Below are 72,089 nucleotides of genomic sequence, written 5' to 3'. Positions count from 1 at the left end.
TCCACTATACTAGCTTTTTCTCTAATTCTTTCGCCATTCAGGCTATCAAGCACTGGAATGCTTTGACATTAGATCTGCTTCGAACAAATTGGCATTCAAGCATAAACTATGGTCTTTTTATTTAGAATCGTTAGAATCGTAATATATTTTAGACATTGCTTTGTCTGATGCTGGTATTTCCTTTGTATTTGAGTAATTTTTGTTAGATATTATTTATATTATATAGATATTATAGATACCAGAGGGAGACTTTGTACAATAGTCGTTTGCTTGGGTACCTCTATCCCATTCGTGTATCTTCCGTAAAAAAAGTTGTGTTTGCATGACTGTCTTTCGGTTTGAAGGGTGGGATATAGCAGTGAATTTACAAGGTACAGAGGAATAACACCTGAGTCGTCAGAAATGGCAACGATTGGGGGGTATCATGGGCGAAACAGTATACTCTGTTGTGTCCATGGTACTGCTCATGTCTATAGGCGACGGTTACCATATTCTATCAGGTGGGCCGTCAGCTTGTTTGCCATTCAATGTTGAAGAAAAAAAAATTATAATATATGTATGCATAATGTAGTTAATATGAGTGTTATATGTTTGTTATTTTTGATTTACTGTTTTTAATTTAATATTGTTCATTACATTGCATTGCCAATTATATTTTCTGTTATTCCTGTCTACGGTCGACTGGTAGCTATGTCGTGTTAAATCCACCGTTTACACTTTTTATGTGTATTAAAGTTATAATAATAAATATATAAATAATAATAAAATATGTAGAAATTTTTTAAGAAAATGAAATGGGCGTGGAATAATTTATGTTATTTGTAAACGCAAACTGTATATTAGTATAGTGATACAATAAAATATATATTTTTACTGAAGGTAGCAACATATAGTAAAAAAGTCAGGCGGTTCTTCATCGTTTGAATAGTAACTACATGGTAAAACCTAGTTAAAACTAAACACAGTTTATAAAAGTGAATGAAACTATATTAATTTGAAAAAAAAAATACCAAAATCTAATTTCATACTTGACATTAAAAAAAGTAACATCCTATTACATCACTGTGTTTCTATCAAATAAATTATTATTAGATATTATATAAAAAGAAATTGCCACTTGGATAAAAATAAAAAAGCACATCTGGCAACCCCACTGCCAAGTTATAAATCAGCAGCTGCGAACTGATAACGCTATTTCAGTGATGTTTCAGTGTTGATCGATTTATTCAACTTTAGATAGGCACATTAGTAATTCAGAGCGAGACAGTGCTCCTATTGAATCACTACTAACAAAATTAATCTTGTAACAGTTTATATTACGTTAGCGGAGTGTACTAAGGTCTTATAAAGCTTTTATGTTATTACTGACTGTGCTCCCAACTTTGTTCGCGTGTATTTTGTTAACTAGACTTAGATTCTTGTATATAATCTATGTCTACTGGGGGAAAGGGATTGTTAGTAATGGAGACTGAGAATCCCATTGCTAGCAATATACCCAACCAGGTCGACCTCCTCGCGGTTCCCCCTGGAAACTATCATGGTTAATTTCTGATGAATTCATCATGATGTGCTAACTGGCCTGTTTTCATTCTCATCTATCACCCTTCACTGGTGCTTCGCCAGCGTATCCCGTTAGCGCAGGCGGGGCTACCATACCATTTTCACCCATAAAAAAATATATATGTCTACTTATTTATATATATATTAAAATATCACATAGAATACAGCATTTGTAATGCTTTTAAAAATACACGTCAACTTTTTTATACATGTGTGCGTGAATAGGGTTACCATAATCTACATATTATTATTTTAGCCTTTAACTGCTAATCCCTCTTTAAGTTGCTAATCCCTCTACCATTAAATTTCTTTAGTTGTCTCTTATGATACTCATAGGAGAGAAAGAGTTGATCTATTCATAGAATATTTATATATATATATATATATATATATATATATATATATATATATATATATATATATATATATATATATAATAGTATATTTATTATTAAGTATATCGGAGAAAACTTAACGATAAATTAACAAAGATGGACAGCAGGAATCTATTTTAAAATAACCAAATCCTAACTGCGGTAGCTCTATAGGAAAGCATTGCAGTTAATTTGAATTGCCAAAATTTATGTGAAACAATCATTTATTGAATCTAAAAAACTATACCTATGGCAAATACCTCAAGAGATTGATATACCGTATTATTGTTCATTTGCTAATTAGCACGCTGTGTTTCCTTTAAAATGATTGTACACTAAGTATAAATAGACGGTAATTTTAATATTAAATCTTATCAGTGTAACAATTGTTGGGAGACCAAATAGAGATTAAATAAAATAAAAATAGCCAACCTGCCTGCCAATTGTGGCGATTACTGACAAAACACCCCTTTATAGGGGAGGCCTATGTTCAGCAGTGGACAGTTAACGGCTGAGCTCACAATAAATATTAATATATTTGTAACTATTTTAAAATTATAATATAATATTACTTATCAATTATTTTTTTTTATACAACTTAGAATGGCAAACAAGCTGACGGCCCACCTGATGTAAAGTGGTAACCGTCGCCTATAGACATGAGCAGTACCATGGACATAACAGAGTATACTGTTTCGCCCATAATACCCCCCATGCGTTGACATTCCTGAGGACTCAGGTGTTATTCCTCTGTACCTAGTAAATTCACGCCATATCCCATCCTTTAAACCTAAACACAGCTATGCAAACACAACTGCTTCACGGTAGAAACACGAATGGGTCAGAGGTATCCAAGCAATCGACTTTTGTACAAAGTCTCCCTCTGATACTTATCAATGTTTACTGTAACAAATTTCAATGCATGGACCCCAAGTATGTTTATGCTTACTCATAAGATCTTTAGTTTAATTTACAATATTACACATGCGTAATAAATAAATAAAATAAATAACTTATCTCATATAGTCACAAATACTGGGTATTGGTTATGAACAGTCTTAATAGGTTTAAAGTTTTAGCATGTCGAGAGTTACTTCCATTTCGAGATCTCTCTCTCGAAATGGAAGTAACTCTCGACTTGCTAAAACTTTAAACTGTAAAGAGATGTAAGATTAATATAAAAAAAAAACAAGCTTAATACATTGTTCAAACATAATAACAAATCAAAATATGCAAAAGTTACGGTTACCCAGTTTTATTGGTTCGCAAGCGTGGTACGTCGGAACGGAGAATATAACGGGCATGCCAATACAATTTTCTTGTAGAAATATCAATATAAACAGAATTATCCCGACAAAGGATCAGCCCTCGGTATAATTGACGGAGATACGATGCGTAACATTTTGTATTTTATTTACAGTTTCGTGCTACTATTATTTTTTTTATAAACAGATTTTTTTTTATACACAGCGCCATCTGGTTCCAAATTAAACAAAGCTCGTACTGAGAATACTCAAAAAATAAAAGAATCGTTAAGATAGATTCATTTATAAAGAATTCGTATTTTTTTTTTTAATGGATGATAATGAAATGATAAATCCATTTGCGTTAACGATATATGCTGGTGGGCACCAGTGAGGGATGATAGGTGAGAATGAAAACGCAGGTCAGTTAGTCCATCGTGATGAATGTACTTGGAATTCAGCACGATGGTTTCCAGGGGGACCATGTAGCTAGCAATGGGCTCCTTAGTCTTCATTACTAATAATCAGTTCCCCCCTGACAGGGTATTTTTTTAATGGCTGAAAATGCCTGCCAACGCCTGCGCTATCGGTATGCACTGGCTGGGTATCAGTGAGAGGTGATAGGTGAGGATGAAAAAGCAGGTCAGTTAGCCCATCGTGGCGAATACATCTGGAATTCAGTACGATAGTTTCCAGGTGGAGGTCGATCTTACAGGGTATATTACTAGCAATAAGATTGGTAGTTTACATTACTAGTTCGCATTATTAACAATTCCTTCCCCCAAGTATTAGACTTGGGGGGGGGGAGGGATTGTTAGTAATGTAATGTAATTATATAATTCTTATACATTATTTATCCAAGTCCCAGAATGACCAAATTTAATATTAAGATGTTAAAATACACTCGAATACGAATCTTCTATTTTGTTCTTACAATAAAGCCTGTCAAAATCGTTACCGAACTCAAGTTTTCCTCGAAGTCGCCGGTCTATCAGAACAATAGTAGGTCTGCTATAAGTACATAATGCCACGCGCCAAAGTTTTTACCTAACAGAACACGTCGGCCATTTCCGACGTCTATAAACGGTATACCATTTATATTCGACTACCCCCAAGTTGGGTATTCCACGAAACATATTACAGTTATCGGGACCACCTCTGCGCGGTACTGGGCAATGACGTCATTGAATCTAAGTCAATAGCCGGCCATAACGATTGTATGTTCGTAACATTTCATAACTTTGTCGATAGCGATGCGAAGATCTAGATGTGGCTACCGCTAACAAGAGTGAACGAGATATTTATTTATCTATTTAAACTTTTAATGCACAGTTAAACTCTATGTACATTTGGCGGACTTAACATCGGACGGTGTTCTCTACCAGTCAACCATTGGACAAACCGAGAAATAAGTAAAGAAAGAAAGAAAGAAATAAAGCTGTCCATTACCGAATAGAGAAAAAAAAGGCAATAAATATAATATAAAAATAGAATTAAAAAAAATCCATAAAATATTAATACATATATAAAATAATTAACTGTAATAGAAAAGCAAATAGCAATCTATAACTCGAACGGATAAACCAGCAAGATTAAGTTTAAAGGGAAAGTGATTTTTCTTAGAAATAAATGCGTAATTTGTGTATAAAAGCTAGCTTGCTTAGAGTCGATCTTATGTCGAGTGGGAGTGTATAATTCCAGTACGAAATTGTACCTATATACCCGTTTTTAACTTTCATGATTACAGCAGGACCACGTGAAGGTCTGAACATGAGTTTTTTTTTATTATGTAAATAATACGATAATTTAAAATTAAGAATAAGTGGATTTCGCATTTTTTTATACTAATATATTTATTTATATATATTGTTTTTTTTATCATATCTATAGGTTCATATCTATAGGTGACGGCTACCACTTTCCATCAGGTGGACCGTCAGCTTGTTTGCCATTCTAAGTTGTATAAAAAAAACAATATTTAATCGTTCTTTAACAGTCCATACAGTTTGTCGGTGGGTAATTACTTCAACAAAATATTTACGATAAGTAAAGTTACTGAGTGTTATAGCCTAGTGGTTTATTGCCTCGACCTGAGGGAGACTTTGTACGAAGTCATCTGCATGGATACGGGTGCCTAATTAATTCTGCCGCTAAGCAGCTGTGCTCCCATGGCTGTTTTAGTTTGAAGAGTGAGATATGGCAGTGAAATTACTGGGTATAGAAGCATAACAGCGCAGTCTTTAGAAAAGCAATACTTGATTTTTTAATATATCTATTCATTGTTATTCATGTTTATAGTAGGTGGCTGTCACATTCTCTGAGAGGTGCCGTTTTCAATTCGGAGTAAAACTCTGAAATAGTAAAAAAAATCAATCTGTGTATACCAGATTGGTATTTAGAGATTAAGCCGCTAATTGTTGCCTCTTTATATTGCCTTTTTGTAATTATATATATATAATGATTATTAATTTTGTTTGTGTACATATTTTTAATCTTTTTGATCTGTATCATTCTTTGAAGGGAACCAATAATGAGTTTTCATTCATTCGTTTCAAGGTTGTCGTAAAAGGCAACTAAGGAACATACAAATTATGTATGTATTTTAAATTCTGCACACTAAATATAAACATAATTTTATAAAATGATATGGTAGAAGGATTTTATATTAAAAATACTGTAATTAGAAATTTTGTAATTTCAACGTAATAAAACCAAATATGTATGAAAAGATTGATGAATGTGGAAGAAGCGAAAGAGGTTTGTTTGAATCGAAGCATTTGGCGTTCCATTGTTTCTGCCTACCCTAATGGGAGACAGGCGTGACAGATATGTATGTGTGTATGTAAAACCAAATACAATTTAATATTTGCAAACCTCTATAGGATTCTGCATGTTATGTACTTACTCATATATGTAACACCTTATTTCACCACATAACAAGCAAATATGATTTGATTTGATTTGGAAGAAAAGTATTACATAAAATAAATCACTATACCAAGCCATCTGGCCTATGTAGATGTAGTATCTAAGTTATCATCATCATCATCTGGGCCATTTTCTGTCCACTGCTGAACACAGGTCTTCCCCATAGACTGCCATAAAGAACGGTTCTTAGCCACTTTTTATCACACACACACAAGCACACATTAAATCCACTGTCTCCGTGCATTGCATTTAAGGTCGTCCGACACTGCGTTTGCCCGTACGAGGTCGCCACTCAAGAACCTTTCTTCAATGGGAGATTAATGGCTATGATTAAGTAGTACACCATTGAACCAACATGACATTATTATCCCATATTTATGACTACACACTAAGCACCGAGTTATGTATACGTGTCGTAAATCTTCACCGCCGCCTCATATTAATTGAAATCTGTATTTTATGGGTTTAGGGGGTTTTATGTCTTAATTAGGGCTTTTCCGTCATCTTTATATCGGTCGGGTGTTGCGTTCTCATTCGAGTCACGCCCGGGGCCGGTCTCGCTGACGGATTGGTTGGCTTCCCGTGCAGCATACTGATGCCCGCTCTATGACAGCGGATAGTTTTCATAAAGATAAACTGGGATTATGAGAAATGCGAGCTAGATGTCGGCCATACGGCGGCCATTCGTTTTATGTCTGCTTCCACCTCACCGCTCAATTACTTGCCTTTATTTGATGCGGTTTGTTCGCTAACGTCTCTGTGATTTTACTGTGAGGTATATATATATCTAGATTAGACAGATAGATACGCTTTATTGTTTAAACATAAATAATTACAAGAAATAATCACAATGAGAAAACAATAGGCGACCTTATCGCTAAGTTTTTGTTAGAGGGAGACTAATTAACTAATTATGTAAAGTTATAAAAGCATATAATTTCCCGTGTGGTCCCGGCATAGCATAGGGCACCCCTTCTTTTCCCGTAGGTGTCGTAAGAGGCGACTAAGGGAGGACGAGGGATGGGCAGCAGCGTCTCTCTTAAAACATCTCCAAAGCCTAATTGCAGTTGCCAATCCGCCCGCCAAGCGTGGTAATTATCGGGAAAATGCCCTAGGGGGAGGTTTATGTTCAGCAGTGGACAGTTAAAGGCTGATATGATGATGACGATGATTATGTAAAGTTATTAGCAGAGTACTTCTGTCGCGACGTTTATTTCGTTTACCTATCCTTTATTTTTTTTGTACACAAACATAATGATATGAGCAATTAATTTCTACTAAGTTGTTTGCTTGAATGCAGTGTACCTACCAGAGGGAGACTTTGTACAAAAGTCATTGCTTGGGTACCTCTGTTTCATTCGTGTTTCTACCGTGAAGCAGTTGTGTTTGCATGGCTGTGTTTTGGTTTGAAGGGCAGATGTGGCAGTGAATTTACAGGGTACAGAGGAATAACACCTGAGTCCTCAGGAATGGCAAGGCTTGGGGTGAAAATCATGGGCGAAACAGTATACTCTGTTATGTCCATGGTACTGCTCATGTCTATAGGCGACGGTTACCACTTTCCTTCAGTGGGGTTATTAGCTTATTTGCCGTTCTAAGTTGCATAAAAAAGTGTAAAAAATAGTACTGTTATATTGGTTCATATATATATATATTTATATATATATATATATATATTTTTTTCACAAAAGTTGGTCATATACAATTGATCTCTTTGGTGTTTTGTTTAAAAACTCCGGCGATCCCTAATACTGGCTTTTGAGCGTTAAAGCCCGGAGCGTTTTTTTTTTAATATTATAATTAGAATATTGAGATTTTAGAATAGGTATGTATATTTAAGTTAGCAAGTCTCTGGTCTTCTTTTATATCAAATTTCAGGATTCAACAATAACTAGAAATATCCAGAATGCCGGTTTAAATTACACTTTAATTGCTTTAATAATAAATGTTTTTTAAATTGATTGTTGAAATTTTACCGGCCTATGAAACCATATACAAATATTTCACCTCGATATTATTAAATTTTTATTGGAGAAAAATGTTTTTCATGGACAGACAGATGGGTAACAGAGTGGATCACTTTTATTACTAAACGTTTGTTAGGGAGTGTGACGGTTCGCCTATAGTACAATAGGTTTAATACCATAAGTACATAGAAAAGAAACAGGGGTTCCTATGGGTGACCGCTACGAAAACTGAGCTATTTAATATAAACAAACTTTAAAGTCAAGGTTCACAATAGCGTACAGAGAAGACGTTACCATATATGAAATATTGACACAGAAAGGAAACTCCTTTGATGTGTTTCCAAAGTTTAGTGGATGTCACAAGAAAATTTAATAAATTAAACAAAAATATATTATATTTTATATATAACCAAATTATAGTTTACCTTTTATCATCAGATGTAAAAATAGGATGCATACAACACAGTTTAATAAGGTTTATGAGAGCCTTTAAAGTTTTATAAATTCGATAATCAATTTAATATAAAATACCAAAATACGTTAACATATAATTAAATTGAATTTAAAGAAAAGTTCAGTTCGAATAATAGGCTAAATCTGATTATTGAAATATCTACCCTTCGGTGACATAATCTATGACGTTATTAGAGAAAGAATAGAAAAAAAAAAAAAAAAAGGAGGGACGGCAGATCGGCGGGCGCGCGGGAGTCGGTTTTTAGGAATTGCGCAGAAAAAAAAAAAAAAAAAAGGAAAAAAAGGATCGAAAATGGCGCGGGAGTCGTGTTTTAGGGATTGCGCAATAAAATAAAAAAAATAACTGGGGGATAGAGCTAGGAGGGACTGGTTCGATGAAGGGGTTTGAGATCTTGGTGTGTCGCTATGGATTAAGTGTGTGAAAAGAGTCAATGGAAGACTGGAGAATCCGGTGAGCTTGTTCCATTTATTACTACGTGGTTAGATTTTTGACTGTGATCACAGGCAAAGTTTATACTTAATATTTTTCCCAACAACTATTAAAATACGTATTTATTCGAGTCCATATACCTTTAGGTAATGCGTATATCGTTAAATGCAATCACATTTGAACAAAGATCTACATCAATATAATTTACGTAATAATAATACATACTTACGTTATTCTACTCATATACAAAATTCAATTATATGGCTGTTTGATAGAAATTCATCGATTTGACTCAATATTCTAATTGTCCAGTTTTGGCAAATACTTATTGAATCAACTATTAAACTATTATAATACTAACTAAATTCATGTCTAGTTACTATAAATTATTTATTTATTGAGGATAAATAGACTGAGGTGACTGTGGTCTGGTCTCATTGCTGGGGAAACAACCATTGATTAGACAGAGGGATTATTGAGTGGCGACTCTGTATATGCAAGTGTGGTGAGGGCTGCCTCCATTGATTGGAGTGACTGTTTTATGTGTATTATGGGGACTCGGTGGGTGCAGGAGTTTGGGGCCGTTCCTAGTGGCAGTCTATGGGGAATTGCCTGTGTTCAGTCGTGGATTGGTGATGGTTGGGACGATGATGATGATGGAATAGTTGTATTTATTACACTATTACAGTGTTGATTTGGAACACCTGCTCATGCTTAACGTCTCATGGTAAAGTGTTTTCATACCATTGCTTGGTCGACTGTACTAATGATTCTTTTGTATACTTTTAATTACCCATGATTACATGTGGGAATTTGTTTTACACCAGATGTACAGAGAAACAGCTTAGCTGTTGCAGGTGATTTTATGTGAATGTATTACTTTTAATACATTATTGTGTTAGTAGATAAATTCATGTAACGGTGGGATGTTTATGGTAAACAAGCCTATATTGTTTAAGTAGATATTTTGTCTTGATTTATTATAAACTTTAATATTGATTTTATTGTAGTAAACAAGCTGATAATAACAATTCTGTGTGTATTACTGGTTTCTAATAATATTTAATTATGCTGATATTATAGGTGTGGATTTAATTCCTAGTGGTAATAAAATTATCAAAGGATTCTCTGACTATAATTACTATTATCTAGGTAACTGTACCTCATGTACAGTATAAAATTAGTACTAAATGACAAGTATGAGTTATGTATTTTACTCATATTTAGGAAGAAAGTTGTCATGGCGATAAAGTTGTATGTGTGTTGTTTGTTCATGCTATATTGACTAGACAAGTTCAGACAGGGTTAATATTAGTGAATCTTTATTGGATTTATATTTAATATACATATTTTGAATATTTTATGGAAATAGAATGGAGATATACAAGTAGTAAAATATATTTTATGCATTTAATTATTGAGTTAGTTGTATATGTTGGGCTGTATTCAAGGGGATATGATCTTATTAATATCAAGTTAGGACAATTACTTTAAATATTAATAAAGCAAACACTAACACTGATTATTCACTTCTTTAATAAATTTACATTAGAGGTTAGAAATCAAATGGATAGCATATTGGGAAAATCTTCACCACACATGTATTTGAGGAATGTTCTTGATAATTAGTACTGTATGTATATATTATTGCAAGTACAATTGCAATAAGAATGTTAAACTTCTAATCTTCTGTTCATTCTTGAATTTGAAAGTAAGCTTGGCTACTGATATGAATATAAACTGCAGCATTACTGGATACTATTAATTATTTCTGGTGTAAACCATGATTATTTATGTCACTGATAATTTAGTTGTATATTACGGTTGATATATGATGATTTTATATTTAATTATATTAAACAAATACAAATAAACAAACTTGTTAGTATTTGTTACGTTGACAGTTGTGATAGATAATCAAAATTCAATTCAACACATCAATACGTCATTAATGTGACAGATGTCAAACAAAAGGAGATTATACACGTTATGATTCTATATCTAAGTCTATAGAAAATTTATATAATTTTCTGTTATTTTATAATAACTGTAGGGGAAATATTGGAATTATTTATATGAGAAATTTCACTTAAATGATATGATAATTATTTAAAGACCTAATTTCTTAGGGATTTAATCATGATGATTTAAACACTAAAACACTTGTTTATCTGAGAAATCCTCTTAGTAAATAGGTTTACTAAGACACTAAAAGGAAGTAGATATAGTATAACTATAGTACAGCTACAATAATTGTATGGGACTTACTGTCCTTTCTATACAAATATATATTTAATCTATATCTTTCACATTATAATTATGCAATATATTGCCTCTACTACTACAACATACACAAATAGGACTTATTGTCCTTCCTATATACCTATATATAATAATTGACCTGGCACTTTAATGTGTAATTTATCAGTACTTATGACAACAACCAATTAGGACTTATAGTCCTCTCTATAAAGCTACATAATTATTTAATCTGATTATTTCACAATGTGATTAATCAAACCTCTACAAATATTACAAAAGATTTCTATTACTCTCAACACAATAATAGCTTGTTGGACTTAGTGTCCTCAAACTTATAGAAAACCCAACTGGTTATTTCACGAGAGGTTGTTAACTTGTGATTAATCAGTGTCTTTTAAAGGACTTATAGTTCCTTTAGATATATCTCTCTGAATAAATAATTGGTTAATTCACAATGTGGTTAATCAACAATAATATTATATATAATTGACTGGACTTATAGTTCATTCAATAGCACTCATTACTTTTAGTAGCTCTCGACCTATGGGTTGGACTACTCGTTTTTAGGCTCCGGCCTAATCAACAGATTTAACTTGAACCTTGAGTATTCTTGGTATTAAGTAAATAATATTAAATTGACAATGCTATGTTATGATATAGCAATTATCAACATTATATGGCTTGGCCAATTCCAGGGTGTGGAAGGTATCCCCTATCACACAAATCTTTATCTCTATCGGACTGTCTTCACAGGTGATCTCTAATGTCACATTATAGGGCCGAAGGGTTATGTCCCATCAAAGTAAGTTCTGGTGTCTGGGTGATCTCGCTTCTTGGTCTGATCTCTTGTGGAGCCGAAGGGAAACCCCATTGAGTAAGCTCGTAACAGGGTGACGCTGGGAAACAGTTTCGTACTGTTAGTGGGTGATCTCTATGTCGCCATATAGGACTGAAAGGGTCATCGCCCATGAGTAAGCTCTCGTGTCGGAGTGATCCTGGGATTTCAGTTCCGATCCGTTTGCCTCTGGCAAACACTAATTTATACTGGAAGCATCGTGGGGCTGGTGGAGCCACTGTAATGTTGAAGTAAATGTACTTATGTTTGGTTTGGAACTGAGAATACTCATTCCCTTATTACCATCAGAGTGCATTAATAAATAGTAATACCCTTCCCTACCTTTTAGGAGGAAGAGTTATAGATAGTTGGAAAGTCTTCCACTGGTCCGGGCGTGTGAGGGGCCCGACCGCTCCCCCATTTTTTTATTACAATTATTCTGTAATTTAATATTAAATTAACAACTTCCTAGTTGCACGAATAATGAGTATAATTCATTAATTATTCTTAATCCTTAAAGCTTTATCAATTATCTTTATTATTTAACTCCTATCATATACCAATTAAAGAACCTTTTGGTTATTACACACACAACGGGTCCTACATTACTAGACGATCACACATTTATTTATCTGGCCAAATGATCAAGTGTTCTACTATAAAATCTGTTCAATATTATGTGTTTATTGTAAGGTTTTTTAAGATTCATAAGATGTTTAGGGTGTATAAGGTAATATAGGTATGGGCTATATTGAGGGTGTTAGGCCTTTCTTTAGGGTAGATTTTCATTATATTTTCATAGATTTCATTAGGTAAAGCCTTCGTAGGCTTTTCTTAGGCTTTGTAGGTTTTCCATGTGTAGGTTAGTTTAGAAGGTAGTTAATATATAAAGGGGTACACACACAGGGGGGGGGGGGACCATCACAATTGGTGCCGTGACCAGGATATAATTGGTTCATGGCTATTTACATATCAGATCAATATGAACACTTGGTCACAATTGGAGCTTGTGACTTCAGGGATTGGTTATTAAAATATGAAGGAGTATAAAGTTAAACAGTAATATCTGCTAATAGTATAACTCAAAACCAACTTTGATGATTATGACTAAATAATTATACCGTCATAGATCTAGGATTTGGACCTAATTTCATGATTTCTATGTCTATAGGTAAATAGCCTATTTTACTGTTATCTCATGTTCTTAGGATTTAATTTATCAAATTCATTCAGTGGTTACCTATTGGAGTCAATTATACAACAAATTTACATGATTTGGTTTATATTTTATTTTACTCTATATCAATTGAGTAAATAATATTAAGTATTACACTAATAGGTACATAACAATAGTAGTGAGGATAGCTTACTAGGTTATATTCAGTTCACATTGATCTAATTTTATGCTATAGGACACATTTATTATTCTTTTGCTTCATTAATTCTCAATACTTACTGAACTATTAATTTAACATTATATAAATTTTATAAACAATAATTATGCTATAATGACTTATACATAAAATTTATTAAATTCTTTTATTGTGAAAGAAATGATTTAAGATGAATTAATGACATTATTTATTTCTGAGGAAATTATTGACTTTTATTTCATAAACTTTTATGATGCAGTGACATTGATTATATATATAAAAAAAAAAAAAAATTAAATAATTATGCTTTGATTTTGATCATCCTAAGATGTTTAAATAGCTTATATAATGTTTTATAGGGGGTTTCAAATTGAAAGTTAGACGTTTCATAAAATATCATTAAGGTTAGTTAGGGCCTTTAGTTACTTTATTTGATTACCTAAATTTGAAAATTTAATTAGGTGTTTTCATGTTGTTAAATTTAATTCCAACAATTTATTAGGATGCTATTATAATATTTTATTTATGGTTTTATACATAATTTCTTTATTCCACTTTACAATTATATTTCAGATTTTATTTGATTATTCGCTTATTTTGACTTAGACACTTATTCTAAAAAAAAAAAAAAAAAAAAAACTTTATACTTATATCAGAGGGAGATTTTGTAGGTTATTTATACATATACACTCTTTACATGCCTAAGCATTTTACATACTTAGATGTTGCGCACACTTAGTTTATTTTGCTCTTTGTAATTGCACATAACACAAGACATTTGTATCTTTTTAAATGATAATTTATTCTACAAAATAAATTAATTGATGTATCTAATGTAGTTGTTTATATTTGTGTTAGGTTTGCTGTTGTGATTTTTTGGGGTATCTATCTATCTATCTAATGGGGTTACATAATATTTTATTATAAAACTTATTGATCATGTTATTTCTGAGAGTATTAAGAAATAGTCACTGGTAATTTAAGTATATTAAAGGAATTTAAAGAGAATTTATTAAAAGAGTTTTAAACTATGGGGGCCGTTTGTATTATTTTATGCAACATATTTATAAGAGTCTTAAAATTGGGGGGCCGTGCAAAATTTGTCAAACAGGGGGGCCGGTGGTGATAAATTATTATTTATATAAGCTGTACTTCTATGATTAAAATTAATAAATAAAAATTAAATTTATTTGAATTTTCTTAGGGACTGTTATATTTTTTTATTATTCAATGAATACTAGGTTTATTTCTTAGATAAAATATGTATTTGTGGTTAACTTAGACGTTTCATAAAGTTTTATTCATATTGTTTGAATTTATTTTAACAAATTTATTTGAACATCTTCATTTTAATATTTAATTGTATGTTAATAAATAATTGAAATATTTTCAACTATTGGGATATTCTAGTTATGCTTTTAGTAACATAGCAATTATCTTTCAATTGAATATATGTATTAGGGATTTTTATCTAATCATTTATTTACACTTAGACAATTATTTTAGGATTCGTCTTTTGCATTTATTACATTTTAATGCTTAGATTCTTTCACTTCATTTCGCTTTAGGTTTTCTACTTAGGCTCCCGCTTGTTGACTCGTTATACTCATACATTTAAGGTTTTAATTATGAACTTCATTTAGATGTTTTAACTCGTATCTTTTAAATAGACACTTTATCTAAATTTACTGATATAAATAACGTATCTATTAGGTTCTTTACTTGAAGCTCTTCACATATTTAGATTTTATACATTTAGTCTCATCACATACTTAGGCTTTTCAAACATTTAGGTTTTATAGACTCCTTTATACACATTTAGGATTGTATTCATTTATGCTGTTTATGATATTGTAATTACATGCATTGAATTTATTACATATAAATAAACGAGTATAAAATTTTAATTATAAAATTTAATGGATTCACTCTATCATTACAGCGTATGCAAATTAATTATAAATAATTATTTACAAATCTATTCATAAATAAATATTATGCTTAATTATTAATATATTGAGTAGAAATTTTAAGGCTATTCATACACATAACATTCAACAACACATAACTTCGGGTTTAAAGATCTTTTTAATACTTTTATTGTTTTGAGTCTTAAGAATGTCAGAGTGTTAGGCTAGTATCGATGAATCAATGAAAAATTTAAATGATGATCTTAAGCTCTGTAAAGTTAAATTATATACACATATGTGAAGTACATTTTTAGGGTTGGAAAAAAAAATTGTAATAATAAAATTATCTTGTTGTAATTATCAATCCGGTAAACTCCTTGATAATTAGGGGGCCGGATGTGACGGTTCGCCTATAGTACAATAGGTTTAATACCATAAGTACATAGAAAAGAAACAGGGGTTCCTATGGGTGACCGCTACGAAAACTGAGCTATTTAATATAAACAAACTTTAAAGTCAAGGTTCACAATAGCGTACAGAGAAGACGTTACCATATATGAAATATTGACACAGAAAGGAAACTCCTTTGATGTGTTTCCAAAGTTTAGTGGATGTCACAAGAAAATTTAATAAATTAAACAAAAATATATTATATTTTATATATAACCAAATTATAGTTTACCTTTTATCATCAGATGTAAAAATAGGATGCATACAACACAGTTTAATAAGGTTTATGAGAGCCTTTAAAGTTTTATAAATTCGATAATCAATTTAATATAAAATACCAAAATACGTTAACATATAATTAAATTGAATTTAAAGAAAAGTTCAGTTCGAATAATAGGCTAAATCTGATTATTGAAATATCTACCCTTCGGTGACATAATCTATGACGTTATTAGAGAAAGAATAGAAAAAAAAAAAAAAAAAGGAGGGACGGCAGATCGGCGGGCGCGCGGGAGTCGGTTTTTAGGAATTGCGCAGAAAAAAAAAAAAAAAGAAAAAAGGATCGAAAATGGCGCGGGAGTCGTGTTTTAGGGATTGCGCAATAAAATAAAAAAAATAACTGGGGGATAGAGCTAGGAGGGACTGGTTCGATGAAGGGGTTTGAGATCTTGGTGTGTCGCTATGGATTAAGTGTGTGAAAAGAGTCAATGGAAGACTGGAGAATCCGGTGAGCTTGTTCCATTTATTACTACGTGGTTAGATTTTTGACTGTGATCACAGGCAAAGTTTATACTTAATATTTTTCCCAACAACTATTAAAATACGTATTTATTCGAGTCCATATACCTTTAGGTAATGCGTATATCGTTAAATGCAATCACATTTGAACAAAGATCTACATCAATATAATTTACGTAATAATAATACATACTTACGTTATTCTACTCATATACAAAATTCAATTATATGGCTGTTTGATAGAAATTCATCGATTTGACTCAATATTCTAATTGTCCAGTTTTGGCAAATACTTATTGAATCAACTATTAAACTATTATAATACTAACTAAATTCATGTCTAGTTACTATAAATTATTTATTTATTGAGGATAAATAGACTGAGGTGACTGTGGTCTGGTCTCATTGCTGGGGAAACAACCATTGATTAGACAGAGGGATTATTGAGTGGCGACTCTGTATATGCAAGTGTGGTGAGGGCTGCCTCCATTGATTGGAGTGACTGTTTTATGTGTATTATGGGGACTCGGTGGGTGCAGGAGTTTGGGGCCGTTCCTAGTGGCAGTCTATGGGGAATTGCCTGTGTTCAGTCGTGGATTGGTGATGGTTGGGACGATGATGATGATGGAATAGTTGTATTTATTACACTATTACAGTGTTGATTTGGAACACCTGCTCATGCTTAACGTCTCATGGTAAAGTGTTTTCATACCATTGCTTGGTCGACTGTACTAATGATTCTTTTGTATACTTTTAATTACCCATGATTACATGTGGGAATTTGTTTTACACCAGATGTACAGAGAAACAGCTTAGCTGTTGCAGGTGATTTTATGTGAATGTATTACTTTTAATACATTATTGTGTTAGTAGATAAATTCATGTAACGGTGGGATGTTTATGGTAAACAAGCCTATATTGTTTAAGTAGATATTTTGTCTTGATTTATTATAAACTTTAATATTGATTTTATTGTAGTAAACAAGCTGATAATAACAATTCTGTGTGTATTACTGGTTTCTAATAATATTTAATTATGCTGATATTATAGGTGTGGATTTAATTCCTAGTGGTAATAAAATTATCAAAGGATTCTCTGACTATAATTACTATTATCTAGGTAACTGTACCTCATGTACAGTATAAAATTAGTACTAAATGACAAGTATGAGTTATGTATTTTACTCATATTTAGGAAGAAAGTTGTCATGGCGATAAAGTTGTATGTGTGTTGTTTGTTCATGCTATATTGACTAGACAAGTTCAGACAGGGTTAATATTAGTGAATCTTTATTGGATTTATATTTAATATACATATTTTGAATATTTTATGGAAATAGAATGGAGATATACAAGTAGTAAAATATATTTTATGCATTTAATTATTGAGTTAGTTGTATATGTTGGGCTGTATTCAAGGGGATATGATCTTATTAATATCAAGTTAGGACAATTACTTTAAATATTAATAAAGCAAACACTAACACTGATTATTCACTTCTTTAATAAATTTACATTAGAGGTTAGAAATCAAATAGATAGCATATTGGGAAAATCTTCACCACACATGTATTTGAGGAATGTTCTTGATAATTAGTACTGTATGTATATATTATTGCAAGTACAATTGCAATAAGAATGTTAAACTTCTAATCTTCTGTTCATTCTTGAATTTGAAAGTAAGCTTGGCTACTGATATGAATATAAACTGCAGCATTACTGGATACTATTAATTATTTCTGGTGTAAACCATGATTATTTATGTCACTGATAATTTAGTTGTATATTACGGTTGATATATGATGATTTTATATTTAATTATATTAAACAAATACAAATAAACAAACTTGTTAGTATTTGTTACGTTGACAGTTGTGATAGATAATCAAAATTCAATTCAACACATCAATACGTCATTAATGTGACAGATGTCAAACAAAAGGAGATTATACACGTTATGATTCTATATCTAAGTCTATAGAAAATTTATATAATTTTCTGTTATTTTATAATAACTGTAGGGGAAATATTGGAATTATTTATATGAGAAATTTCACTTAAATGATATGATAATTATTTAAAGACCTAATTTCTTAGGGATTTAATCATGATGATTTAAACACTAAAACACTTGTTTATCTGAGAAATCCTCTTAGTAAATAGGTTTACTAAGACACTAAAAGGAAGTAGATATAGTATAACTATAGTACAGCTACAATAATTGTATGGGACTTACTGTCCTTTCTATACAAATATATATTTAATCTATATCTTTCACATTATAATTATGCAATATATTGCCTCTACTACTACAACATACACAAATAGGACTTATTGTCCTTCCTATATACCTATATATAATAATTGACCTGGCACTTTAATGTGTAATTTATCAGTACTTATGACAACAACCAATTAGGACTTATAGTCCTCTCTATAAAGCTACATAATTATTTAATCTGATTATTTCACAATGTGATTAATCAAACCTCTACAAATATTACAAAAGATTTCTATTACTCTCAACACAATAATAGCTTGTTGGACTTAGTGTCCTCAAACTTATAGAAAACCCAACTGGTTATTTCACGAGAGGTTGTTAACTTGTGATTAATCAGTGTCTTTTAAAGGACTTATAGTTCCTTTAGATATATCTCTCTGAATAAATAATTGGTTAATTCACAATGTGGTTAATCAACAATAATATTATATATAATTGACTGGACTTATAGTTCATTCAATAGCACTCATTACTTTTAGTAGCTCTCGACCTATGGGTTGGACTACTCGTTTTTAGGCTCCGGCCTAATCAACAGATTTAACTTGAACCTTGAGTATTCTTGGTATTAAGTAAATAATATTAAATTGACAATGCTATGTTATGATATAGCAATTATCAACATTATATGGCTTGGCCAATTCCAGGGTGTGGAAGGTATCCCCTATCACACAAATCTTTATCTCTATCGGACTGTCTTCACAGGTGATCTCTAATGTCACATTATAGGGCCGAAGGGTTATGTCCCATCAAAGTAAGTTCTGGTGTCTGGGTGATCTCGCTTCTTGGTCTGATCTCTTGTGGAGCCGAAGTGAAAACCCCATTGAGTAAGCTCGTAACAGGGTGACGCTGGGAAACAGTTTCGTACTGTTAGTGGGTGATCTCTATGTCGCCATATAGGACTGAAAGGGTCATCGCCCATGAGTAAGCTCTCGTGTCGGAGTGATCCTGGGATTTCAGTTCCGATCCGTTTGCCTCTGGCAAACACTAATTTATACTGGAAGCATCGTGGGGCTGGTGGAGCCACTGTAATGTTGAAGTAAATGTACTTATGTTTGGTTTGGAACTGAGAATACTCATTCCCTTATTACCATCAGAGTGCATTAATAAATAGTAATACCCTTCCCTACCTTTTAGGAGGAAGAGTTATAGATAGTTGGAAAGTCTTCCACTGGTCCGGGCGTGTGAGGGGCCCGACCGCTCCCCCATTTTTTTATTACAATTATTCTGTAATTTAATATTAAATTAACAACTTCCTAGTTGCACGAATAATGAGTATAATTCATTAATTATTCTTAATCCTTAAAGCTTTATCAATTATCTTTATTATTTAACTCCTATCATATACCAATTAAAGAACCTTTTGGTTATTACACACACAACGGGTCCTACATTACTAGACGATCACACATTTATTTATCTGGCCAAATGATCAAGTGTTCTACTATAAAATCTGTTCAATATTATGTGTTTATTGTAAGGTTTTTTAAGATTCATAAGATGTTTAGGGTGTATAAGGTAATATAGGTATGGGCTATATTGAGGGTGTTAGGCCTTTCTTTAGGGTAGATTTTCATTATATTTTCATAGATTTCATTAGGTAAAGCCTTCGTAGGCTTTTCTTAGGCTTTGTAGGTTTTCCATGTGTAGGTTAGTTTAGAAGGTAGTTAATATATAAAGGGGTACACACACAGGGGGGGGGGGGGGACCATCACAGGAGTGAACCTAAAACAGCTTTTAGCTTCCCACTTTTACAATTACAGAAACTCGATTTTTTATGCGACTTAGAATGGCAAACAAGCTGACGACCCACCTGATGGAAAGTGATAACCGTCGTCTACAGACATGAGCAGTACCATGGACATAACAGAGTATACTCTTTCACCCATGATTTGCCATTCGTTGCCATTCCTGAGGACTCAGGTGTTATTCCTCTGTATCTTGTAAATTCACTGCCATATTCCACCCTTCAAATTCGATAAAAGATTTACACACTGTCTCAAAGCCGAAGCACACAGAACAAAAAATTTACATCGGTCCGCTGAATAGAATTTCAGTCGACGGTTATTTACTTTTTACGTTTCCACATAAGAACGATTATAATACTGTTTCGGTACTGGCACGGGTGTAATGCCCTGATAGGTGGGTAGATACGGGCTGTTTACGGCATTGTGTGCGCTACCTAATTGTGTTTGTCATAGTTAACAAAGAGTCCTTGCCCGAAGCGCCGTTCGACCAGTATTGACTGGGGCCGTGTGGGCCGAGGCTATAGAGGCGGCGGAATGATTCAGCTATCATCATCGTATTTTTTTTAATGGGTGATAATGGAATAGTAACCCCGCCTGCGCTATCAGTATACACTGGCGGGGCATCAGTGAGCGATGATTGGTGAGGATGCAAAGGCCGGCCAGTTAGCCCATCGTGACTAGTTCAACGATAAATACATTGTTTTTTTTCGTTTTATTGTTTTTAATTTTCTTAATACTGGTAATAAAGGTTATCTATCTATCTATAAATTGATTACGATACTTTCCAGGAGGAACCGCGTGGATGTTGACCTGATAGGGTGTATTGATAGGAATAAGGAACATCCTGCCCATTACTAGCAATCTCTTTTCCCCTGAAAATACAGGTCAGTTAGCCCATTGTGATGAATACACATGATGGTCCAGTGGGGACCACGTGAAAGTCGACCTGGTTGGGCATATTGTTAGCAATGGGGCCATTAATCTGCATTATTAACAATCCCTTCCCCCTCATCATCATGTTAGCCAACTGTGCACTGCTAAACGTAGGTCTTCTTTAAATAAGGGGTTTTGTCAGTAGTTGGCATGCTTGGCAGGCAGATTGGCAACCGCAGTTAGGCTTTGGTGTTGCTTTAAGAGGTACGCTGCTGTCCTCGCCAATTAAATTTCATTAGTCGCTTCTTACGACATTCACTGGAAAGAAAGGGGCATCCATTATATGTCAAAACCACATGGCACAGAATGAGTCGCTCGATTCAGTTACTATATTATCTTTCAAAGAACGCAACGTTTAATAGGTCTCTTGTACTGAGTAGTATATGAATCCGGTGTATGCAGGTGGCTTTGGACCGTTCCTTATGATAGTGTATAGGGGAGGCCTATGTTCAAGAGTGGACTGTAAACGGCCAGTATAATGATGCTGATGATGATGAAATGACGCTAACTCTGTTGTTTTGTGTACAAAAGAGTGTGTTTAAAAATATCGTGACGATTAATTAGGTATTAACTACGACGGTTTCTAATAGTAACTGTACAGGGTTTATTGCTAGAAATTGGGTGGCTTTTCCCTCCTTTATACTATTTCACAATTTTATTCATATGTTATACTTGATTGGTTTTATTTTATGAAAATATTTTGAAATGTCTATGACACTATTTATGTACAAATATAAGAGACTGTTATGAAACTCGACTTTGTCTGTTTAATAAGGATATATTGATTCGTAAATATTGTGTGTACTCGTATACAAAATTTCATGAGAATTGATTAAATAGTTGAAACATTAAGAGATAACAAACTCATTTATATTTTTATACAATTTAATAATTAATTAATTTAATTGTTTTCAATTGATCGCTAGCATCTTTTGTTTTGTACCACACGATGGTACTCTGGTATTATTAGCTTTATTTAAGGGAAAATCCGCTTTGCTATCCTATAAGTAAATAATGAGATATATATGAGTTTGATTCCAGAGTCATAATTGGCGTGGTTTGCATACAATTGGGACAATGTGATCAACCGATTGTTTGATTTTATATATACATATAAATCCTATCTTATCCTAAATTAGACAATTATGTAGATTCCTTTATTATGAAAAGAAATACTGAATGCAGGGTGTTGCGATTTTATCAAAATCAAAAATTCATGCATCATCACAACATCGCAAGGTTCTCTTTTTAAATATAGTATTATATATATATATATATATATATATATATATATATATATATATATATATATATATATATATATATATATATATATCTCATATATATATATACACCTTAGGAATAGCAGCGCATGGGGGGTATCATGGGCGAAACAGTATACTCTGTTATGTCCATGGTACTGCTCATGTCTATAGGCGACGGTTACCACTTTCCATCAGGTGGGCCGTTAGCTTGTTTACCATTCTAAGATGTACAAAAAAAAAACTTACCAAGAACCTTTTTTATCTGTTGAACTATTTTGTCGCTTAAGAAAGAAAGAGACAGAACAGTTCAATAGCTAAAATATGTTTATGATAGGTTTAAAGATTTATAAATAAGATGGTAACATTGTAAGTACGAACAACAATGTAACAGTATGGATATTGACCAGTGAAGTATTGGTAGCATATGAGTATCGTGGGTATTCAAATATTTCAGTGGCCATCTTGTTTTATTGTTTACATATCTCTTGTACATTGTATAAAAGTATGTTAGTGACTTAGAATATATAGATAAAGTCTCTCCATTAAAAAGGTTCGAGAAAAACGGCTCAACTTTTTTATACAATTTTGCTTGATAAATATTTATGAAAGATTCCTTTATAACTTCTATATTTATATTGTCTTATAATTTCTGGAAATATCTGTAATGGAAAGTGGTAACCGTTGCCTATAGACATGAGCAGTACCGTGGACATAACAGAGTATACTGTTTCGCCCATGATACCCCCCATGCGTTGCCATTCCTGAGGACTCAGGTGTTATTCCTCTGTACCCTGTAAATTCACTGCCATATCCTCCCCTTCAAACCGAAACACAGCCATGCAAACGCAACTGCTTCACGGTAGAAACACGAATGGGACAGAAACCTACATTGATTTAACCTTTCGCATGGTTTTGAGCTAGTTTTGTCAGATTGAATTAAATCTATAATTATTAAGTGATTACTGAACGGAGGAGATTCCATATTTGCCTATATTATTATTTATTTATTTATTTATAAAAGACACACCAACAATATGTTTACAATAATTAAGTAGACAATATACAATGTTATTAGTAAGTAAAAGAGAACAACTACTATTACAAAATGCTTAAATCTAAGTTTGAACAAAAAAATCTTACTCCTCACTACCAAGCTTAAGGCCATATGAACATATCAATAATATGTATGTTACGCCATATCTCTCAAAATACTTAGTTCGGTAAATCAGTAGATTTTTGTAATCCTTTTTGTAACTGATAGGGTTCACTCCCGTGTTCGTTTCATATTAATTAAATTTCCTATTTATTTATTATCAGATAACAAAATTCATTTTATTGTTAGCAGTTTGGTAAGCATACATTATATTTTAATTTAATAATTAATGACGCCACTTACGTGTAAATTGGTAGAGAGAGTTCGACTAGTTTCAGATTCATTCGGGACCCTTAGTCTTGAGAGAACCGAATTCAGTTGTGGCAAAAACCACTTATTTCTATTTAAAAATTAAACCACTGATCAAATTTTATTCATATGTTATACTTCATTGGTTTTATTTTATGAAAATATTTTGAAATGTCTATGACACTATTTATGTACAAATATAAGAGACTGTTATGAAACTCGACTTTGTCTGTTTAATAAGGATATATTGATTCGTAAATATTGTGTGTACTCGTATACAAAATTTCATGAGAATTGATTAAATAGTTGAAACATTAAGAGATAACAAACTCATTTATATTTTTATACAATTTAATAATTAATTAATTTAATTGTTTTCAATTGATCGCTAGCATCTTTTGTTTTGTACCACACGATGGTACTCTGGTATTATTAGCTTTATTTAAGGGAAAATCCGCTTTGCTCTCCTATAAGTAAATAATGAGATATATATGAGTTTGATTCCAGAGTCATAATTGGCGTGGTTTGCATACAATTGGGACAATGTGATCAACCGATTGTTTGATTTTATATATACATATAAATCCTATCTTATCCTAAATTAGACAATTATGTAGATTCCTTTATTATGAAAAGAAATACTGAATGCAGGGTGTTGCGATTTTATCAAAATCAAAAATTCATGCATCATCACAACATTGCAAGGTTCTCTTTTTAAATATAGTATTTTATATATATATATATATATATATATATCTCACAATATATATATAACACCTTAGGAATAGCAGCGCATGGGGGTTATCATGGGCGAAACAGTATACTCTGTTATGTCCATGGTACTGCTCATGTCTATAGGCGACGGTTACCACTTTCCATCAGGTGGGCCGTTAGCTTGTTTACCATTCTAAGATGTACAAAAAAAAAACTTACCAAGAACCTTTTTTATCTGTTGAACTATTTTGTCGCTTAAGAAAGAAAGAGACAGAACAGTTCAATAGCTAAAATATGTTTATGATAGGTTTAAAGATTTATAAATAAGATGGTAACATTGTAAGTACGAACAACAATGTAACAGTATGGATATTGACCAGTGAAGTATTGGTAGCATATGAGTATCGTGGGTATTCAAATATTTCAGTGGCCATCTTGTTTTATTGTTTACATATCTCTTGTACATTGTATAAAAGTATGTTAGTGACTTAGAATATATAGATAAAGTCTCTCCATTAAAAAGGTTCGAGAAAAACGGCTCAACTTTTTTATACAATTTTGCTTGATAAATATTTATGAAAGATTCCTTTATAACTTCTATATTTATATTGTCTTATAATTTCTGGAAATATCTGTAATGGAAAGTGGTAACCGTTGCCTATAGACATGAGCAGTACCGTGGACATAACAGAGTATACTGTTTCGCCCATGATACCCCCCATGCGTTGCCATTCCTGAGGACTCAGGTGTTATTCCTCTGTACCCTGTAAATTCACTGCCATATCCTCCCCTTCAAACCGAAACACAGCCATGCAAACGCAACTGCTTCACGGTAGAAACACGAATGGGACAGAAACCTACATTGATTTAACCTTTCGCATGGTTTTGAGCTAGTTTTGTCAGATTGAATTAAATCTATAATTATTAAGTGATTACTGAACGGAGGAGATTCCATATTTGCCTATATTATTATTTATTTATTTATTTATAAAAGACACACCAACAATATGTTTACAATAATTAAGTAGACAATATACAATGTTATTATTAAGTAAAAGAGAAAAACTACTGTTAAAAAATGCTTAAATCTAAGTTTGAACAAAAAAAATCTTACTCCTCACTACCAAGCTTAAGGCCATATGAACATATCAATAATATGTATGTTACGCCATATCTCTCAAAATACTTAGTTCGGTAAATCAGTAGATTTTTGTAATCCTTTTTGTAACTGATAGGGTTCACTCCCGTGTTCGTTTCATATTAATTAAATTTCCTATTTATTTATTATCAGATAACAAAATTCATTTTATTGTTAGCAGTTTGGTAAGCATACATTATATTTTAATTTAATAATTAATGACGCCACTTACGTGTAAATTGGTAGAGAGAGTTCGACTAGTTTCAGATTCATTCGGGACCCTTAGTCTTGAGAGAACCGAATTCAGTTGTGGCAAAAACCACTTATTTCTATTTAAAAATTAAACCACTGATCAAATTTTGATAAAATTTCTCTGGGACCAACCTGTAAGTATTATTAAGTCAGGTAAAAAAAAAAAGATTTTTCCAAATCAGTTTAGAACTGACGGAGTTACGAGGTAACAAACGTGTAAAAGAATACAGCCGAATTGAAAACCTCGTTCTTTTAGAAGTCGGTTGTAAACTGGAAATCAAAACAAACGCATCGGGGTGCCCGGTTCAATCCACGTACGTAGAGCAGCGTCGCAATAAAACAGACGTGCGCGTATGTAGGCAATATAAAACAAGAGCGCCGCTTTATTTCGACATTTGTCGCGAATAAATCACAATTTGAGAAGAACTATGGCGGTGCGCTGCCAACAAACGCTGGAGTCGAGTGCTCACTCAGTGGGCAAACACACGGGCCACTGTTGCGGGCGGTTGGTAATATGTAAAAAAATGTAAAATGTAAAATGTAAAAATGTATTTATTGGAACCATAAAAAATTACAATTGTAGGGTAGTGTACGATAACAGCCACATTAGTTAAAAATAACTGTGTCGTGGCTGTTAACGCCCACCTCCTCAAGGCAGAGGCGCTAGCGTTCCAGTAGAATAAATAAAACTGTTAATTAAACAAGAAAAAGCATATACCTACATGTAGCACATATATATGTGCCCAACATACATATAAATATTTAGACATTTAGTTTTACATTTATTTTTAAAATATTATCCGCTTTGTCTAACTACAACAATTCGATCCAAGTTTTTTCAGTAATGATGCTCTCTTGCTGCCCTTACATGTTTTTTATCTTTTTTTTTATAATAAATCAAAATTCACTATGTTTTTACTTATCTTTTTTTTCTATTTTTTAGTCTTTATCTTAGTCGTTAAAAGTTGAACTAGTGTTGCGTTAAGAATAGAAAATTAACTAGTTGTTGATTATTTTTAAATAAAATAAAAATTGTTTTGTGCCACAAAAAAGTTTAGGTATAATTAGAGTCAGTATATTTTATGAAAATAAAATATTTACAAAAGAAACTGAAAATTACAGCATTAAACATTAATTGATAGATTTATATATTTTTAAGATATATTTAAAGTTAGTGTGCAGAAGAAGAATTATCAAAACAGTACTAAAAAAATAAAACATGTACTTGAATTGAGAATCCTATCTTTTGTCATCTCACCTCAAACATTATTCAAGTGAGACTATTTGGTTCCCTTTCATGTACTGCAGCGGAATCGTTCGCAGCAGATATCTGTATGTTTTCGAACAAACCTTCCAAAGTTCCTATAGCGAATGTTGAAATGCTCTTATATTCTTATTTGCATTACTCATACAACTCATGACGTCATATTATACTTCGTAACTTGATAATAAGCTTCTGTATTATCATAGTACACAGTTGAACGCGCGCTAAGTTACGGTTTTTGTGTACTTTAATGTCTTAGGACTTCTCTTAGTTTTTACAGTACAACAACTTTTTGCTGATACTTCATTCTACTCTTTTTTTTTTTTTGGTGGATGAAAATGGTATGGTAACCCCGCCTGCGCTAACGGGATACGCTGGCGGAGCACCAGTGAAGGGTGATTGATGAGAATGAAAACAGGACAGTTAGCCCATCATGATGTATTCATCAGGAATTAAACATGATAGTTTCCAGAGGGAACCACGAGGAGGTCGACCTGGTTGGGTATATTGCTAGCAATGGGATTTTTAGTCTCCATTACTAACAATCCCTTTCCCCCCTCATTTTACTCTTAGATAATGAATAGTATTTACTTTATTAATCAACTTGCTTTTTGCCCGCTACATGTAGATTTCAGATGCAGGAAGATCAAAATAACCTACGTCAACACCGTGAAGCAGTTGTGTTTGCACGGCTGTGTTTCAGTTTGAAGGGTGGGATATGGCAGTGAATTTACAAGGTACAGAGGAATTACACCTGAGTCCTCAGGAATGGCAATAAAATCCATATCCTTATTAGTCAGTTAACAGCTGAGTTTCTTGCCCGTTCTTGGCTGTAATTGCATTCCGAATGGGCGTTAATGAAAAAATGACAAAGCAAAAATACTTAAATCTAAATCTACTTGAATAAAAATATTTCTTTCTTTCTAACATATTATATGATATAATAACAATAAAACTTAATTATAGTATTTATTGAAAAATCATTGTTTTATGAATTTACCTCCCATTTAAAATGTTATTTCGGCAAAAGAATAGGAAAGAAACTCGGCTGTTGTAATGTATTGAAGTGTATTAAACTTTAATACACCTAGACAGTGTCAATAGTGGACTTAACACCGTTATATGGCGTTATTTGCTATATTTTTTTTTATACAACTTAGAACGGCACATAAGCTGACGGCCCATCTAATGGAAAGTGGTAACCGTCGCCTATAGACATGAGCAGTACCATGGACATAACAGAGTATACTGTTTCGCCTATGATACCCCCCATGCGTTGCCATTCTTTAGGACTCAGATGTTATTCCTCTGTACCTAGTAAATTCACTCCATATTCCACTCTTCAAATCGAAACATAGCCATGCAAACACAACTGCTTCACGGTAGAAACACGAATGGGACAGAAGTACCCAAGCAATCGACTTTTGTACAAAGTCTCCCTCTGGTGATATTTAGTTAACATTTTTTTCCCTTATAATATTTGCCTAATGCCATCCATGCACGTATGTATGTATGTACGTCACTACCATAAAGTAGTGCAAGAAACACGCTGTAAACAGCGCTCCACAAGAGCCGTAATCCGCCGGGCAACATCATAAAACGTCCGAAATCGTTTATTCATTGCCACATCAAAAGACCCTTGTTAAAATTCTATTCCTTCCCTCATATTATCGTGCCGAGCCATGTGGGGGCTTAACGTTATTATTGGTTATTATGATATATTAGTTTAGGCCTAGATACTATATTTTAAATTGCACTTTGATTTCAGCATTTTGTAAAAGGCACCAGAGGGAGACTTTGTACAAAAGTCGTTTGCTTGAACACCTCTGTCCCATTCGTGTTTCTACCGTGAAGCAGTTGTGTTTGCATGGCTGTGTTTCGGTTTGAAGGGTGGGATATGGCGTGAATTTACTGGGTACAGAGGAATAACACCTGAGTCCTCAGGAATGGCAACGAATGGCAACACAATACGTACCTCACTCGAGTACGTAATTTTTTTTTTTTTATACAATTTAGAATGGCAAATAAGCTAACAGCCCACCTGATGGAACGTGGTTACCGTCGCCTATAGACATGAGCAGTACCATGGACATAACAGAGTAGATAGATAGATAGATACTCTTTATTGTTTTCTCCAAAAGATTACAACAGTAAACTTATTATAAATACAAACAATCACAAGAAATAATCACAATGAGAAAACAATGGGCGACCTTATCGCTAAGAGCGATCTCTTCCAGGCAACCTTTGGATGGAGAGGAGTAATTATAAACAATTTGGTAGGAGGCATGATAAAAAATTTTGTTAGTTCTAGATATGGGAGATGTAATATATATAATAATATAAAAATTATCCCTACTTATTATTATATATACATATATATACATATACACATACATATACATACACACACATATACATACATATACACATACACATACATACACACATATACATACATGCATATAAACGTTCACGAAAAATATGCAAGAAATAAGTATGCTAACCAGACATATAAACTATGTAATAAATATAAACTATATAAACTATAAAACAGAGTATACTGTTTCGCCCATGATACCCCCCATGCGTTGCCATTCCTAAGGACTCAGGTGTTATTCCTCTGTACCTTGTAAATTCACGCTTCAATTCAATTGTATTTCAATTATGATATAATAATTTATCAAACAGTATATCACCCGTCATATTTTCGGTACAAATATACAAAACTCTTCAGGGGCGTCCACGGAAACGTCCGTCAGGTATTAGAAAGAAATTATAATAAAAAAAAAATCCACCTGTTGGCATTATTAATCATTGACGCAATTGCCACGGTACATTTATCTTTATTAAGACTAGCCCACGCGATGGGCTCGAAAACAACAATAAAATACATAAGAAACGAGCGGAGTTGTTTTTTTAACTAGCCCTTTTTTTAACCTTGTTTGTTTTCAGTTATTTGTTTTTTTAAAAAATATTTTGAATGACAGACAAGGTGATGGCCCACCTGATGGAAAATAAATAAACAACTAGTTACGATGGTGTCGAATAGATATGGTCAGTGGCGTAGTTAGGTAACCAAAGGCATTGGAGTAAAAAATAAACTAGGGCCTAAAAACTAAAACCGACTAACTAAACTAAAACTTAACTATTTAAAATCGTTTATTCCGCATTTGTCGTGTTCCGAATTCAACGTACTTCTGATATGTATATATAGTAATATATATATATATATAATAGTAAATATACTAAAATATACGAATGAGTGTAAGGAAAACTAGCTATTACCAGATAGAGACTTTGTACAAAAGTCGATTGCTTTACCTCTGTCCCATTCGTGTTTCAACCGTGAAGCAGTTGTGTTTGCATGGCTGTGTTTCGGTTTGAAGGGTGGGATATGGCGTGAATTTACTGGGTACAGAGGAATAACACCTACATTCTCAGGAATGGCAACGCATGGGGGGTATCATGGGCGAAATAGTATACTCTGTTATGTCCATGGTACTGCTCATGTCTATAGGCGACGGTTACCACTTTACATCAGGTGGGCCGTCAGCTTGTTTGCCATTCTAAGTTGTAAAAAAAAATTAAAAAAAAGCTAACTAACTTTATGATCTGTATTTTAGACAAATATGTATGTATTCTAGATAATTTTTTTTATTGACTTTTTAATTGACTACCTTTGCACCAAATTTCATTTGAAACAGTTCAGTTAGTAAAGCGTGATTAATACTTCTTTCATCTATCTTTAATACAATTATTTAAATAAAGTAACCATAATACTAGCAGTATAAATATTGCTAGTTTGTATTGCAAATATGTATGCTTTAGCATACATATCGTCATAGTCGTAGAATACTGACGGATCTTTATATGTAATCTTTGTCAGATCCGTCGGTATTCTACCACTATGACGATATTCGCATTATCATTTGTTCCTTTCTATTTCGTAATAAAATCTCAAACTTTAGTTCAGTTTGAATTTATTGGAGCTAAAAGTAAATTTTGTTTTTTTTTTTGCTAATATTTGAATATGGAGTCGTTTTAAACTTTTTATGGCCAAGGTAATCAAAATATGTTTTAAAATTATTTTACGACTGAGCAGTAACTGGGAAATGGCTTCCAATGACACTAGCTTGAAATTTCACAATTTTATTGGGCACAATAAAATTAAAGTCAAGAGATTTTTCTAATATACGATTCGTAATAAAATCGTACGATCCATTACAGTATTGTTATACCGATACCTTCATAAAAGTATTAAGAATATAAATACTTGCCTGTTTCCTGTGGTTTTGCCTACGTGAATATATTTATTTATTTATTCTTTATTGACTACATTATAAAAAAATGTCTGGTACAAAAGGCGGACTTAATACTATATAGCATTCTCTCGAAGTCAACCTTTGGCAACACAGAAATTTTATTATGCGGTGAAAAAAATTACAACACATACAATAGAGAACTACTGCACATTATGATTATGTAAATATACATACATGAATACATTAAACAAATAATACATAAATATACAAATATATATAATAAAAACATACATACAAATATAAATATACATATATAAATATACCTACATACTTATAGATTATATACGATAACACAAATAAACAACGATAGAGATAAAAGGTGATGATGAAGATGATGAACTGCTTTCACAGTTTTTTCCAAAGATATAAAGTATCCTTTTATGTTATGGTAGGAATGTTCATACATACACATATTCAAACTTTATAACTAGATTGTCACATTTTTTTTTATTTTTTTTTTACAACAGGGGGCAAACGAACATGCGGCTCACCTGATGGTAAGTGACTACCGCCGCCCATGGTCACCCACAACACCTACGGCATTGCAGGTATGCTGCCGGCCTTTTAAAAAGGAATGCATCCTATAAATACAAAGTTTGTAAGGACGGATGAATGGGAAGATGGACGGATATTTGTTACTATTACACGCAAAAACTATTGAACGGATTTGAATGAAATTTGGTACACGAGTAGGTTGCTCATGTCTATAGGCGACGGTTACCACTTTCCATCAGGTGGATCGTCAACTTGTTTGCCATTCTAAGTTGTATAAAAAAGGTTATATCGTAACTTAATATATAAGATAGTTTTTATATGGATACACGCAGGTGACACTATGTGCCTAGTTTATAATACTACAGCTTTATACGGCGACAGTTTTACATACCCATCTAAGCAGGAAGTTAGTGACATTAATTTATGATTGATTCAAACTATAATTTTAAAATTTAGATCCCAGCGATTTCAAGACGGAATTCTGTCTACTGTCAAATGTTGATCGTCTCTGTTGTAATCGTGCAAAAAAAAATTAAGTACAGATTTGAGCCTTATAATTTTGTACCTAGTATAAAAATATTGACTCCAAACTTCTTATATCAGTGTTGAATTGGATGGAAGAGAACTTGTTAACAGATTTTAAAAAGGTGTTCAGTTCGGTTGTAGTTTTTTTTTTATATTTGTTACCTCTTAACTCCGTCAGCTACAAATCGATTTGGAATTTTAAAGAATTAATAATATTTAATAAAATATTTAATGTTAAAATAAGAAAAAAGTTACATAGATCTATTACATGGTTCACGTGTTCTTTGTTGCATAGCAATATAATCGCAGTTACAGAGATATAACATCCCAAATAGACTATGAAAACGTCGGGGGAGGCGACAGAGTAAATACTCGTATGTCGTTGTGATATTGCGGCGAGAGTAGCGCGGCTCACAACTCACAACTGAGGCCGGTGATAGCAGGTGACTTGTGTGTAACTATGAAATTCTCGCTTTCACATGATAAAGGATTTTCAAATTTAAAAGGAATAACACCTGAGTTCTCAGGAATGGCAACGCATGGAAGGTATCATGGGCGAAACAGTATACTCTGTTATGTCCATGGTACTGCTCAAGTCTATAGGCGACGGTTATTACTTTCCATCAGGAGGGCCGTCAGCTTGTTTGTCATTCTAAGATGTATAAAAAAAATTTGGAAATATATATATATATATATATATATATATATATATATATATATATATATATATATATATATATATATATATATATATATATATATATATATATATATATATATATATATATATATATATATGAACTGGAACAAATAAAAGTTAAAATGGTTTGCTCGTCATTCTATACCCAATTCATATTTCTGTTGTTAAGCAGCTATTCATGAATTGGCTTGAATGGTGGGTTCCCAAGGTGTTTCTCTTCTCAATAGCCCATGGTTAACGTTCATTAGGTTGATTGCCAGCTTATTTGTTCGGTAGACCGTGTAGTAAAGTTTTTACAAAATACTACAGTATGGGGTTCTTCAAAAAAGGAATAATGAGATTTCTTCAGGGTCGACAACGCGCGCGTAGTGCTCTGGTATTGTAGGTGTTCACAGGCTATGGTAACCGCTTACCATCAGGTATGCTTAAAAAAAAGGAATAATGTTATAAATGAGAATTATCACTTTCTACATAGTGAGTTATCAGCTTATTTGGTGTTCTAAGTGACATAAATAAAACAAACTATCGAGAGCTGTTTAAGGTTATTTAAAGTTAGCAAATATGATTGGGATACGCTGACGGGGCACCAGTGAAGGGTGATCGATGAGGATGAAAACAGGCCAGTTAGCCCGTCATGATGAATTCAACAGGAATTAATCATGATAGTTTCCAAGGGGAACCGCGAGGAGGTCAACCTGGTTGGATATATTGCTAGCAATGGGATTCTCAGTCTCCATTACTAACAATCCCTTTTCCCCCCAATATGATTGGGCTAGTCAAAGATACCCAAAACTCCACCACCCAGAGAACACTAGTAAGGGACGCAGTAAGATATTTCGTACCTAGACTAAAACATATGCCTGGCCCGGTAAATATTCTAAACCGGGCAAGGTATTAGCCGGGGTACGTATCTATTCCAGTAAATACGGATTTACGGCTGCCCCGGGATGTCGATGCGGCGCAGTGGGATATACAAAATAATATATCTCATACTAACAATAAATTCGTTCGAGTGGAATGTATCGTGTAACGATTATTCTATTTAGTTAGTTGTGTTAATTTATTAGATAACTAGTTATATGTCGTGGCGTTGTCCGCGTGAATCAGTATATAAAGTTTCGTATCTATTATGGAAATAAGTCTCCCGCAAGCCCTCTTAGATTGTCTTTGGCATTGGGGGGGGGGGGGGTCTTGATGGTATGTGAAAATGGTATGGTAACCCCGCCTGCGCTAACGGGATACGCTGGCGGAGCACCAGTGAAAGCGCGTGGGCGCGCGGCTCGAGGTGGTCGAGCGGGCGCACGTACAGGCACAGGTCCATGTCCGACGAGTCCAGCGCGAACCCGGACATCGTCGAGCCCACCACGTACAGCCCGTACCGGGGGAATATATTCTGTAACACATACATTCCACGATTCATACCTGATAGTTCATGGTCATTGGTCCTTCTTATCGTTATTTATGAACTAAACTAGAACCGCTTCATATCGAATAAAAAAAATCATTTACAACTAGTATATTAATATAAATTCGAGTATTCTGACACTTCCCTATGGTTGACTGGGAGAGAATGCTTTTAGCATTAAGTCCGCCATGGACACATATTTGTACTAATGAATAAATAAAATAAATATATTTATTTATTCATTAGTACCTTTGAATATATTACACTATACAGTAGCTATGTTTTCTATATGTACTTTTTTTATGGGTGAAAATGGTATGGTAACGGTAACTCCGCCTGCGCTAACGGGATAGGCTGGCGGAGCACCAGCAAAGGGTGATAGATGAGAATGAAAACAGGCCAGTCAGCCCATCATGATGAATTCATTAGGAATTAACCATGATAGTTTCCAGGAGGAACCGCGAAGAGGTCGACCTGGTTGGGTATATGAAATTTTAAACACATACATAAAGGCATGATCCTCACGACTGTTTCTCATCGGAGTAAGCAGAAACAATACTCGCGTACTGCGCGGTTTCAGAGATGTTTCCTCCCACGAACACTCAGGTTGTGGAATGAGCTTCCTGCCGAGGTTTTCCCAAGAGACTACAGCATGGGGTTCTTCAAAAGGGGGTGAAGAGGTTTCTTCAGGGTCGGCTACGCACGCGTAATACCTCTGGTATTGCAGGTGTTCATAGGCTACGGTAACCACTTACCATCAGGTGGGCCGTATGCTTGTTTGCCACCTCAGTGGTATAAAAAAAACTTCTAATATTCATTACGCAAATGACTTTCTGTGATAACACAACAAAACTACTTGTTGCTGCCCACAATAAATCATCGTACCTCACTACCTACTATATTAGATTAATCTCGCAAGTAATTTATTAGCGATCCGGCGGCACAGGATAAAAATCATTTTTCCTAGACGTCCCGTAGCATTATAATCAGAAAGTAATAATGTGACTGAATAAATTGATTAATGGTCTTACGATTAATTTTACGTATTTTCCGCTTGATGGGACGGGTTGTCCGAACTGAGTAAGGGTTACTCTGAGGTCAGCCAGCCAGCTTTGACTGTTATTTATGTTCGAAATACGAGCTTATTGTTACAATTAATTCGTATACGTATTTTATTATATATTTAAAAAAAATGCATATTTGTAGTGTTTTTTTATGTAACTTAGAATGGCAAACAAGCTGACGGCCCACCTGATGAAAAGTGGTAACCGTCGCCTATAGACATGAGCAGTAATGTGGACATAACAGAGTATACTGTTTCGCCCATGATATTCCCCATGCGTTGCCATTTTTGAGGGCTCAGGTGTAAATTCACTGCCATAGGGCACCGTTAAAACTGAATCACAGTCATGCAAACACAGCTGCTTCACGGTACAAGTAGAAACACGAATGAAACAGAGGTAACTAAACAAACGACTTTTGTATAAAGTTTCCCTCTGGCTTAACCAATTGCAATGCGATTTATATATGTACTATATGGGACGGAGAAGGATACAGGCTACTTTTGTCTCGATAAACATATCCCGTTCACCTGGACGAAGTCGTGGGTAAAAACCAGTAAAAAATATTTCCTTATAATTTTTTCCGTAATTTGTACCTATGTACAAGATATGAATGGAGGGTCGATAACCTACTCAGAGTATTTGCCAATAAATGATATTTTTAGGCCAACCCCTGGATATAAGACACACAATTTAGGCTATATTTGTGAGACCAACGTAGCAACTAGGCTGTAGCTAATATAAACGTTCCCAAATTCACAGAATAAATTAATCACCGTTACCAAGTGGTGGTACAGTAGGTATGTAAAATACGTTTTACAGGGGGGAAAGGGATTGTTAGTAGTGGAGACTGAGAATCCCATTGCTAGCAATATACCCAACCAGGTCGACCTTCTCGCGGTTACCCCTGGAAACTATCATGGTTAATACCTGATGAACTCATCATGATGGGCTAACTGGCCTGTTTTCATTCTCATCTATCACCCTTCACTGGTGCTCCGTCAGCGCATCCCGTTAGCACAGGCGGGGCTACCATACCATTTTCACCCATAAAAAAAATACGTTTCACAATTTAGAGTTAAAAGATTTAGAATACAAAATACCAAGTACATAGACTACTTTGTTTTCGGTGTTTCTAGATTGCACTTTAGAAGTATAGGCTACTTACCTATTATTATATTATTATATTCGTCGTTAATTGTCCATTGTTGAACATAGGCCTCCTCCTAGGAATAGCGTACATGCCTTCCCCTTCTACCACACTAGCTTTTACTCACGACTTTGTTCTCGTGACTGGAGATTTGATCTGGATTGGAGATGGAGATCTCTGCAAAGAAAAAATATACTTATAATCTTCAGATATCTAAAAATTTTATAACGTTGTGTTTTACGTATACTTGTGAGCAGTATTTATATATTTTTATGTAATTTGTGTAGGTGTTTGAATGCATATGTATATGTATGTATGTGTGTATATTTGTTTATATTTATTAATAGTTAAACGTTCGACAATCGCCACTCATTATGTCTTTATGTCATTAGCGTTATTTGTAAGTAATGTGGTGGTAAATATTCATTAACCTCACTATTATTCTTTGTGGAATAAATACTATCTATCTATTTCACACAAATCGTGACTAAATTGTCTTTATGATGTATAAGAAGTAAACGGTGTAAAAGTCCTTAGTATCAATTCAAATTTGGAGATCGTTTTTACGATATCGCATTGTTTTCTCATTGTGATTATTTTTTGTAATTGTTTATATCTATAATAAGTTTACTATACACACACACACACACACACACACACACACACACATATACACACATTTAATAAAAAAGCAAATCTCAATTAGTTCTTTAATGTTTTAGGCTCGCTTAAAATATCTGTCTAAATAAATGGACCATTATTCACAGCACGCAGTTTGAATTTCTTCTTAAAAAATGACAAATAGCTCAGTGTGGAGATATTACGAGATATCGTGCCGTGTTCTTATTGCAACGTATTGGTATATAGTCACGTATGACACCGCGCCGGGTCCGGCGTAATTATTGGGTGCCATATTGGAGCCGCTTTCATTTTGACCGTACCCAACCATTCATATAGCGGATTAGATATTGGAAATGTACCGCGGACAACTGGACTGGTGTGCTCGCTCGCTGATTTTGCGTACGAACCGCAATTGATTTCGACGTGCCTATATTGCCGTGTTACAAAAACGTATTCTGCGCTAAACTTTTCAATTTACTTGATTGTACTTTTTTGTGTTTTTATTTCTATTCATGAAACTTAGAACTAATGGTCTACCTAATAATTATTATTACCTATAGACATGAACAGCATTATGAACGCGTGAAAGCTTTCACAGTATACTGTACCGTTCTCTCCGCAAGGAGTATTATACTCCTTACGGGGAGAAAGGGATTGTTAGTCATGTAGACTACCAGTCTCATTGCACGGCAATATAGGCACGTCGAAATCAATATACCCTATCATGTCAATTTCCATCTAATCCGCTATATGAATGGTTCTCTCTGGATACTAATTACCCGTGTCTGAATATACCAATACGTTGCAATAAGAACACGGCTCGTATTCATTACGATCAGCTAACTGGCCTGCTCGTATCTTTTCATTCTCTCCTATCATCCCTCACTGGTGCCCCGCCGGCGTATATCGTTAGCGTAGGCAGGATTACCATTCCATAATCAGCCATTAAAAAAATACCCCTCACCGTGGGTGGAATTGGACTGTCAGTAACAGAGACCTATTAGCCCCATTGCTAGCAATGTACCCTATCAGGTCGACCTCCACACAACTTTTATACCGTTTACTTCTTATACATCGTTAAAACAATTTAATCACGATTTGTGTGAAATATTTATTCGTTGAATTCGGTAAATAAATTTAAAAAGTCTACTCATATTTATTCCACAAAATGTCTGAATAATAAAGTGAGGTTATTGAATATTTACCACCACATTACTTACAAATAACGCTAATGACATAAAGACATAATGAGTGGCGATTGTCGAACGTTTAACTATTAATCAGGATTTGGTGGGATTTCGTTAAACTCGCTACCAATCAGCGGTATTGTGCGGTCTGCGCTGATGAACGGGTCGAATTACTGGATTTTCACGTTAAATTGTTATACACCATAATATTGTCATTTTTAGGGCTTAATTGCGGACATTCCTTAGTATAGTCTTTTAATAATAAATTAATTGCTGTCTATAAATTTACCTGTTGTTATTATCTAGTTCTCATGATTTCTTCCTATCATCAAAAATAGTATTTTTTTTATACAACTTAGAATGGCAAAAAAGCTGACGGCTCACCTGATGGGAAGTGGTAACCGTTGCCTATAGACATGAGCAGTACCATGGACATAACAGAGTATACTGTTTCGCCCATGATACCCTCCATGCGTTGCCATTCCTGAGGACTCAGGTGTTATTCCTCTGTACCCTGTAAACTCACAGTCATGTTCCACCCTTCAAACCGAAACACAGTCATGGAAACACAACAGCTTCACGGTTGAAACAAAATGAAGAGGTGTTGAAGCAAATTAAAAACTTTTGTACAAACTCTTCCTCTGGTATATGATTAGTACGTTAAGAAGTATCCTGTATGCAATGCTATATGTGTATCGAAATTTTATTCAAATCGGTTCAGTAATTTGCGCATGAAAGAGTAACAAACGTGCATGTAATAGAATATAGTATTTAGAAAGAAAGAAAGAAAGAAAGAAAACATTGATTGACAACAACAAAAAGTTACATAAATTATGGATTAAAAAAAAAACTTTACATTTATTATTGCCAACGTGGTCACCACTCAGCATGAAATTTTATTCAAATCGGTTCAGTAATTTGCGCATGAAAGAGTAACAAACATGCATGTAATAGAATATAGTATTTATATGAATGAGCAATTGCTACAACGATCAACTATTGAACATTTCTCCGACCACTGTTGTGTCGTACATGGCACGATAAAATGTACGATAAATATGCGAAAGACGCCGTTGGAATCCGCATTCTGTCCGGACTTTATTTATGGAGGGCCATAGAGAATTCATTTCGGTTTAAAATCACGCTCGAGTGCGCTAACGCTTTGATGTTTGGACCGCGCGGCACCATATTTTCAGAAACTCTGTAATGTATATGTGGTATTAAAATCTAGGACTTAATTTGGATTTTTCCCTTATTGGTAACTCGCGAGCATTAAAATCGGTCAATTGTGAGTTGAAGTTATACGCGCGAGGGTTCCATACCTAAAATAATTTTAAATTGCATCTATCCTATTTAAGAGCTGCGCTCTTGTCGTTGGAGCTCTTGCCACTCACTTCGATATTCAGCGAGTCTTCTCACCTCTTGATACGACACGACACCAACTCCTTCCTTGATCTGCCTGATGTAACTATGCCTTGGTTTCCCTCTTCCTCTCCTTCCATCTATGTTTCTTTCTATTATAATTTTCATAAGTTCGTCGTGTTGTATCAAGTATATCAACATTTTTCCCTTCTGACCTCCATAGTTCTTATAATTTATCTCTTTTGCTTAACCCAAATTTTTTTATTACGGAGCCAAAATACCATAGTTCTCATTAATGGTAAATAAGGATTAATTTGGTTCACAGCTTATTCCTAATTCTAATTCTGGTTGCCTGGAAGAGATCGCTCTTAGCGATAAGGTCGCCCATTGTTTTCTCATTGTGATCATTTCTTGTAATTATTTATATTTATAATAGGTTTACTATTGTAATCTTTTGGAGGAAACAATAAAGAGTATCTATCTATCTAGAGTCATGTGGGGTAAACGTACGCGGCGAAAAAGTGTCCGCAGTGAACATTCTGCGAACCCCATTCAAGACCTATTAGCACTTGACCACCAAGCGAGAGTACTAAGTCACTTTGCTGCACAATGCTGTAGAAACTTACACAGCAGTATTGCTTTTGCACGGATTTGTTATTTTTTTTCTTTAAAATTAATTTGCATAGTTACTGAAGCAATGTTATTAGTCTGATTGTATAATAAAGTGACTGAGAACAGAAGTTATTCAATATATTGTGTGAATCTATTTATTTTGTCTAAGGTAAGTCATACTTCGAAATTTTATTATTTTTATTTGCTTTAATGGGATGGGGTAGTGAGGGGTAAGTGTCCGCATTAATTAAAATCATATACTTACCCAGTCATATTTGTTTGCCTTCTAGTTGACAAAATTTTTTCCGGAGAACGTGGTCAAACTATAACCGTAGTTTGTTGTGTTAATGCAACTGAAAATTATGTTGCCGCCTGCATTTATTTTTCTTCGAAAAAGAATGAAGGGTGAACTTATGGACGGAGCTCCGGCTGGTAGCATTGGCATGACATTTGATTCCGGATTCACCAACGCGGACTTATATTTTCAGTGGCTGGTACACTTCAAGGAATGCACTACTGATTATTGACAATCATTCATATTAGCTTGCAAGCTTGTATTGCAGAGAGAATAACATCGTTGTACTTACATTGGTAGTCACAAAATACAACTCTTGGATAGAACCATTTACAGTCCTCTAAAAATCAGTACGCACTTGAAGCTGATAAATGGATTTAGCATCCTGGTAGATCTATTAATCAATACCAAGTAACTTCTATTTTCGACAGAACGTTTAAAAAAATTGCTACTGTAGGTAACGCAGCTTGAGCATTCAAGATGACTGGAATATATCCTTTTTTTTTACAACACAGGGGGCAAACAAGCATGTGACTCGCATGCTCGTTTGCCCCCTGTGGTAACTACCACCGCCCATGATATCCACAACACCAGATTGCAGGTGTGGAAAAAGATATCCTCTTTTCTTGTTTTATCGGTTCGGAAATACTGAAGTTGATTCCAAAGAATGGTTGTGCGTGGAAGACGATTTATTTACAGAAGCTTTGCAGCAGTTACTGATATGTGTAATCTATCTGACAAAATATACCTTCTTTGCTCTAGCACAGTTTTTAGAGATACAGCCATAAAGTAATCTGTTGCCTTGATGGCACATTTACGAAGAGTTATTCAATGTGATTTTTGTGCAATAGCAAATTAAGTTTACGTGCGTACACTTAACCGAAGGTGTGCGGATACTTTCCCGCCGATGCGGGTAAAAACCCGCGTTTCCCTTGTTTATTAAATGATTAAATAAAACTAATAGTTATTGTTAAAATTGAAATTTTATATTTTATTTTTCTTCTCAAATGTTTATAACGTTAAAATAAAAGTTTTTTTCTTTTCAATTATCAAAATCTTTTATTCTGGAAGCAATTAACTAAAAAATGCGTACGTTTACCCCACATGACTCTATCTAATTCTAGTATCTACTAACACTATCATCATCATCATATCAGCTTTTAACTGTCCACTGCTGAACATAAGCCTTTCCCTTGTGGGGTTTTGCCAGTAGTTGCCACGCTTGGCAGGCGGATTGGTAACAGCAGTAAGATTTTGGAGATGTTTTAAGAGGGACGCTAGCTAGTACCATATTTGACAAAATGCAGATTACAGATGTAAATGCATTTTATAATAAATTTTACGTGATAAATATTATATATCGGGGGGAAAGGGATTGTTAGTAATGGAGACTAAAATCCCATTGCTAGCAATATACCTAACCAGGTCGACCTCCACGCGGTTCTCCCTGGAAACTCTCATGATTGATTCTTCATGATGTATTCATCATGATGGGCTAACTGACCTGTTTTCATTCTCATTGATCACCCTTCACTGGTGCTCCGCCAACGTATCCCGTTAGCGCGGCCGGGGTTACCAATCCATTTTCATCTAACAAAAAAAATTATATATCAGGTGGGAAGGGTTTGGGGAGGAGGAGAGCTGGCCCCTTAAAAAGGGCATATTATGTACTTTCAGACATTGGGCATAGATAAGAGTTCTTCTCAAATTATCGGGTGGGAAACGGCCTACCCCCCCTCCCCCTTTCTCCAGATAGTTCAACTGCCTCATTGCTAGCTACCCCATCAATTTGATTGCCATGCGGCTACCATGGAAACCATCGTTGTCACTTCTTGTTCACGATTTGCCAACTGACCTGCTTTCATCCTCACCTATCATCTCTAATTAGTACCCTGTCAGAGTAGACCGAAAGCGTAGGTGAGATTACCATACCATTTCTACGCATTAAAAATATATATTTTATCTAAATTAATTCCATTTCCCCTAGCTGTAAGCATCTATTTTTTAGAGAGGCACTTAACAACTAATTTACAAAGCATTTCAAATCTTTCCTTTACCTATTTGGGAATAACTAGATATATTCTGAAGCGACATAATGTGCTGATAAATATGAATGAGTGAGAGGGAAACCTATTACTAAATATTGGAGACTACTTTTATAGCTCGCCCCGTATATTAAGGGAAATGGGAGGCCATAAAGAGATGGGTTAAGATAAAATGGTCGTGTCAGGTCACTTATTATTGATATTGGGTGTTCTGTAAAATGTATTGCAATCGTTTTACAGCAATATCTATATATTTCAACAATTTATATTTTAGATTTTAACATTTTAATACATACATACGCATAGGTTATTCTTTTACAAGGGGGTATCTTCGTTTTTATTTTACAAGCTTTTTTTTGAACTTGCAAAATTAGATAGATAGATATTGTTTGTTAGATGTTTGAAGTAAATTTTGCAAGTTAAATTAGAATTAGTTCGTTCTGATTTTGTTGGAATTTTACATTTTTTTGTTATTGCTGGCAGCTTGGTCACTAACTGTCACTAATTACTAAAACCCATGTTATTTGTTTTGTCCGTCCTTTTCTTATTAGAAATATAATCGTACGACTAAATTCAGCTATGCCTAAATTATTTGGGATCAAAGCCGACAATTTACTCTGGAATTGTGGATCAAATAAATTAATCTATTTATACAACGTAAAGATTGTAAGTTTATCTACGAAACGGACGGTTTATTAATAACTGAAAATGGTTTTATTAACTATAGAATTTTGTATTTGATAATTAAACATTAGATATTAAAACTGTAGAGAATAGAAGGCAAAATGCTGGGGCTATTTTTTACGATATGTCAATTTTATAAAGAGTACATATAAATATTTATTAAATAATGTGAATTACTATCATTATATCAGCCTTTAACTGTCCACTACTGAATATGAGCCTCCCCCTTGGGGGGGTTTTGCCAGTAGTTGCCACGCTTGGCAGGCAGATTGGCAACTGCAGTTTTTAATGGATGATAATGGAATGGTAGCCTCACCCGCGCTATCGGTATACACCGGCGGGGCACCAGTGAAGGATGATAAATGAAAATAAATTAGGTAATTTAGCCCATCGTGACGAATTCAACAAGAATTGTTCACGATGTTTTTCAGGGGGAACCACGTGGAGATCGACCTAATTAGGCATATTGCTAGCAATGGGACTGTCAAACTCTATTGCTAACAATCCCTTTCTGCCCTGGCAACTGCAGTTAGGCTTTAGAGGCGAGGCGAGGTTGCCATTCTCGTGCCATAATAAAAAAAAGGGAAGATTGGGCACCCAGTTGTAACGTATTTCAAACTACAAAAAACTGTGTTATGAATAATGCTTTTATTGACGGTTTATATCAGATTGTAACTTGATTATTACTCGTTGGAAACAACTTTCTGATACTGACGAAGGACGTTGAAGGGTTATTCTTGTTTATACAATTTTTACTTTAACAAAGAGCAAGATTACAAATGTAAAACGGGTCGGACGGCCGTAAAATTGTTAAATCTATCATATACTTGAGTGCTGTTGTAAATATTTACATAGATCCCACGGTTCACACGAGCCACTCCATAATAATGTATCGGCTTCTCTCCATTCACATAGGGTCCGTATAAGAAAACATTTCAGTAGAAGTAATTCACTTTATCCGACACGCAGTGATGTGTAGGTAAGAACAATGATATTTAAATTATAAATGCGAAAGTTGAATGCGTTACTGCATCACTTTTAAAAAGCTGGACGGATTTGGATGCAACTTTATAGATCCTAGAGTAACATACAACACAGGACAATTTTTGTCTTATGGCTCGTACATAGAACTGTGGTATACCATATAAAATATATAAAAAATATCGTTAAACTGAACTTCTCTTTTCAATATTAGATACAAGAGACAAGAGTCTTTAAAGAACTAATTTATTAACTAAAGCACAATTCTACATGATTAAAACACTGAATTAGATGATTTATTACTTAACTCTGCTATAACTTTACATTTAGCGTAAAGCAGTTGTGTTTGCACGGCTGTGTTTCGGTTTGAAGGGTAGGATATGGCGTGAATTTACTGGGTACAGAGGAATAACACCTGAGTCCTCAGGAATGGCAACGCATGTGGGGTATCATGGGCGAAACAGTATACTCTGTTATGTCCATGGTACTGCTCATGTTTATAGGCGACGGTAACCACTTTCCATCAGGTGGGCCGTCAGCTTGTTTGCCATTCTAAGTTGTATAAAAAAATTCACAATCATTACGATAAGCACGAGTGTTCATTTCACAGTTTTATCAAGGAATGCCCCTAAACTTCAAAACAAGGAGCTACAGTGACCACTAGTTTCATACGGGACGTAATTATTATAAACAAACTAATGGTAACAAATACGTAGAAGGAAACATTACAAGACATTGTTTCTGTAATTTAAACATCTCGCCATTATCGGGGCCCAATTTAAGGACAACAACAAGGCCGCCGTTGTTTCTTGCACTGCCATCGATGCGCAGTGTTTCGATTGCCAACATGAATTTGTTTAAAAAATCACAGGCCAGCTGAAATAAATTTCATTACATACCTACCTATACAAATTACATAAATAACGTCCAAAAAAAAAAAAGATATGTTACAATTTCGCTCAATAAAATTAATAAAGGTTTTTAATTAATCATCCCTTTTCAAAATTGGGGGATCAAAATAAGCGGGTGGATACCCTAATCACGTGACCCGTGTCCCTTACCACCCAACGAAATATAAATGTATGTCTCACCAGGCCTATTGGTAAATTAAAATTGGAAGCGGGATTGGTTAATTCGTGTTCTGTAACATAATCATGCGATACATTACGGATGTAATCGATTTTAGCTTAGTTAAGTACGATTTTGTAAAGATAATGATAGATACCAGAGGGAGACTTTGTACAAAAGTCGACTGCTTGGGTACCTCTGTCCTATTCGTGTTTCAATCGTGAAGCAGTTGTGTTTGCATGGCTGTGTTTTGATTTGAAGGGAGGGATATGGCCTGAATTTACTGGGTACAGAGGAATAACACCTGAGTCCTCAGGAATGGCAACGCATGGGGGGTATCATGGGCGAAACAGTATACTCTGTTATGTCTATGATACTGCTCATGTTTATAGGCGACGGTTACCACTTTCCATCAGGTGGGCTGTCAGCTTGTTTGGATTCTAAGTTGTATAAAAAAAATATATTAGGATTAATTTTAGATTTTCGCTTTGTTTAGACATATTTTAAATTCAAAATTGGAACTTAACGAGACGCGATTACAGGTAAATGGTACCTACATGCCTGACCGATTATGATGAAATATACTAGTTTTAAAGTGGAACGAGTCTTTCGTTAAATTTATTTATGAAATATTGAAATGTATTAATCCATTTTCATACACTCTCAGTGACATTACAGACAGGCAGACTTAAAAATATAGAATTAAAAGAGGAGTTTTAAAAATGGTAGACTTGAGTTTCATTGCTTATTTTCTATTCGAATCTCTTTAACTAAGCGATAAAATAGATTCAAAGTATTTTAAAACTCAATGAATTTAGATACGTCTTAATGCTATAGTATAGAGACTTCAAAGCTTTTTTTTTGATGGGTGAAAATGGAACGGTAACCGCACCTGCGCAAACGGGATACACTGGCGGAGCACCAGTGAAAGGTGATCGATGAGAATGAAAACAGACCAGTTAGTCTATCATGATGAATTCATCAGGAATTAACCATGATAGTTTCCAGGGGGAACAGCGAGGAGGTCGACCTGGTTGGATATATTGCTAGCAATGGGATTCTCAGTCTCCATTACTAACAATCCCTTTAAACTTATTAGTACATTACTGCAGCGGCCAGCAACTGAGGCATTGATGGACGAACGTGCAAATATGGGCCGAGGCGTAGCCGAGGCATATATACGTGAGTCCATCAATGCCTAGTTGTGGCCAAGGCTTGTATAGAACTTTTCTCAAACATTGCGCGGAAATCAAAAACACAATTTTACTTTTTAAGTTCCATGACGAATAACGAACAATAATAATTTTTCACGCGCCAGAATGTTTCTATGTTTTTTTTTCAATAAACAGCTTTCTATTTGCATGCCAGTTCGAAATTGAAATAAAACCTTGTATTAGTTACCTCCTTGATAGCTATGTTTCGAAGTAAAGGGTCATTCCATTTTTTAATTACAGGACAGATATGAGTTTACATAGTAATTTATTTGGCCGCAAAACACGACAGATATGGATTTTCATACAACATTTGCCGGCCGCTGCCCGCATGTACGGCAATTTTAATTTATCTCGAAGAAGATTGTCAAAATAATGCTCACATTTCCAAGCATGTTTGAGAAAAAGTAATTAGTTGTTCATATTCAGATGTGTTAATATTCAGTTCCATCAATGACTAGTCTATATTAAGAAATTACAATATAATATATTAACACCGTAAAACCATAAAGGAGGCAAGCTACAGAAGTTGCGCACATAAGTTCCGCAAATGATTTTCGATTTGCGAACTTTGAAATTGCTAACCGTACAGCGGTCCGCAACTCCCAACAACTATTCCGCTCTATGGAAATAGTTCTAGTTGTTTACAACATAAAATAGTACAGAGCTTATAATGTAGTGGAAAAAGTCAGCGGTAGTTTATGAAAAATGAAATCAATCAAGATTTACAAGACGTAATAGAAATTAATTGATAAATCATTACCAAAAGGAAAACTTTGTACAAAAGTCGTTTGTTTAGGCACCTTTGTCTTATTCGTGTTTCAACGTGAAGCAGTTGTGTTTGCATGGCTGTGTTTCGGTTTAAAGGGTTAGATATGGCAGTGAATTCACAGGGTATAGTGGAATAATACCTGAGTCCCCAGGAATGTCAACGCATGGGAGGTATCAAAGGCAAAACAGTATACTCTGTTATGTCCATAGTACTGCTCATGTCTATAATCCATCAGGTGGGCTTGTTTGCCATTCTAAGTTGCATAAAAAAATGTTTTTTCCTCACATGGACTATCAGCTTGTTCTCCACTTTCGATACTATTTAAAAAGCTAAAATACTTCTGTATTAATGTCTACTTTGCATTTATTATTATCAATACCATCATCTGTTCTAACAGCTATAGAATTAGGTGAAATACTCCATGAGTGCCACTTAAAGCAACTATATGCGTATTACGCTTCTAAGTTCCCTTTGCAACATATGAATATAATTAAGCATGCTAATCGACCGCACAATTCGACATCGCAACTACTGAAGTAAATGTAGCACGTAGCATGCCCTATTTCGTCTCGGTATCGAAGATTTATCAGCCATACGTGTTCAGGGTTACGATTGTTGTAAACATTCGTAAACGGTGACGTCACACGTGTTTGTAACTTTAAGTGTAAGTGTTTACTACAGTGAATGGTACAAGTAAACATGTAATGGTAAATTGAGACAAATTTATATTATTTTTTTATATATCTTAGAATGACAAACAAGCTGACGGCCCACCTGATGGAAAGTGGTAACGTCGCCTATAGACATGTGCAGTACCATGGACACCTGAGAACACAGGTATTATTCCTCTGTACCCAGTAAATTCACGCCATATCCCACCCTTGAAACCGAAACGCAGCCATGCAAACACAACTGCTTCATGGTTGAAACACGAATGGAACAAAGGTACCCAAGCAATCGACTTTTGTACAAAGACTTAAGAGTTCAATATACATATAAATTAATATATACAATATAGAAAAGTCGTGGAAAAGAGTGCATATATAATGGCAACTATGCTATGGTAACCGCTTACCATTAATGCAGGTGAGCCGTATACGTGTTTGCCACTTCAATGGTATAAAAACATATACTAGTTTGCTTTAATCAATACTGATACTTTAAGAATCCGCCACAATACAAGAATTACCCCATACTCCGCATGTACAATAGAATTTCTCTTGAAGACATATGAGTATAATTAGCAATGCTAATTAACGTACATTACAGCCCAACAGTAAGGGAGCACGGCACCAGTTAAACGGGTTACGTCGTCTTGAGATCGCGTATCTCGAGGACGTGATGCGGAGTCCCAGACATGTAATGCGTGAGTATGTTCACAGATATGTAAGGTACAATGTTAGTTTGCGCTTTATGTGCTTATAAACTTCCAGGTTTCTGTATGTTTCGGAGGGCATCTGATTTAAGTGTTGACAGTTTCGTGAGATCCTTTACGGGGTAAGCAGAGAGAGAGACTTAAGTGTCCTTTGCTTTAATTCTAAAGATCTCTTCCATGGTCTTCATTCCAAATACTTATCCATACCTTAGAGCCTACAGATCGCGTATAGTGCGGTTTCAGAGATGTCTCCTCCCACGAACGCTCAGGTTATGGAATGAGCTTCCAATCGAGGTTTTTCCAATAGACTACAGCATACGGTAGGTACTTCAAAAAAGGAATAAAGAGGTTTTTCAACTTAGAGTGATAAACAAGCTGACGGCCCACCTGATGGAAAGTGGTAACCGTTGCCTTTAGACATGAGCAGTACCATGGACATAACAGAGTATACTGTTTCGCCCATGATACTTCGCATGCGTTGCCATTTCTGAGAACTCAGGTGTTATACCTTTGTACTCTGTAAATTCACTGTCATATCCCACCCTTCAAACTGAAACACAGCCGTGCAAACACAACTGCTTCACGGTAGAAACACGAATGGGACAGAGGTATCGAAGCAAACGACTTTTGTACAAAGTCTCCCTCTGGTAAATGATGCGTGCGTGAAGTGTCCTCAGTTTGAATTCTGAAGAACTTTTCCATGGTTTAATTTTGTCTTGTTCATATAGACCAGTTTCTGAGACTTACTTTGACGTCTTCGTTTTTTAATACATTGGTAAATTTGAAATACATTGGCTGAATTACTGTGAACATACCGCAAAATATTTGTATATATGTGCATGGGATACAAGCTCTATATTTCTGTCTTTTTTCCTATATCCCTTTTCTACCTTAGATGAATGGTATCACCATAATGGGTTTACCTGGCCATAACTATTCTTTCATATCCTGCTGCTAGGCACAGGTCTGTCATCAAAAGATGAGGATAATATATGACCTACAATTACCACGTTGACCAGAAGGCTTGCTGCTTATATGTGTTTATACCGAGGTTCTCTTTGTTGTATTGTGTATTGTGATTTGTTTCCTCTTACGCCATCCTGGGTATGAAAAAGAATTTTAAGAGATCGGATATCGTTAACCGCACAATGGTACTTTGGTAATTTTGTATGTAGGTATATTTGAATCATTGAGATTTGTTCGGTACTTAAAATAACTACAGTTGTTCAGCGAATAAAAACTTTAGAAAAATATTTTTTTTTAATGGAAATGCAATGGTAATCCCACCTGCGTTATCGGTAGACACTGGCGGGGTACCAGTGAGAGAGGATAGGTGAGGATGAAAAGGCAGGTCAGTTAGCCCATCGTGACGAATTCAAAAGATAAATTAGTCATCATAGTTTTCAGGAGGAACAGCGTAGAGGTTGACCTGATAGGGTATATTGCTAGCAAACGGGCTATTAAACCCCATTAATAACATTTCCTTTCCCCCAGGGAAAATATTTAAATCGTAACTTTTTCACTTGGTTACCAAACCGAAAATATGAATGGTTTTTACTTCAGAAATTGGATAGTAAAAAATATAATCCGGCATAGTACTATGAGAATGCTAACTCGATGATATACTCGTAAATGTCGAAATTAACAGATGTCGCTTGCTGCGTTCCCTGTTTGTCGTTTTACATTATAAACGTATACAGCAGGGCAAAAGTTTTACATTTTTAAAATCTACATTTGTGTTGTAGATTAGTTTTCAACAGAAATGTACGAACAAAATAAATATCTACGTACAAAATTTCACCTTTGTTATATTAATTCAGTCACAGTGGTCTCTCCCGGCATTCCTTTTCGGCCAAATGTAGCCTTTGTTGTGAGTACAAAAATCCAATTTTGATTAAAACTTTTTAAAAGAGGAGCAAACCTAGCGATTAATTTAACTTTTTTTTTTCGGTTCCCCGAGCTGTTTTTAGTTCCGGATGTCCGAGATTGTGGCAAAAAATATCGTTGAATCTGTGTGCAAGATTTATGGTCGAACATACTTTTTACGCAACTGTTTAAAAAAGTTGATTGTTTTAACGTTTTTGTGTTTAGATATATACGAGTATGTATATGTATCATAGAAACAAAACTCACATGGCAAGGAGTTTTTTTTTACAACTTAGAATGGCAAACAAGCTGACGGCCCACCTGATGGAAAGTGGTAACCGTCGACTATAGACAAGACCAGTACCATAGACATAACAGAGTATATTGTTTCGCCCATGATACCCCCCATGTGTTGCCATTCCTGAGGACTTAGGTATTATTCCTCTGTACCCTGTAAATTCACTGCCATATCCCACCCTTCAAACCAAAACACAGCAATGCAAACACAACTGCTTTACGGTTATTTGAGACCTTTAAAATACTGGAAGATTTATAATTTTGTTGTTAAACAGCTATCACTGATAGTATATGGCTTAAAAATTGTGAGATTATGGCAGTAAAATTACTATATTATTGGGCACAGAGATATAGTAGTTGTAGCTGATGTAATTTTATACTATATTTTTTTATATATCTTTTTGGTTATATGTATATATAGATTTTACATGACAGACTGTTTTATTGTTCCTCTTGTCATGGGAATATAGGCTTAAGAATGGCAATAAAACACGTATGAGAGATATGGGAGTACACGCCCTCACAGTAAATTCTACAATATGTTATTTATGTCTACATATAACTGTCGGTATTACGGTCGAGCCGTTTACTTGCGATTCAAAGTGCTAAAATTCAAAGTCAAAGTCTACCAGAGAAACTGATCTTTTTTTCCAAAAACCGCGGGTTCAAAAAATGACAAAAAATCTTTAGTGACGTTACAGTTGGACGTACAATGTTAGTATGGGAGATTCTTAAATTATCGACGATTTTTAACCCATTTTATTTTGGAAAATACTTTACGTTTAGATAAATAGATAGATAGATAGATAATTTATTTGCATCACTTACACAAACAGCAAAAGACACAAATGCAAAGTGAAAAATTCATCGTTTCATTAGCAGAGCTTTTTTTGTTTAAATAGACGCTGAGGATTTCGATTTTATCCTATATCTATCTTCTTATCTGGTACCTTATAGGTTAAACGGAGATTGCCGAGTAGCAATTCGGCCTTTATACAAATCATTAAACTTCAAATGTAATAGTTATCACACAGCTGTCGTATTTGCGAGTTCCTGGAACTGGAACTCATCAACATAGTTGGAGAGCCATAAATAAATGTTTGCGTTACTTTAAACGACTGAACGATTCTGTAATGAGATCGGTCCATTTCAAATCAAGAATGGCGCGTCGGAACGCTGATCCGGTATTCAGATACGAGGTACAGTTTACAAATATCTGCAGACATTTCATAGTCCATCAGGGGTTGACTTATCACAAAGTTAGTGTACGTTTATGTTATCAAGTTATCAATTAAGCCTTTCTTTGATAAGTAAAAATGGAATGGTATCCCTGTTTGCGCTAACGGTATACGCTGGCGGGGCATCAGTGAAGGGTGATAGATGAGAATGAAAACAGGCCAGTTAGCCCATCATGATGAATTCATCAGGAATTAACCATGATAGTTTTCAGGGGGGACCACAAGGAGGTCGACCTGGTTGGGTATATTGCTAGCAATGAGATTCTTAGTCTCCATTACTAACAATCCCTTTCCCCCCAAATAATTAAGTTATCAATACACTAGTATTAATCCCTAAAAATCCATCTGTGTCTCCACTATTTCTGAGTACATCCCTTATCATTTCTAAAAGTGTTAGGATCCTTGGTGTCGACATCTCTGGTAATTAGTGAGGTTTTTCCAAGACACTACAGCATGAGGTTCTTCAAAAAAGTGGTAAAGAGTTTTTTTCAGGGTCGACAACGCGCGCGTTCCGCAGGTTACGGTAACCGCTTACCAACAGATGGGGCATATGCTTGTTTGCCACCTCAGTAAAATAAAAGAAACGGTTATTGTCAACAAAAAGCTTGGGGAAAAAGCAAAAAGAAATTCGGTACATAAATAGGTTACATCCTAATTTATCATTTAAAATATTTTATATACTGTTTCACGCAAGCAAACTCATAGAAAACGAGTAGTAAAAATAAATAAAAAAAGATTCGGTTGTAAAAAAGAAATAATTGGAGGAGTTCTATCCCTCAGAAGTGGTACTTTCATTCTTAAATGACGCTTTCATTAGTCCAGCCCCTATACGATCAGAGGGAAGGGATATTTGATGTTCCTTTATACAAGTTGACCTAGAAACCTATTAGCATAAAACTAGTAGCTGTCTCAGACTTCATTTATATGGAAAATTAATATTATTATTTTTTTGTTTTTGTCTGCCGTGTTTGAATCTTACATGACCCGTTACAGTTGCTGATGACAAGTAGTGAATTCACAATCTTTTCTGTCAATTTGTATTTAAGGACTATGTCATATTTGACGAAGATATGACTTTATTAAACGATTACCTGACTTTTTAATGACATTATTTTTTTTGTTTAATTAAAAGCATGCTTTTAATAAAACAAAAAAAAATAATGTCGAAAAATTGTCATGCAAAGTAAATGCAAATATAGATGCTACATCTATTTCGGTTCATATCCACGATCTGGAGTTTTAATTAGATCAAATTAAAAACAAAACCATACCATCGTGTCATTTTAATGTTGCTAATAAACAGCGCTTTAAATAAATAACGTGTCGCGGAGCCAGAGCGGTCCAGAGCTGGCTAAATTGATATGTTGTGTTGCGGACAAGCCTACGCCGCGTTGTGTGGTTGTCACGCTAATTAAATCATGCTGTCATTGTAATACGGCTTTATTAATATTGACCGGCCATTTTAGTTAGCGTGTCATGAAGAATTTATATGGACACTGTTTTAAATTTCGTTTTGATATCACAAATGTACTATTTTGTATTCAAATTTGTGTGTAGGCACTTTAAAATGCAGCATGGTGCTAATATTCAATGCTGAATTTCATTCCAATCATCTGGACGAATGGCGGTTTTTCAAGGCACTTCCTTCCACGCATAACCACTCTTTGGAGTCAACTTTCAGCAGCAGTATTTCCGAACCGATACGACATCATAACCTTTAAGAAAAGAGCATATTCATTTTTAAAAGGCTGGCAGTACATCTGCAATGCCGTTGGTGTTGTGGGTGATCATGGGCGGCGGTAGTTACCATCAGATGAAGGTAAAAAAAAAAGATGTATACTAAGTATAGGAATACTATAATAGTTTTTTTTTATTGGGTGATAATGGAATGCTAATCCCGTCTGTGCTGTCGGTATACGCTGACGGGGAACCAGTAAGGGATGATAGGTGATGATGAAAGTAGGTCAGTTAGCCCATCGTGACGAATTCCACTAGAGTTAACCACGATGGTTTTCAGGGGGAACCGCATGTAGGTCGACCTGATGACCCCATTACTAATAATCGCTTTCCCCCTAATCTTATAGTTTGAAGATATATGGCGTAAGGTCATAGAGTAAGAATAAAACTCTCTATTCCTTCTCTTTCTTAATATATAGTAAAAGTATGCTAATGAAATGGCAATATGGCCACTCCTTCCGAAGATTTTCTTCCGCTTTACAATATGAGGCTTAAAAAATATATCTACAGTCCTAAACAGCTGGCAATTCTTCTTCTTAAAAAAGAATCTTTCAAATCGGTTTACAATTAATGAAGTTATGAGGTAACACAAATAAAAAAATATCAGAGGGAGACTTTGTACAAAAGTCGATAACTTGGGTACCTCTGTCCCATTCGTGTTTCAACCGTGAAGCAGTTGTGTTTGTATGACTCTGTTTCGGTTTGAAGGGTGGGATATGGCGTGAACTTATAGGGTACAGAGGAATAACACCTGAGTCCTCAGGAATGGCAACGCATGGGGGGTATCATGGGCGAGGCGGTATACTCTGTTATGTCCATGGTACTGCTCATGTCTATAGGCGACGGTTACCACTTTCCATCAGGTGGGCTGTCAGCTTGTTTGCCATTCTAAGTTGTATAAAAACAAAAAAACAAAAAAAATACAACCCAACTGAGAACTTCCTCTCTGAAGTCGGGTAAAAAGCGAACTAAGCCAGACAAAATCGGTTCTACCTCGATTACTTCCGTTTATTTTCGCGCGGGAGCCACCCGTACCCCGGGCTTCGGGCCCCGGGCCCCAGGCTGAGGGCTTGCATCTCGATTATAAACACTCGGTCGACACTAACGCGATTTAAGGCTCTGTCCCTGCGCATTGTAATCTGGTGTAAGGCACGGCACGAGGCGTTATTATTCTCAATAAGAATACCATCATCATCATCGTCGTTACCATCGTTATCATTATTATCATCATCGTTATCATCATTATAATCGTTATCATAGTTATCATCATTATCATAATTATCATCATTATCATATGTATCATCATTATCACAATTATCATCATTGTCATCGTCGTCATCATTATCATAATCATCATCATTATTATATGTATTATCATTATCACAATTATCATCATTGTCATCGTTGTCATCATTATCATAATTATCATCATTATCACAATTATCATCTTTGTCATTGTTGTCATCATTATCATACTTATCATCATTATCACAATTATCATCTTTGTCATTGTTGTCATTATTATCATAATTATCATCATTATCACAATTATCATCGTTAGCATAATTATCATTATTTTCATGATTGTCACCATTATAATAATCATTGTCATCATTATCATCATTATATTAATCGTTAACTGTACACTGCTTAGGACATGACATGAGCCTTTTTCATTAGAAACAAAAATATAGTTTAATGCATACGTGACAGTCTCGGTGTTGCAGGCGTATCCTGCTACGGTGATTGTTTACTATTTAATGTGCTACATACTCTATTATTACCTTTTTGGTGTAAAAAAAAAAACAGATTTTTATAATGATATATATAAATTAGTTGAAAAATAGAATAAAAGTATAATAAAAAAGTAAGATAACTGGCTCCTAGGCAAAAAAGAAATACAACGACAATGGCATGCATATATAAAAACAAACAAAAATATAAATAAAAGGTAACAATTAATAATAAACATAATATTACTAAATACATAAATAAAAAAAATAAGCATGTAGAAGTCGTAGGTGCTTTACTAATATTATTATTTCAGCCGTTAACTGCCCACTGTCGAACATAAGCCTTCCCCATAAGGGAAGTTTCGCCAGTAGTTGTCACGTTTGGCAGGCGGGTTGGCAACCGCAGTTAGGCTTTTAGAGATGTTTTAAGAAGAAAGCTGTTGCCCATACCTCGCTCTTCCTTAGTCGCCTTAGACGATACCCACGGGAAAGGGGTGGCCTATTCTATATAGGGACATATAACACAATAAAGTAGATAATTGTATTATTGTAAACAAAATGTAAACAAATAAGGTGACAGCGCATGTTGTCGAAAACCGGCCAGCAGTGGTTCTGAGACAGACAAATATTTTTTTTTTATACAACTTAGGATGGCAAAAGCTGACGGCCCACCTGATGGAAAGTGGTAACCGTCACCTATAGACATGAGCAGTACCATGGACATAACAGAGTATACTGTCTCGCCCATGATACCCCCCATGCATTGCCATTCCTGAGGACTCAGGTGTTATTCCTCTGTACCTAGTAAATTCACGCTGTATCCCATCCTTCAAACCGAAATATAGCCATGCAAAACATAACTGCTTCACGGTAGAATCACGAATGGGACAGAGGTACCCAAGCAATCGACTTTTGTACAAAATCTCCCTCTGCTATGCTTCGGACAATATAATGTAACACATAGGCTGGAAGATTTACTGGAGCTGCACAAATTTTTTAAAATATTTTTTTCAAAATAAATTTTGAAAAAAGGCAACCTAAAACCTTTCCTAAAAAAAGGCCCGCACTAATATGTCTATGGAATATTATTTAAAAAAAAGATGTTAATATGACGATGATTAAAATTCTTTTTAATAATTTTCAAATTCAACATAAGTGAGAAAATGGCATAAAATTTTTAGCAGTCTATTCCGACTTCCAGTAGTTGCCACGCTTGGCAGGCGAGTTTGTAACCGCAGTTAGGATTTAGCGACATTTTAAGAGGAAAACTGCTGCCTAATCCTCGACCATAAATTTTTCTTAGTTGCCTTTTAGGACACTCACGGGAAAGGAAGTAGTTGTCCATTCTATGCCGGGACTCCCATGGAGAAGGCCTGTTCATCAGTGAACGGCTGATATGACATGATGATTCTGACTTCATCATGTAATTTTTCCACCAATGTGTCTTTGGAGAAAACGCTGGTAGAATATTTTCTATAATGGACGTTAATGATTTTGATCTTGCTATCCCTTTCAGACTTGAACGATACGGGCGTGAGTTATAACTTTCAAAAATTCTAAAACCGTGCGCAATTCATTTTTACGCACGAAGCTGAAATAACACGATAGTGAGATTCTAAACCAGCCAATAAGAAATCATTTTAGCGGTTAGGTGGTGCAGTAGTCTCGTGCGTGCCGGCAAGATGGCTTGGTTCCAAAACACGAAAATATATTTAATCTGAAAGAAAAAAAAATCTTGGGTCTGAAATAGCTATACAATATATATCCGCTTCAGTTTATAACTTAACTGCACATCAAATCTAAAGCCCTACGACTTAGACGCACTCCCTTGCTTAATTTCGCGGAATGAGCTCTTAAGCGGCACCCTTTACTTGTCTCAGTGGCGGCCCTTTAGTTATCTTAGTTCCGTTAGTAGCACACCTGAAAGTTTTCACTTTAAACCGGCTTTGGGCCGTTTATGTAGGTTGCATTTTATGTCTTGTTTAGAGGATTAACTTCCGACGTAATTTGACTTGAGGATCTTATAGACATATGAATAGTTATATTTATACTAAAATTGAGAATATTCAAGAGTACAGTTGTTCGAGTTGTTTTTGTTGGAAGTAAGGTTCTTGAGTGGCAACTCCGTACGGGTAAATGCAGTTCAGGACGACCTCTCCATGGATGGAGTGACGACGTCAAATGTATTTGCAGGGAGCAAGTGGATGCAGATGAACATTGACAAATGGCACCTCAATATCCACTCTAGCACACGTGTGTACGTGCGTGCGTGCATGGATGCGTGCGAGTCTGCACATGTCCGTTTGTGTGCGTGTGGTACGGTTCATTTTTTTTTTTGCAACTTAGAATGACATACAAGCTGACGGCCCACCTGATGGAAAGTGGTAACTGTCGACTATAGGCATGAGCAGTACCATGGATATAACAGAGTATATTGTTTCATGATACCCCCCCATGTGTTGCCATTCCGGAGGACTCGGGTGTTATTTCGTTATAGCCTGTAAATTCACTGCCATATCTCACCTTTCAAACCGAAACACGACTGCTTCACAGTAAAATCACGAATGGGACAGAGGTGCCCAAGCAAAAGGCTTTTGTATAATGTTTTCCTCTGGTTGTGGAAAGAAATGGGTGGAATTTGAGTCTTCGGAGCACACACCGTAGTACAGATGGTACAATACGCTAAACAAGGTCACGTCTCTTCGTAACTATAAGTTTTCCGGGGTTTTTGTTATATCAGCGTTATCAATATTATGATTATTATAGCTGTGATATTAATATGACATTAGCCTTTATTAACAAGCTTACAATATAGTTATAATAATTTAGTTATTTGTTTGACACCGGTACGTGACGATTGTCTTGCTGTCCAGCATAGGCCTCCCCTAGAGTTCGCCACTGAATGCGATTCTGCGCTTGTCTTTTCCAGGTGTGTCCCGCTATTTTTTTGCTATCGTCTCCCCATCTACGGCGCTGTCTCCCTTTTTTTCTCTTATATTGTCTCGGACACCACTCTGTAATATGCTTAGACCATTTTTCTTTATTTATTCTAACCATATGTACTGCCCGCCTCCATTTTAGTTTCTTCATACAGAAAGTAATATCCGTGAATCTTCTTTATAGTGTTTTCTTCCTTTTAGTGTCTAGTTTTACTTTATCTTTTAATTTGACGTTCAGTATACTTCGTTCCATACTGTGTTGGCAAGTTTCTAAGTTATGTATGTTATGATTAGTTAAGCTCCAAATTTGGCATCCATATGTCATAACGGGCAGAATACAAAAATTAAATATTTTGCTCTTCGCTTTCAGTGGTGTGAGAGGGTTTTTCATTACCTCGTTATGAATAATATGAATAAGCCCCTCCAAATAGTACATAAAAAGCATCAAGAATATACTCCACTGAGTGCATTTGAATACAGCGATACTACTGCCATCTCTCGGATAAGTTGATTTGTTAACGGCATTTTTCATGATCGAACAACAATTCGATGTCAGACTTGAATTCATAACCGTAGGGATCATATTGCAAAACCCTAAAAACGCTCAGCACAGCAATCTAACCCAGAATTATAAGGTTTTAATGCGATGTACAAACCATTAGGGCAACGAGACGGTATTTATTAAGGGCAGAATTTAATTTGGTAAGTATGATTAACGGTGAATAATTAAAGAGAATGTATAATGAGTTGGGAATGACTAATGATGTTTATATTTGGTTCTATATAGATTATAAAATTGTTAACGCATTTCAATGTTGGGACAATACCATCGAGAAGATAGGAGAAGCACAAAGAAGCCAAGACCATATAGGTTTTTATATTTACTACTAGTTGTGCGACTTCGTCCGTCGTTTTTCGTAGTTTTTCATAAAATAAGTAGCCTATATCCTTCCTCACGATTCAGTGAATTTGATGTAACAGACACATTTCCCTTTACTGCTCTGCTCCTATTGATCGTAGCGTGATGGAAAGTATATTATAACCTGTCCACGAGTATGAAGAATAACTGTACCAAGTTTCGTTAAAATCCGTCTAGTAGTTTTTGTTTCTATAACGAACATACAGACAGACACAAAAATTTGACTAGTGATATTTGATTTCTAGTATTGCCATCATAACGATTTTGTAGCTAGATTCAAGGAATTTACTGGTAAGACCCGCTTTATGAACAAGTGGATATAAAGAGGCTCATAAGGTGTCCCTTCATATGTCAGCAATAAAAAATAAAAATAAATTATAAACAAAAGAATAAACACAGTTCGAACATTTCCAATTTACGAAACAACAAATCATCAAAACTTCATTAGTATATTTTGTCACGATTAAAGTTGCTATTTTTGATTGGCAGAGAGATTAGAGTGTCACAAATTTTGTTTGCCTTCATTTTCCATCACAGTGCTTTAACACAACTCTACAATTGTGAAAATAAATAAGATGAATTTACCGACGAATGCTCTCAACTCTCATTCTGAATCTCAACAGAGCCTAATGGTTCTCCAAAATCTATTGGCGTTAAAATAAAAATTAAGTCGAATCTTTGTAATATTATCACGTACCAGCACCGTAGTGGAGTAGAAGACTTTTTTATATATTCCAATAGTCTGAGTATATAAAATACCTAAATTGTGAAATCAATAGATAGATACTCTTTATTGTTTCCTCCAAAAGATTACAATAGTAAACTTATTATAAATATAAACAATTACAAGAAATAATCACAATGAGAAAACAATGGACCACCTTATCGCTAAAAGCGATCTCTTCCAGGCAACCTTTAGATGGAGAGGAGTAATTATAAACAGTTTGATCGGAGGCACGATGAAATTCTATTATTATTGAGGAATATAAGTATGTCATAAAATTATTGTTAATTTATTTATTTACTAGCTACATCAGGTGGGTTCGACTGCGAAAAACAGTACGCAAACTATGGTATGTGCTAAGTTAGGAAACAATCTATTCGTGTGACAAATTTTTAAATATTAAATTTTTTTGAAGGATTTCGATCTACAAAGGAAAGCAGATTAATTAATGTTAATTATTTATTAATATTAGACATCCACGGGAATAAAAGAGTAACAGTTTTATTCATAAAAAAAATCTTATTGCTATTTTAATTAATAAAAATAATATATAGACTAGGTTAAGCAAATACAATGTTGTTTGAACACGCCTTTAGGATGGGTGTGCATATCATATTATAATATTGTTATTTATATACAGATAATTTTTCATAATTAATCGAAAATTATGCAACTTATTCATATTATAGATCATAAAAAATGAAGAATTTTCATTTGTTTACGTAAAATAATATATTATTTTAATTAGATGCTACTAATTTTGAGGTTAAAATGTAGTTATAGTATGCATCAGTCAATTATAACTTTATAGGACCGCTACTTGACGTTTTCATCTTATTGGCTTGCTATAGTGCGTATATAAATTTATATTTTTTGCTATTAGAGGTTTGTGATATTTTTTATATTTACAATATGTTTACTATTGTTATCTTTTGGAGGAAACAATAATAGTACATTACTGCAGCGGCCAGCAACTGAGGCATTAATGGACGAACGTGAAAACTCACGTGTGTGCCATCGTCCATCAATGCCTGGTTGTGGCCAAGGCTTGTATAGTACTTTTCTCAAACAATGCGCGGAAATCAAAAACACAATTTTACTTTTTAAGTTCAATGACGAAATGAAATGAAATGAAATGAAATGAAATGAAATGAAATGAAATGAAATGAAATGAAATGAAATGCGGAATGAATGAAATGAAATGAAATGAAATGAAATTTCATTTCATTTCATTTCATTTCATTTCATTTCATTTCATTTCATTTCATTTCATTTCAATGACGAATAACGAACAATAATATTTTTTTACGCGCCATAATGTTCTTTTGTTTCTTTTTTCAATAAACAGTTTTCTATTTGCAAACAAGTTCGAAATTTAAATGAAACCTTTTATTAGTTACCTCCTTGGTAGCCATGTTTCGAAGTAAAAGGTCATTCCATTTTTAAATTACTAGACAGATATGAGTTTACATAGTAATTTATCTGGCCGCAAAACAAGACAGATATGGATTTTCATACACCTTTTGCCGGCCGCTGCCCGCATGTATCTGGTCAGTACGGCAATTTTGATTTATCTCGAAGAAGATTGTCAAAATAATGCTCACATTTCAAAGCATGTTTGAAAAAAGAGTATTTATCTATCTATAATAGGTTTATATATCATCTATATATGATGTCGCTATTGAACAGTTATTACTGAGTTATATTGCATTTTTAAATAAAGATTTTAATAATTACTTTTTTTTTGATACCACTGAGGTGGCAAATAAGCATACGGCCCATCTGATGGATCGTATGCTTGTTTGCCACCTCAGTGGTTACCGTAGCCTATGAATATCTGCAATACCAGAGGTATTTCGCGCGCGTTGCCGACCTTGAAGAAACCTCTTTACCCCCTTTTGAAGAACTTCATTGCTATACAGGGCTTATAAAGGGTTCATAATTTTTGTGTATAAAACGGTTAGATTTTTGGAAGTTGCTTAAAATACAATCACATATGAAGGTGTTTATTTATTTATATTTAATTGCATATAAAGATTATATTGTTATAAATTAATATTTTTGTTCAAAATAAACAAAGATGAACAAAAGCTAAGCTTAACTTTGTAAGAGTTATTTCCAACAAACTCATAGCATTAGTGGAAAATACTCAATACATCTATAGATAAAATGTGTTAAAACATGAAATCTATAATCAAACGACTTAAGGTTGTATTGAAAAGATTGCTCTCAGCAATAAGACCGCGTTACTGTACTTATACAACTGTATCGTTGTGTTTATTAATTGTCTTTCTTATTTCTTATATTGTATAATGCAAATAAAGTTTACTGATTCATTCAAAATTTATGCCTTATTTTTTATCTAAATGTTCCGCCTTACTGCGCTTATATCTGTACAGTTTATTAATTCTCTTTCTTATTTCCTATATTGTACAATGTAAGTATACTCATTCATTCAAACCTTATGCCTTATTTTATTTCCTATATTGTATAATGCAAATAAAGTATACTCATTCATTAAAACCTATTGCCTTATTTTTTATTAAAATGTTTCGCCTTACTGCGCTTATATAACTGTACAGTTTTTTAAATTGTATTTTTTATTTCCTAAATTGTATAATGAAAATAATGTATATCGACCTGATGACCCCATTACTAATAATCGCTTTCCCCCTAATATTATAGTTTGAAGATATATGGCGTAAGGTCATAGAGTAAGAATAAAACTCTCTATTCCTTCTCTTTCTTAATATATAGTAAAAGTATGCTAATGAAATGGCAATATGGCCACTCCTTCCGAAGATTTTCTTCCGCTTTACAATATGAGGCTTAAAAAATATATCTACAGTCCTAAACAGCTGGCAATTCTTCTTCTTAAAAAAGAATCTTTCAAATCGGTTTACAATTAATGAAGTTATGAGGTAACACAAATAAAAAAATATCAGAGGGAGACTTTGTACAAAAGTCGATAACTTGGGTACCTCTGTCCCATTCGTGTTTCAACCGTGAAGCAGTTGTGTTTGTATGACTCTGTTTCGGTTTGAAGGGTGGGATATGGCGTGAACTTATAGGGTACAGAGGAATAACACCTGAGTCCTCAGGAATGGCAACGCATGGGGGTATCATGGGCGAGGCGGTATACTCTGTTATGTCCATGGTACTGCTCATGTCTATAGGCGACGGTTACCACTTTCCATCAGGTGGGCTGTCAGCTTGTTTGCCATTCTAAGTTGTATAAAAACAAAAAAACAAAAAAAATACAACCCAACTGAGAACTTCCTCTCTGAAGTCGGGTAAAAAGCGAACTAAGCCAGACAAAATCGGTTCTACCTCGATTACTTCCGTTTATTTTCGCGCGGGAGCCACCCGTACCCCGGGCTTCGGGCCCCGGGCCCCAGGCTGAGGGCTTGCATCTCGATTATAAACACTCGGTCGACACTAACGCGATTTAAGGCTCTGTCCCTGCGCATTGTAATCTGGTGTAAGGCACGGCACGAGGCGTTATTATTCTCAATAAGAATACCATCATCATCATCGTCGTTACCATCGTTATCATTATTATCATCATCGTTATCATCATTATAATCGTTATCATAGTTATCATCATTATCATAATTATCATCATTATCATATGTATCATCATTATCACAATTATCATCATTGTCATCGTCGTCATCATTATCATAATCATCATCATTATTATTTGTATTATCATTATCACAATTATCATAATTGTCATCGTTGTCATCATTATCATAATTATCATCATTATCACAATTATCATCTTTGTCATTGTTGTCATCATTATCATACTTATCATCATTATCACAATTATCATCTTTGTCATTGTTGTCATTATTATCATAATTATCATCATTATCACAATTATCATCGTTAGCATAATTATCATTATTTTCATGATTGTCACCATTATAATAATCATTGTCATCATTATCATCATTATATTAATCGTTAACTGTACACTGCTTAGGACATGACATGAGCCTTTTTCATTAGAAACAAAAATATAGTTTAATGCATACGTGACAGTCTCGGTGTTGCAGGCGTATCCTGCTACGGTGATTGTTTACTATTTAATGTGCTACATACTCTATTATTACCTTTTTGGTGTAAAAAAAAAAACAGATTTTTATAATGATATATATAAATTAGTTGAAAAATAGAATAAAAGTATAATAAAAAAGTAAGATAACTGGCTCCTAGGCAAAAAAGAAATACAACGACAATGGCATGCATATATAAAAACAAACAAAAATATAAATAAAAGGTAACAATTAATAATAAACATAATATTACTAAATACATAAATAAAAAAAATAAGCATGTAGAAGTCGTAGGTGCTTTACTAATATTATTATTTCAGCCGTTAACTGCCCACTGTCGAACATAAGCCTTCCCCATAAGGGAAGTTTCGCCAGTAGTTGTCACGTTTGGCAGGCGGGTTGGCAACCGCAGTTAGGCTTTTAGAGATGTTTTAAGAAGAAAGCTGTTGCCCATACCTCGCTCTTCCTTAGTTGCCTTAGACGATACCCACGGGAAAGGGGTGGCCTATTCTATATAGGGACATATAACACAATAAAGTAGATAATTGTATTATTGTAAACAAAATGTAAACAAATAAGGTGACAGCGCATGTTGTCGAAAACCGGCCAGCAGTGGTTCTGAGACAGACAAATATTTTTTTATACAACTTAGAATGGCAAACAAGCTGACGGCCCACCTGATGGAAAGTGGTAACCGTTGCCTATAGACATGAGCAGTACCATGGACATAACAGAGTATACTGTCTCGCCCATGATACCCCCCATGCATTGCCATTCCTGAGGACTCAGGTGTTATTCCTCTGTACCTAGTAAATTCACGCTGTATCCCATCCTTCAAACCGAAATATAGCCATGCAAAACATAACTGCTTCACGGTAGAATCACGAATGGGACAGAGGTACCCAAGCAATCGACTTTTGTACAAAATCTCCCTCTGCTATGCTTCGGACAATATAATGTAACACATAGGCTGGAAGATTTACTGGAGCTGCACAAATTTTTTAAAATATTTTTTTCAAAATAAATTTTGAAAAAAGGCAACCTAAAACCTTTCCTAAAAAAAGGCCCGCAATAATATGTCTATGGAATATTATTTAAAAAAAAGATGTTAATATGACGATGATTAAAATTCTTTTTAATAATTTTCAAATTCAACATAAGTGAGAAAATGGCATAAAATTTTTAGCAGTCTATTCCGACTTCCAGTAGTTGCCACGCTTGGCAGGCGAGTTTGTAACCGCAGTTAGGATTTAGCGACATTTTAAGAGGAAAACTGCTGCCTAATCCTCGACCATAAATTTTTCTTAGTTGCCTTTTAGGACACTCACGGGAAAGGAAGTAGTTGTCCATTCTATGCCGGGACTCCCATGGAGAAGGCCTGTTCATCAGTGAACGGCTGATATGACATGATGATTCTGACTTCATCATGTAATTTTTCCACCAATGTGTCTTTGGAGAAAACGCTGGTAGAATATTTTCTATAATGGACGTTAATGATTTTGATCTTGCTATCCCTTTCAGACTTGAACGATACGGGCGTGAGTTATAACTTTCAAAAATTCTAAAACCGTGCGCAATTCATTTTTACGCACGAAGCTGAAATAACACGATAGTGAGATTCTAAACCAGCCAATAAGAAATCATTTTAGCGGTTAGGTGGTGCAGTAGTCTCGTGCGTGCCGGCAAGATGGCTTGGTTCCAAAACACGAAAATATATTTAATCTGAAAGAAAAAAAATCTTGGGTCTGAAATAGCTATACAATATATATCCGCTTCAGTTTATAACTTAACTGCACATCAAATCTAAAGCCCTACGACTTAGACGCACTCCCTTGCTTAATTTCGCGGAATGAGCTCTTAAGCGGCACCCTTTACTTGTCTCAGTGGCGGCCCTTTAGTTATCTTAGTTCCGTTAGTAGCACACCTGAAAGTTTTCACTTTAAACCGGCTTTGGGCCGTTTATGTAGGTTGCATTTTATGTCTTGTTTAGAGGATTAACTTCCGACGTAATTTGACTTGAGGATCTTATAGACATATGAATAGTTATATTTATACTAAAATTGAGAATATTCAAGAGTACAGTTGTTCGAGTTGTTTTTGTTGGAAGTAAGGTTCTTGAGTGGCAACTCCGTACGGGTAAATGCAGTTCAGGACGACCTCTCCATGGATGGAGTGACGACGTCAAATGTATTTGCAGGGAGCAAGTGGATGCAGATGAACATTGACAAATGGCACCTCAATATCCACTCTAGCACACGTGTGTACGTGCGTGCGTGCATGGATGCGTGCGAGTCTGCACATGTCCGTTTGTGTGCGTGTGGTACGGTTCATTTTTTTTTTTGCAACTTAGAATGACATACAAGCTGACGGCCCACCTGATGGAAAGTGGTAACTGTCGACTATAGGCATGAGCAGTACCATGGATATAACAGAGTATATTGTTTCATGATACCCCCCCATGCGTTGCCATTCCGGAGGACTCGGGTGTTATTTCGTTATAGCCTGTAAATTCACTGCTATATCTCACCTTTCAAACCGAAACACGACTGCTTCACAGTAGAATCACGAATGGGACAGAGGTGCCCAAGCAAAAGGCTTTTGTATAATGTCTTCCTCTGGTTGTGGAAAGAAATGGGTGGAATTTGAGTCTTCGGAGCACACACCGTAGTACAGATGGTACAATACGCTAAACAAGGTCACGTCTCTTCGTAACTATAAGTTTTCCGGGGTTTTTGTTATATCAGCGTTATCAATATTATGATTATTATAGCTGTGATATTAATATGACATTAGCCTTTATTAACAAGCTTACAATATAGTTATAATAATTTAGTTATTTGTTTGACACCGGTACGTGACGATTGTCTTGCTGTCCAGCATAGGCCTCCCCTAGAGTTCGCCACTGAATGCGATTCTGCGCTTGTCTTTTCCAGGTGTGTCCCGCTATTTTTTTGCTATCGTCTCCCCATCTACGGCGCTGTCTCCCTTTTTTTCTCTTATATTGTCTCGGACACCACTCTGTAATATGCTTAGACCATTTTTCTTTATTTATTCTAACCATATGTACTGCCCGCCTCCATTTTAGTTTCTTCATACAGAAAGTAATATCCGTGAATCTTCTTTATAGTGTTTTCTTCCTTTTAGTGTCTAGTTTTACTTTATCTTTTAATTTGACGTTCAGTATACTTCGTTCCATACTGTGTTGGCAAGTTTCTAAGTTATGTATGTTATGATTAGTTAAGCTCCAAATTTGGCATCCATATGTCATAACGGGCAGAATACAAAAATTAAATATTTTGCTCTTCGCTTTCAGTGGTGTGAGAGGGTTTTTCATTACCTCGTTATGAATAATATGAATAAGCCCCTCCAAATAGTACATAAAAAGCATCAAGAATATACTCCACTGAGTGCATTTGAATACAGCGATACTACTGCCATCTCTCGGATAAGTTGATTTGTTAACGGCATTTTTCATGTTCGAACAACAATTCGATGTCAGACTTGAATTCATAACCGTAGGGATCATATTGCAAAACCCTAAAAACGCTCAGCACAGCAATCTAACCCAGAATTATAAGGTTTTAATGCGATGTACAAACCATTAGGGCAACGAGACGGTATTTATTAAGGGCAGAATTTAATTTGGTAAGTATGATTAACGGTGAATAATTAAAGAGAATGTATAATGAGTTGGGAATGACTAATGATGTTTATATTTGGTTCTATATAGATTATAAAATTGTTAACGCATTTCAATGTTGGGACAATACCATCGAGAAGATAGGAGAAACACAAAGAAGCCGAGACCATATAGGTTTTTATATTTACTACTAGTTGTGCGACTTCGTCCGTCGTTTTTCGTAGTTTTTCATAAAATAAGTAGCCTATATCCTTCCTCACGATTCAGTGAATTTGATGTAACAGACACATTTCCCTTTACTGCTCTGCTCCTATTGATCGTAGCGTGATGAAAAGTATATTATAACCTGTCCACGAGTATGAAGAATAATTTTACCAAGTTTCGTTAAAATCCGTCTAGTAGTTTTTGTTTCTATAACGAACATACAGACAGACACAAAAATTTGACTAGTGATATTTGATTTCTAGTGTACCCATCATAACGATTTTGTAGCTAGATTCAAGGAATTTACTGGTAAGACCCGCTTTATGAACAAGTGGATATAAAGAGGCTCATAAGGTGTCCCTTCATATGTCAGCAATAAAAAATAAAAATAAATTATAAACAAAAGAATAAACACAGTTCGAACATTTCCAATTTACGAAACAACAAATCATCAAAACTTCATTAGTATATTTTGTCACGATTAAAGTTGCTATTTTTGATTGGCAGAGAGATTAGAGTGTCACAAATTTTGTTTGCCTTCATTTTCCATCACAGTGCTTTAACACAACTCTACAATTGTGAAAATAAATAAGATGAATTTACCGACGAATGCTCTCAACTCTCATTCTGAATCTCAACCAGAGCCTAATGGTTCTCCAAAATCTATTGGCGTTAAAATAAAAATTAAGTCGAATCTTTTTAATATTATCACGTACCAGCACCGCAGTGGAGTAGAAGACTTTTTTATATATTCCAATAGTCTGAGTATATAAAATACCTAAATTGTGAAATCAATAGATAGATACTCTTTATTGTTTCCTCCAAAAGATTACAATAGTAAACTTATTATAAATATAAACAATTACAAGAAATAATCACAATGAGACAACAATGGGCGACCTTATCGCTAAAAGTGATCTCTTCCATGCAACCTTTGGATGGAGAGGAGTAATTATAAACAGTTTGATCGGAGGCACGATGAAATTCTATTATTATTGAGGAATATAAGTATGTCATAAAATTATTGTTAATTAATTTATTTACTAGCTACATCAGGTGGGTTCGACTGCGAAAAACAGTACGCAAACTATGGTATGTGCTAAGTTAGGAAACAATCTATTCGTGTGACAAATTTTTAAATATTAAATTTTTTTGAAGGATTTCGATCTACAAAGGAAAGCAGATTAATTAATATTAATTATTTATTAATATTAGACATCCACGGGAATAAAAGAGTAACAGTTTTATTCATAAAAAAATCTTATTGCTATTTTAATTAATAAAAATAATATATAGACTAGGTTAAGCAAATACAATGTCGTTTGAACACGCCTTTAGGATGGGTGTGCATATCATATTATAATATTGTTATTTATATACAGATAATTTTTCATAATTAATCGAAAATTATGCAACTTATTCATATTATAGATCATAAAAAATGAAGAATTTTCATTTGTTTACGTAAAATAATATATTATTTTAATTAGATGCTACTAATTTTGAGGTTAAAATGTAGTTATAGTATGCATCAGTCCATTATAACTTTATAGGACCGCTACTTGACGTTTTCATCTTATTGGCTTGCTATAGTGCGTTTATAAATTTACACTTTTTGCTATTAGAGGTTTGTGATATTGTTTATAGTTACAATATGTTTACTATTGTAATCTTTCGGAGGAAACAATAATAGTACATTACTGCAGCGGCCAGCAACTGAGGCATTAATGGACGAACGTGAAAACTCACGTGTGTGCCATCGTCCATCAATGCCTGGTTGTGGCTAAGGCTTGTATAGTACTTTTCTCAAACAATGCGCGGAAATCAAAAACACAATTTTACTTCTTAAGTTCAATGACGAATAACGAACAATAATAATTTTTCACGCGCCATAATGTTCCATTGTTTTTTTTTTTTCAATAAACAGCTTTCTATTTGCAAACCAGTTTGAAATTTAAATGAAACCTTTTATTAGTTACCTCCTTGGTAGCCATGTTTCGAAGTAAAAGGTCATTCCATTTTTAAATTACTAGACAGATATGAGTTTACATAGTAATTTATCTGGCCGCAAAACAAGACAGATATGGATTTTCATACACCTTTTGCCGGCCGCTGCCCGCATGTATCTGACCAGTACGTCAATTTTGATTTGTCTCGAAGAAGATTGTCAAAATAATGCTCACATTTCCAAGCATGTTTGAAAAAAGAGTATTTATCTATCTATAATAGGTTTATATATCATCTATATATGATGTCGCTATTGAACAGTTATTACTGAGTTATATTGCATTTTTAAATAAAGATTTTAATAATTACTTTTTTTTTGATACCACTGAGGTGGCAAATAAGCATACGGCCCATCTGATGGATCGTATGCTTGTTTGCCACCTCAGTGGTTACCGTAGCCTATGAACACCTGCAATGCCGACCCTGAAGAAACCTCTTTACCCCCTTTTGAAGAACTTTATTGCTATACAGGGCTTATAAAGGGTTGATAATTTTTGTGAATAAAACGGTTAGATTTTTGGAAGTTGCTTAAAATACAATCACATATGAAGGTGTTTATTTATTTATATTTAATTGCATACAAAGATTATATTGTTATGAATTAATATTTTTGTTCAAAATAAACAAAGATGAACAAAAGCTAAGCTTAACTTTGTAAGAGTTATTTCCAACAAACTCATAGCATTAGTGGAAAATACTCAATACATCTATAGATAAAATATGTTAAAACATGAAATCTATAATCAAACGACTTAAGGTTGTATTGAAAAGATTGCTCTCAGCAATAAGACCGCGTTACTGTACTTATACAATTGTATCGTTGTGTTTATTAATTGTCTTTCTTATTTCTTATATTGTATAATGCAAATAAAGTATACTGATTCATTCAAAATTTATACCTTATTTTTTATCTAATTGTTCCGCCTTACTGCGCTTATATCTGTACAGTTTATTAATTCTCTTTCTTATTTCCTATATTGTACAATGTAAGTATACTCATTCATTCAAACCTTATGCCTTATTTTATTTCCTATATTGTATAATGCAAATAAAGTATACTCATTCATTAAAACCTATTGCCTTATTTTTTATTAAAATGTTTCGCCTTACTGCGCTTATATAACTGTACAGTTTTTTAAATTGTATTTTTTATTTCCTAAATTGTATAATGAAAATAATGTATATTTATTCATTCAAAATTTATGACTTAATTTTTATTAAAAAGTTACATGTAAAATTATTTAATTCTTCCAGTTTTTTTTTAATTGAATAAGTTACTTTCGGAGAATTATAATTCACTAACGTGTT

This window comes from Galleria mellonella, unplaced genomic scaffold (assembly GCF_026898425.1).
Source record: "Galleria mellonella isolate WM207_F2 unplaced genomic scaffold, CSIRO_AGI_GalMel_v1 utg149, whole genome shotgun sequence".
Classification (NCBI taxonomy): domain Eukaryota; kingdom Metazoa; phylum Arthropoda; class Insecta; order Lepidoptera; family Pyralidae; genus Galleria; species Galleria mellonella.
This window is presented reverse-complemented; position numbering follows the sequence as displayed.